Genomic DNA, 72,089 nt, shown 5'->3' on the forward strand with positions numbered 1-72,089 from the left:
TGTGGTTAATTCTGAGTTTTTACTTCTCCTCAGCCAGCAGCTGGCACAATTTCAAACAACAGAAATATACAACTCTCATATAAAAAATATAAGATTGACCATGATAATCAGCACATTGCAAATACAGTTAGTTAGAGAAAGAGAAGTTCAGTACTTGGATCAAAGAGCGAGCAATATCCTGACATGGCAAATGTGCCTGTTAGGACAGCTGCTGCACCTGACAGCCTCTCTTGCCAGCTAGTGTCTGCCTCTTGTCCTCTACAACCCATGAGCCCGATCCTTCTTGTGGCCCTTGATACTGTGATTTGTGCCTGTTGAGAGGGGGCCAGGCCATCTGCAGCAGTTCTGCAGGCTACATTTTCAGAAGTGCTCAGCCCTCACAATGGAGTCCTGATTTTCTGGAGAGGCTGGCACCTATTCAGCCATCTTACTGCAGTGTACCAAATTTTCAAAAGTGCTTGGCCATAAGCAGTTCCTGTTGACGTTAAGCGTGCCTGTGTGTTTATCCACAGCTGCTGCCTCTTTTGCAGGTCTTTTAAGCATCTCCTTTCCCAGTGCCTGTGTCAGCACAATGACCTATCACATTGTCAGGGTCATCTTTAGGATGTGAGGTCACACGATAGGGGAGCAATCACAGTCCTTGCCAGCTGGTGGGGACTAGACAGCCTTGCTGGGGTTCTGCTAGCAAATGTGGCACGGACCCAGCTGTAGAGCAGTCTCACAAGCTCTCTCACAGCAACCTGTCTTTGGGGGTGGAAGGTCTCAGGACTCTCCTCTCAGTGCTCTAAAATGAATGAGACAGATCTCAGGGGGGGGGGGGGGGGGGGGATGTTGAGGGGTGGGGAGCAATGCAAGGTTGAATTCCTGTGCGTGAGTCACAGGCTCAGCATTTCAGAGTGTACATGCAGGTCTGTAAACAGAGACAAGAGCAGTTAAACACTGACTGCCTCTACCCAGTTGCACCTTTGCTCATTATGGAAAGAGTTGGTGACATTTTGAAAATGGGTGCTAACCTTAAGAAGAGGTTCACAATAAATTTCCCACATTTATCCCCTCTTTGGAATGCTCCATGCAGATTTTCCTCAGGCTTGTACCATGGACATAGCACACAGGGCTCTCCCTAGATTTCTGCACATTGCTCAGACAAAGCCAGCTCAGCTTCTCCAGAAATGAATCTGGGTGGACACTGTATGTGCAGATATAGAACAAAATATTCTTGTTCTGTAAACATTTTCCCTGTATTTGTTAGGAGTGAGATTGCCACCTACCTGACTAGAAGCAGAAGGAAATAAGGCTACATTCCCTACTCCTCATAGGTAGAATGGGCGTTTTTCTTACAAATGTACCTCATAATCTTCATAACAATGAACGTCATTCCCTTCCAACTGCAATTAGCATTGCTTTGATACTGCAGGTATAAAGGTGACTTGCTTTCATGCCTTTTCAAAATGCACTGTAGCTTGGAAAATGCCAGTCTAACTCATAAGCAACAGAGAGAAAGCATAGGTTCACTCTGAAAAGTGGACTAAGAAGGGGTGGATAGGCAGAAACGTCTACTGTAATATGCTACTACTATAACTGAGCCAGGTTTGGAGGACAACAAAGTCTGCTGAGGGGCAGAAGCACTAAACTACAGGTCATAAACAACAACAGATCACTGGGTCATCTGAAAAAATCTAAAACAATTTTGTCTTCTAAAAAGCCATTTACTTGCCTTCATTTTTGCATTTTCAAAGATTATCCTTTTATACAGTGAGTAAAAGAGGCCTTTTAAAAGTGATTAATCTGACTGTCATTTTTAAGTTTCACAACATCCCATGCTGTTATGACAAACAGTGCACAGTTCAAAAGAAAGGAATGTTTCTATCAAAGTATTCCACACACAAAGAGTACAGAGCCCAGCATGGCCCAAACTACAGCAAATTTTTTTTTTAAGTTTTTCAACCTGAGAAGCATTCAGGTTTATCAAGCTGTGATCCAAATCTTTTCTATGCATACAGTGTCCTGCTGTCTGTCTTGATTCTTTACTAAGCACATCACATAGCAACACAGAAGTACTGGTTTTTTAAGGGCTCCCCATTCAGCACCATCAAAAATATGGCTTCAGAAATGCATTTACTTGTAGCATGCATTTGCTGATGATTGCTCAAATGGGCAACCACTAAATGGTGCAGACTGAAAAGCAATTATAGAGGATGGTCTTTTCAGGATGGACTGCTTGAAAATAGTCATCAGTTTGAAGGGAACTTTGATGGGTAGGTATCTTTCAGTGTGGATTATAAAGGATAGCAAGCGGGAGCCTGAGAAACAGACAGAGGCTGTTCATGCAAGGAAATGCTGGGGGAGGTTATGCTCTGTCCAGTGACCATGCAGGTCCCTGAGTTTGTCCTGTTGAAATCAGCTCTAAAAATTCAATTTATTTCAATGAGAACAGAATGTAGTTATGTCATGTAAAGCCTTAAAGATTGAAAACTATTCCTTGATTTTGTGGTTAAGCTCATTTTCAGACCACATGAATTGTAGATCAAATGCTAGAACTTCACACTCAGCTCTGGCACCACATTACCTGTCTGACAACATGCTCACCTACATTTATGGCTTGAGAAAAAGGAAGCAATGGTCACCTTTACTTATTAGCAACAAAACATGCAGATGCGCTTCCTTGAAATATCTCCATTCTTTTTCTCACCACATCACTCACTGTCCATATGTGGAGTTCTGAAGATTTACCCAAAACCTACTGAAATCAATGCAAACCTGCAGGTTCATAAACCTGTAAAGGAACCACTTCCCCTCTCCTTGCCAAACTTACGTGAGCTCACTAGAAAATTGCTCAGATGATTACTGTTTACAGGATCTGGGGCATTGTTGTTACTAATGGTCCCTGGCATGGTATTTCTGCGGTGCAAACAAAGGGTGCTGATGGCCAGTTGTTTGGGTTGACAGAGCAGGTTTACTTAACTTGTGAACTTATGCAGACATTCAAATACATTCATTACATGACTCAGTACACACTCCTGACTGCCTCTGGTTAGATAACAATCATTAACTATATTATATGAAGAACCCAGGAAAATAAGATGCTCTGTCAATCATTACTATTTTCATCACAACCTTTGCCCACTTTTACTAATCTGACTAGTGTCTTCTGCAGTAATCTTGTGGCCATCACGAAGCTTTTACTATAATAACGTGTCAATTCTATTTCATCTGAGGGCCTATTTCTACACTGGCTAGCAGCAATTTAGAAGAAAAATTTAGCCACAGCACTAACAGAGGTGTCAAATGAAGAGAATTAGTCCTATATTTTTAACTTTTCAATTACTGTGTCTTTTCTCTTCAGCATTAAAAAGAGCAAAAGGAGTAAAAAAGTTTTGCAAATGCTTTAGAGAAATGCTATAGAGAAAGAGGACTTAAAGACAATGAGTTTAGTTATATTTTATGGAAACATAAACCACCAATATTTTGCCTCTTTTCATACCCAGTTCCACAAAAACAGAAACAGGAAATGAAGTTATGGATTTCAAGAGAGAAAGTAGGAAATGGACTCAAACTGCAGATAGTTTCTTCCCTGCTTAATACTTCCTCACTTCCCCCCTCCCAACCAACCATGGTTCTTACACTGAAAATCATTCCAACAAAGGTCAAGGAGATCACAGACTACTGTACTATTACTTACACAAAGGAGGAAATGTTCATTGCTTTGCTAACATGCTGTTTCCAGAAATACAGGTTCCATTTCTACAACAGCATTAAAGCAACAATTAACAGAATTGTTTTCTTATTGTCCTGATGTTCAGGTACAAAGTGGTTTAAGTAGCAAATAAACGATTTCTTTTAAAGAAAGCTGCATTGATTCATGTGACAGACCGGTACCCTGCCAGCATCTCATTCCAGACCTGCAGCAATAGTGCACTACTAGAAAGTGTTTCAGAAGTTTTTAGAGGTGTTTTAGAGTCACGAGAAATCTAATTGTAGAAAAATAATCCCTCACCTGTGGTTTTAAAAAACAATGACATTTCAGACAAAATGAGCAAACATAAGGCTGACTTATGACTTCTAGGAACTTATCCAACCTGGGGAAAATAGGTGAGCTTAGGGGACCTTAGGATACAAGGATGTGCTAAAGAGGTGCACAAGATGGTCTGAAATTTTACATTACTGGAGACCAGAAGAGGCTACGTGCTCTTGCTACATGCTACATGCAAAGCCATATAATGATTATCAGCTAGAAACTCATCCCCACATCGGCCTACAAATGTTTGTAGTTGCCCTTCTCTGGTTTCAATGTACCCTCTATTATTTCCAGTACAGGGATCAAAATTAAATTTATCCCTATACCAGCAGAAGAAAGGATGTTCTGGGGTTTTTTTAACATGTAGTGAAGCCTTGGAAAGGAAGGCTGGATATTCAGCATACTGGAAGCAATCCAGAAGCAGGACGTCTCCTGCGGCTAATGCAATTATTCCATTTTGGTTGGCTGTAGGAGCAGAAGGTATCATCTGGCTGTAGGAGCAGAAGGTTACGATTCTAAGTCTGTAGAGCATTGTGTACCTCGGAGTCTGATTTTGTTAGTAAGTGAATTTGTATATGAGAAGCTAGAGAAGAGGGATAGTCCTGACACTGATGGATCTGCAAGCAAGGCAAGGGCTGGGAGTTCAAATACACAGACTTAGGCTCTGACAGAGAGAACAGCTGCATGAAGATATACCTCTGCATTTCTGCAGAGCAGCTTGCTGAACCAAGGCTGTGAGGTAGTTTATTTCATGGATTATACATGTATTTAATTAAAATTCTAGATAAATATTTGCAGCAATAAGTTTTTGAAGTACTGTAAAGTTACACTGTATTAAACATTTATTGCAATCATATGAAATATTCCTTAGGTTAAATATTTACTGTTATTTTCAAGATATTGGTATTGAGCTTATGACAAACATGGCACAAATGCAAAGCTATCTTTCTCAGAGCAATATACTTCTTTGAGTTGCTTTTAGACTTATTTCCTGATGGATATTTGCCATTAATGCACTATGACTTTTTCCTTTATGAAAAAAGGCTCTAGCCCAAGCTAAGAGAAAGTTGTAATTTAAAAGATAGTTTCCACTGTGCTCAGCATTCTCACAATAATAATAGTTTGTCCTTTTTCTTACTGCAGCTACTGTATTAAATATTTATATTGATGTTTATTTTGTAAACAAAGAAACCAAATTAGGCTAACACACGAAGCCTATGATGTGTTTTAATATCTGCATTTGTTTCATGTTGTGGCCTTTTATGCAATTGATTCAAAGGAACGTGTTAATAAATAACATTTTAAAAATTACACCAAATATTTTTGTTTGTTCACTGGAGGAGATCAATTTTTTTAAATAAAAATTTTGTGTGAGAATTTCTTCCTGATCAATAGTTGAACAGTCCAACCAACTTGAACGTGCTATTTGCAGGACAACTGCTCACTTTTATTTAGTGCATTATATTTCCCATGCTATCCTGGGACTTCTAGAAAGTTTGTTTCCTATATAACACTTCTGCTGCTCAAGACTGCACAAAATAGTGTGTTTTGGGTGGGAAGCACCTAGGCTGTAGGCTCGAGGTAGGATGTTAAGGAAAGGTATTCACCTGTCCAGACCTTCTAACCCTGGGATTTGTACATACCTGTTTCTTTGGCATCTTTTGCACAGTGGGCTTTCACCTGTATAAGGGTGACTGCTCTGCATCTCTTTGGCATCAGTGCTAACACAGTCATCACTTCACAACGCCTTATAAAATGTCTGGCCTGTCTTACTCCATACTTCAAACCAAGACCACTTCAAAGGTGTCTTGCTGCCAGTTGTCTCAGTCAACCCTTTAGTGCAGACTGAAAGGCTGGATTTTTTTTTTTATCAGGGGAATCTGTCACTAAAAAGGCAAAGGAAATAAAAAAATCAACCAAAGAAAGCAATAAGGACAAACTGAGGAACTGAAGCATTTATTATTCTTTAGATAAGGTCAGTTAAGAATATCAATGCGCCGTTATCAGAGAAAAGGTGCTTGCGTTTTCCTGTCTAGTTAAAGCTGTCAGTGGTCATGACATAATGCACATTCCTCAAGCTCAGTTATCAACACAACTCAGATAGACTTGTATATTTTTATGTTCCTGCTTTAGCCTGATAGTGGTCTTTGCTGTACATTCTTTAGATTTTACACACATCTATTGGAAGTGTCAAACATTAGTTTGGTGTTCTTAGATCTGTTTTCCTTCTCTTTTCAATCTTATGCTAACTGAAGTATTGAAGCAACTGTGGTTACATATTGCTCCAAAGTTGGCTTGAAAGAGGAATGTTAAACTTTAAAGCTGTATCAAACTTAGGATTAACTCACTCCAGAATTAGCGTAGTCTATTTTTCAAGGCCTAAGATAAAGACAGTCCTTGTATATGTTGACCTGTATACCTACAAAACTATTACAGAAGTGCTTTCAAAAACAAGTGCAACTTTTTTTTTTTTTTAATTCAGTGAGCAATAAGAGATCTGAAATGTATCTTTTAGGGATTTTAGTGTAATGGTTGCCTGAAAATCCTCCGCAACTCATCTACAGAAATAGTCTTAAAGTTCTTATGTGCCTATTGGTACAAAATTGGAGTAATTGAAAGGAGAATTTCTATGAATGTTTTAGACCTAGAATGACTTCAAGTCACCTGAAAAAAATTTGCATTACTTTTGATGCCATATATGCACATTCAACTACTTGTGTGGTTTCTAATGAAGTCATAATTAATTATCTCCACTTGTAAAGTATTGTTTGAATTCCCCAAGCACTTGTTGATGTCAGTTAGTTTGTCTTGCTCAGCGTTCTCTTTGATATCATTTTGTTGACTTCCACTGAACTAAATGAAGGCCCTACTAATATCATCATAGAATGGTTTGGGCCGGAAGGGACCTTAAAGCTCATCTAGTTCCAACCCCCCTGCTGCGGGCAGGGACACCCTCCACTAGACCAGGTTGCCCAAAGCCTCATGTAGAAGTCAAACATGAGGGCTTCATGCACCATCCAGTGAGAAAGCACCATAATCTTCCAAAATAAGATTAAGAATAATGGATTGTGTTTTACAGTGCTTTGTGTGCTTCTGATCCCAGCTAATCACTGGGAAAATCCAAAGTTCTACAAAGTCCAGTGGGTCCCTTAGTTCTGCTCCTGTAGGGTTTTGGGATAAGGAAAAGTAACACCCCCAAAAAAAAATCTTTGGGGTGAGAGAAAAACCCCACAGGGCATTCCTGGAGGACTTCCTGGAAGTTGAGGGATGCAGATGCCAAAAAGAAAGAGCAGTATAAAGGTGCAGACCTGGAGGTGACAGTTCAGGAGGCATTTCATAGAAATCAAATGCCCTCCCTCCTTCCAAAGATCAGTGCCATTCAACTGCAGCAGCTAGGGGATTGCACTAAGTTGTACTGGGGTAAGTCGTACTACAGCCACTGACTGCACCCAAACTAAAAATCTGTGTTTATACTAGTAAACATAAAAGCGATAAGAAGCAAGCTCAAGCAGTGGATCACTCACTGGTCAGCCCTATTACTAGCATGCTCTCTGATGCAGCTTTGTCCTCTGCCGCACAAAAGCCTTTGTGCTGATGCTGAGCTATAGCTCAGTGCTGGGACTGCTCCCGACAGGTCACATGGCCTAAACCACCCAGTGCAGCCACTTTCCCCTGCGAGGCTGCTGGAGGCTGTGCTAGCAGGCCTGGCACCAGCACCCACAGGCACTCTTACGGTACCCCACGCTGATGTGCCCTTAAATGGGCTGTGGCACAGAGCTCACATAGTTTCAGACAATCTGTACTAAAAACCCAAACATAGTAAATAATAATCAACGCTTTGGAATAAAGCTGCATCATAAGGTTTTTCCTCAGCTAAATCAAACCTACAGAAAGATAAGTATACAAAATCACAGGCATTGTTTAGGTAAGGTACAGCACATCAGCAAGCTGCTGATTTTTTGTTTGTACAATGCTTTACAGACCAGGCTAAAATGAGAATCATTCATTTCCACTGATGATCAAACAAGACTTTTTTTCTTAAGTGGGCTGCTGCCTTTTTGGCAAGCTTCAATGGTTAGGCATTCAAAAAGAGCCATTGCTCCTGAAGCAGAGCCATATTTTATTATGGAAAAAAAAATATGCTTTATTAGTGCTTGAATGCACCTCTCAGATTTCAATAATATAATTTGGTTCAAAAAGGTATGCTTTCTGGTCCCATAGGCTTCATTTACTGAGAAGTGGAAGAAGCATTATGAGCAGGTTTATCACATTGAATTATTTAGTGAGTCTCAAGGTCTGATCAGGAAAAAAGTGCTGCTGAAGATAAACCAATATGAACTGGGCTATAAAGAAGAAGTTCAAGATACTCCAGGAACACCAGAAAAAATTATGAGCTTAGGCTTGGAACTGGTCCCTGACCTCCGATCAAGTACTTCTGGAGGGTAATTCCTTATTATTTTGAAGTTTCCAAACAACAGCCTCCCTGACTAACCTTGTATGTTACAAGCAGTACCAGTAATTTTAGTCACTCTTTGCTCTCACCACGTTCACATGAAACAAAATAACCCAAGACCTCTGTAAGTTTACCAAACATAAACACTTCACTATATATGGTGCACGAATCTTAAAGTACTTCATGGTATAAACTGAAATATTAATCAATCTGTGATCCCAGTCTTTGTGTATGAATTCCACTGACTGACAGGTTTAGGTTTTGGGTTTTTAGTATTTTGTTATCCATGTAAAACCACCAAGTTCCCACATGCCCTCATTATCTGCCTATTGGAAAAAAACTATCTATTACTAAACTATAGATTCCATACTATATATTTCCATCAAAATATAATTCAAGAGCTAAAGAATATGCAATGTGTTGGTGACATTCCTACCATGCAGAGCATATACTTCAGATCTTTGCCAGTCCCAGGGATATACGCTCAGCCTACCAGCTAAGCAATGCGCATAGCAGGAGTCTGGATATATTTTATACCTCTGACACAAACCTGAGAAAGCAGTCAAGACACTCATGTACTGGTAACTGACTTCATTTGGAGTGACGGTATCCTGGCGGACTCGGGCCTTAAAAAATAAAGGCAAGCACCAAACATCAAGCTAACTCATCTATCTGACAAGTCTAAATCCTAACACATTTGACCACGAAAGTTTGAAGCTGCGGCTTTATACCCAGCAAATATTTAGCTCTAAACTTTTATTTTTTCTCTTCCTTTGATGCTCAAAAGGGTATATAGACACTTTGCTATTTCTGCTTTCTGGGATGCATTGGCACAATTATTCATTAAGATCACTTACGAATCTTTTACTGGTTAGGCCTTGGACAAGGATCTTATTACTCTGTAGAGCTGAAAAGAGGAAAAACAGCCCCACTTCAGGCATCCCATTAGCTAGATGTAGGAAATAAAGCAGCAGGGGCCAGATAAAATGGAAAGTGTCTTCAAACTGATTCTTGAAATATATTTAAAGATAAAATGGGTCAGACTTGGTCCTACTCTATTCAGAACATACCAGTGAGGAATGGGATGGCAGTATTTATGCAGATAAGTATTTTTTGTGTATATTTGTTGCAAATTTTACATGATTAATTCTCCTTCTGGCTCATTCTACAGTGACATGCAGAAGGAAAAGTCAACTACAGTGATAAATTGCATAAGGTACAATGAAGAGTATTCACTACAAAAATGCAAGTAGAGAAACCACCATGTCCCAAACACTTTTATAACTAAGCCTCAAGGAAATAGCTATTACTGAACAATGTTGTTATTCAACATCAAACTCAGCATCAGAAACACTGGCAGTCAGGCAGTTCCAGCAGTGCTGACGTGCTCATAAAGTATGCTTACCTTTGGCTAGGTCATGGCCCCAAAATAACATCACTGGCACTCACAGGTAAACTCATGACTGTTTAGGTAAAAGATAGTGCTGAATCTACTATATCACAATTGTTAACACTAGTCACTTTCGGTACTGAAAGTTCAACTTGCCTATTAACAGAGCTAACAGGCAGAGTACTGCACTGGATCCACTTACTGCTTTCTAGCAGGTCCCAAGTAAGTAGAAGATACTCCTACTGTCTTTCTCCAGACCTTGGTCACAAATCCTGTCTCTTCCCCATAAAAGCACAGGGCAATACTATCCTGCTAGGTAGCTTTGACTGATTCTAACGGTATTGTAAGACTAGCTTTTGTTCGTCCATTCTAGATAACACATGCTACTTGCGTTCTTAAAAATGGCTGTGGTATGAAAAACACATTCAGGTGAAACACAGCAAACAGTGACATTATATTACTTTGAGGAAGTGATTACTTAATCCTTAACTATCTAATCTGACACATTTTATTCATTCTAGACTCTGCTTTTCCGAAAATGACAGATGTAGCCTTTTCCCCAAAACCAGCTATTGGTTTTTCAAGAGCCATAAAAATTAACCTTGCACAAGTCAGTTTAGAACTGAGATATCAGTACTAGTGTGAAAACAATGGTGCTCCTTTTCTGAAAACAAGTAGAATTATGCATATTGTAGAAGGTTTAGTAATCTAAGAGAGCTCATTAATGCAGTAAATTAATGTAGTTGAGTCATCCTGGTATTTCCCTGTGAAGTCCTTGATCTGATAGTGATGTGATACCAAGAACTGCTGTGATTTTTCAGGTCAGAGTGCCAAAGCTGACTAAGAAAGGTGATAATGCTGTCTACAGTCTATCCAAAAGCTGACTAGAGGACACCCTCTCAAAATAGTCAAGAGGAAACCAACTGTTAGCAACACTTGCAAGTTTTTTTTCTTAACTGAATAATGTCTAAAAGAAATATGTCAGATGCATAAAAATAAAATCAGAAACCAAAAATAAAACTGAAGAGCAGGATGAAGAGTTCCCTACAACTTTCCGTCAAGCTGCTTTACTCTGCTTATCCTGGAGTTCTCATTCAATGGTTCTGTGACTTGAAATATGACACTTTTCAGAACACTGACTTAAAATAATAATTGCAATTAAAATATGCTCTCCTGGTAAAATGAGATTTCTTGTGTTTTGCATCCATCATGTCCTAAAATAACCAGTAAACCAAAAAGAACCTTCTCTGCACTCTCTACCCCCAAAATGGTCTTTTTTGTTTGCACAGCTCAAAAGAGATAACTGAGCACTTGACTGAGCATTTAATATGAGGAAAGTTTTTAAAGTTTTCTGTTGCAGAGAAGGGATTGCTCAGAAAGCTCAATCATTGTAAAGATGCATAACTACATGAATTACTTGCCAGCAATAAGAAAGGGAGAAATGTTGGGTGAAATTGAACGAGATAGAGCAATGGAGGGAAAAAGGAAAGTGCTGGAAGATAAATGAGTGCTAAAAAGGTCTACTTGCTGCACATAGGACTGCAGAGCCAATACTAGCAATAATGGCAGTAGTGTACTGAAATCATGTGTGTGCAGAAGTGCAGAAGACAGACTGCACTGTGCCTGTCCACAGGAGCCCAGGCTTAGGCAGAACTATCAACCTCGATTCAAAACTTTTAAACATTCAAACCAAAGAGAAATTACCATCTTGGACACATAAAAGAAACAGAACTTCATTCTCAGCTGAATTTAGGGAGCTCTGAAGAGAAGCTATGGGTAGAGAAGCCAGAGGATTTTCTTGCTGGCATGGCCTGAGATTTCAGGGCTACTCCAGATGCTACCTGAGCTGTTGCTTTATGTGTAGAGCACCCATTATTACTCCTCCATATGGCCCTTGGTGCTGGCCCAGGAGCACTGTGAGTACCTCAGTCCTTGGGTTTCCTGTACAGGCAGAAAGCACGCCAAGGCAGGTGCTGGGAGATCAGTTGATGCTCCATATCTCAGAGCTGTTAAGAGCAGACAAGGGGGTGAGAGGAGTCCGTGAAGGGAAAAATCACAGAGCTGAGGAAAAGATTTCCTTTAAATGAACCTTGAAGAAACATGATGCCAGTGGAATAACTGATGCTAACACTAAATGCTGGTTAAGGGGAGGGAAAATAGTTGTAAATACAAAGTGAGAGCAATAAAGTTCAGGGCAACTTGGATAGATTAGGAACACACACTTTTAAATGACTGTAGTTCCAAGATGAAAGAGGCAATGTTATAAGGCAATGAGAAAAGAAATCCACATTGTCCTCTGTTATGAAACACTAAGCATGAAAAGGGCTTTTCATGAATAAAAGTCTTCTTCATGTCTTCCACATGCTGCTTGGTGACAGAAAAACGTCGTATAGCATAAACTGAACAAAATGCATAAACTAACTCGGGGGGGGAGGGTAAGTCCAAGCTATAAAAAAGAGGGAAGGTTCATTTGAAGTATAGTAAGAAATATCAGAGAAGATGTCCTATCTCATATTATGAAAGGTAGAAATAGCAAGGCTTTTAAGGGGTAAGGTATGTATTTGGGAGAAGTAAATAACAGACTACGTAAATGATAATGCATAAGGGAGGTGGAAAAAGCTACGTTTCCTAACTCGTTTAAACGTTTCTGTATAAGCACAAACCAGACCTTCAGATCTCAAGCAATATTCTTGTTAATATCCAGACTACAGAAAACATGTAGAATTTGATGGATAAAACTGAAATATAAGAATATATATAGAAGATCTTGTCCAGTTCTCTGAAATTTATCAGTGTATATATTGAAATACTGTGTCTGACATAAGTTAATTTGGCACTAAAATATTACACAGGTTAACATTTTGCTATGATGGGTAAGCAAATCTACAGTTTCACTGCAATGGATTGTTTTCCATTAGCTTTACTTTTTCTTAGCTAATGAATAAAGGCAGGAAAAAACTGCAAGCTCAGACACTTAAAGAATATACTAACCACGCAATTACTTATGGTGTTTGTGAAGAAACAAGAACAGACATATATAGAAAATGCCGAATAATCTTAAATTATTCCAACACTTACCCATATAGTCCATTTCTCTTCAACACCACATTTAGTTAGATTTATACCTGCAGTACAGTAATACCAAAAGCTTTTAATTTCATTATGTTGCATAAAATTAGTTACAGTGCTTTTCATCATCTCATGTTATAAATGATGGAAGGGGACACACAGAGTATTTAAAATGCTGACTGAATAAACTCCATGAGTTATAAAAGCCAAGTATTACAAAAGGAAAAGAAAAGTAGGACTAAGGTTGAGAGACCCTGACCTTACTCAGACTTCATTCTGGAGAATGTAATGCAACATATTTTATTTGCAGCTGTACAAAAAGGCATGGTATATGTAGTAAAAAATTAGAAGCTCTAATTCCAAACTGGGCATTTGACATATTGGTCAAATCCTTACAGATGAACAAAGGGATTTTTTGGAATGAGATTATCGATATATTTAATGTCCTGAATCTGTACACACCGTAAGAATAAACTTTAGAATTTAAAGGATTATTTGAAACATCTGGTCTTTCCTTTGGTTTGCCTTCCAGTTGTTGACCGCAAACACCTGAAACAGACATGGGAGCTTAAAACCCCAGTGCCCAGGGTAGTACAGCCTAACCTGGGCTGGCTGGGCAGTTGTAGCTGAGGCCACAGAGGAAGAGAATCTTTTCTAAGCAAGCATTGGTAGCCCCATGAGAGGCAGTAGGGGCTGAGGTAGAGGAGGAAAGTGCTCCAAAATTGCAATTTCAGTAAAATAGATAAAGTTCCCACAGATTCAGAAGTAACACATTTAACTTCCTTTTTCATATGGAATTTTAATTATTATACTTTTACAGGCTCTTGTGACTCATAAGTAGCACTACTACATATAGACTATATCATACTACTGAAATCAAGTTGTTAGGATGTTCCATGTTAAATCTTTTATGAATTATTAAAAAAATAAAATAAAATAAAGGCAGCTGTTGCTCCCTGCTGCTTGACACAACTCGTCTTTTCAAGTGTCCTCTATGTGTGTGGGAATAAACCATTATCAGATCTCACAACTACACAATAAGAAATTTCCAAGCCCCAGACTACAGAATATATATGTATGTAGGTGACAGATATGTATATTCATATTCTCATCCTAAGTGAGGCAAAAAAAAACCAAAACCAGTTTTTGAATCAGAAACTTTTAGTTTTACCCTTAGTACTGATGTAGTTCCCAGGATGTCATAGATTCTGTTCATTAGACACTGGGAAAGGGCTGGTGAATCCACAGACAAGCATCATCAGACTTAGAAATAAGATCCTATATCTTCAAAAATTAATGTAATAATAAAACCAGAATTAAAACCAGCAAGCCTGCTTGCTTCCTCCTAATCTCCCAGAAAAGCCACCATTCTGCATATTGAGAATGTAAATATAGAATCTATTTGTCATGATACAAAAGATCATGTCCAAATTACTGTTTTTGATGAATTTCCTTCTGCAGCAAGAAACCGACAGCTTGTATACATTGACCAAGTCCCACAGGTCATTCAGAATTACAATTCTTTTTTCTTAAGTAATGCCTCACATACCATCATGCACAAGTGATAAACGGCGGTTGTCAAACACCCAATTGACAATTCAGTTTCTGACTTTAAGGGTCAGACTGCAAGCACCTGGAGTAAAATTCTTCAGAAAAACTCCACCAGCCCACTATTCCATTTTCAGTTACATTGATGTAATTCAGGAGAGGAGAAATCCAAATCCATCCTGAGCAGTATGAAAATGATACTACTGTGTAACATACAACTATACCAGGTTCTATTTTAAAATTGGTATGCTATTTCAGGGATTCATGGTGGGAAGGAAAGTGATGGGGAAGGCGTCATCAGTTCTGAAGGTAATTTGAAAGTTATATTTATACATGCCATAGACAAAGACTTGGCAACAGTATAATACATATATCCATGTTGAAACTTTGAAAAAAGAAAATGCCAGCTCTATCATAAGTTACATGTTGTTGGAAGCTTGTAACCTCATTATAAAGGCTGATACCTGCAAAACTTGAACTTTCCTTTGTAAAGTCAACTATGAGGCTTAAATTGTGACCTTTTTTGGCATCCTTCTTGAAAAGGTCACCATTTTGTGACAACACTGCAAATTCAATTGGTTCATCCCTGACATCTGGTCCCACATAATACATTACAACTGATGCCACATGGAGCAAGACAAAAACAGTGACAGAATATCTTTGTCAGAGATCATTAAGTCCCACTGTTTTATAGAGAACGACAATGGAGGAAGTGTGAAAGAACCAGTTCCCTCAAATCTGCCTGATTTCTTGTTAACTTATTTCTTTGGCTGATTGCCAACTGCCCAGTACAGCAAAGACTGTGTTATCTTGCAAAGTCGAAACCCAAGGGCTGAGCTCCAGCCTAGTCTGCCAAGAAAGCCATGAATGAGGAGGTGGGAGAAGGGGCAGAAAGAGCCTTTGTTCCACACCAAACCGCAATTAAACTAAAACATTAGTATCCTCTGAAAGTTAGAATAAGTTTTCTCTTCATGCCTGTCTCAATGAAACCTTCGATATTTGCAAAACACAACTTTGAACATAGGCCTTACATGAGACAATCAGTTTTCCAAATTGAAAAATATTTTTTGTCTTTGTTTCTTCATTTTCTAATATTATTTCTATCAGTAGTTCAACATGACAGCTTGAATATGTTACCTGAAAGGGAATTACAGAGATTCTCACTCCTGAAAAGATATAAAACAAGGATTTCATGTGAAGAGTAACACTCAGGGGAGCATAAATAACAGTTCTGTGAAGATGCACAGACAATATATTCAGAGAACTAGCTGTGCTACTAAGAAATCTCTTCATTAAAGGATTCATTTGTTTGGATTAGACTCTGCCAGTTGAACACAAAGTTTTCTTCCTGAGAGATCCCCTTCATTCACTGACATTTGTGAAGTGCTATAAAATGCTAATTGGTATCATCAGCAAATGATTAGCATTCTGTTTAGTCTTATTCTCAAAGCAAAAATTATAATAGGAAATAAAATGTCATACAGCGAAGAGATAGCTGAAGACTTTAACAAGAGGCAATCGTATTTTCCTTTAGATGTTAACTTTACCTGTGTATGACTGGTTGTCCTTATGCCCTTCCAGATATCCATAGCCTTAGCAGTCAGAAACAACAAATATTTTTGCTTGTGACAAGTTGCCTCTGGTCAAGGAAGTTTGCTGTTAAAGAAAAATTAATATTCTAATAAAAATTGCCTTTAATTAGTTTTCTTTAACCTGTATCCCTACCATTTTTTGCTAACCCACAGATAGGCCTCAGCTGACCACCAGTTTGCTTCTTTGCCCCAAACTCTGGCTTGTTTCCTCTTGTATTAATAAATCAGGTATATGTTTTCCTCTCCCCGCAACCAGACCTTGGAAAGCGAAGTCGGTCTGCTCTACTGTGCTATAGTACAAGATGCTTTTCATAGCTCTGCTAGGCTAAACACTGCACAGTTCAAGCACAACATGGTATTTGAATTACAGTAACATGTAAAAACATTTCTGGATAAAAAATACTTTATTGCCACCAATTTAAAACCATAAACATGCTTTGAATCCAATTGAATATATTCCTTATTTGTTCCTGATTCTCTCCCGTTATTATTATTAGAAAGCATAAATTTCCAGCAAGGCTTGTGCTTGACAAGACTCCATTATTTGCACACGACAAGGTTTATCAAAAACAGTTGGATTTTTATGAGGAGTCTTTTATGTTTCCCCCATAAAATATAAATAAATGAAAAGGATTAGATGGAGGAAGCAGAATATAATTCATCACCAATGTGAAGCAGAAGGAGCAGACTGCAGATGGATGAACTGAAGAACATGGTGACTCGTCTAGAGGAGAAAATTACACTCTCTCTCAAATATTGGGGAGCAAAGAGCATAATACGGGAGCATTGACTTTTCTTGCCATTTTTAGGTCTCCCTAAACAGACACATGCAAATTCACCCTAAGATGCAAAACCACATACAAAATAGTAATGCAGCTGTCTAGTTTTATTTGTCGGATATGCGTTTCTTTTGTGGTTACAGAAAACATTGAAAGACCAGAAACTTAAAATTAATTCAGCTCCTTGTAAATAGTTAGAGAACAATTAGGAGGAAAAAACTTTTAAGGTGGCAGTGTCTCACTCTGTTCTCCATTACCCTCATGTCAGTCTGATAAAAATCCATTAAATTGCCTTGTATTCCGGTAAAAGTAAGTGGCAGAGAAAATGGCCCACATTTTTTTGCCCAACTAAAGCTGAAAAGTCATCCTGCAGTCCTAAGGCAAATCCATGGGATTATTTCTGCCCATCATATATGCCACACAAAGAAACTCCTGGAATGCGGTTGTTTTCTTACACAAGTTAGGCACCTTCCATGTCTCAGTCTGTGGTAGTGGCATATACAAATTGGGCACATGGTACTTGTGAATATTTGGATAGAATTTACAAAGTAAGCCTAAAGACTAAAGTCTGATGATTTCATAAGCAAAATGGTCACAAGCTTCAAGTACTGAATTGATTCGAATCTATCCAAGATGAATCTCTAATTTCCAGAAGAACTGAACTTCCATGTCTCTGGGAATTCTAAAATTCGGGCATCCACTTTTGGTGCAATTCAGAATGAAAATAGTTTTGCAGACAGTAAAAACTCTTAAGTTTAGTTTCAGTAAGGTACATACGAAAGCCAACATGCACAAACAAAATGTTTTAATATAGCAGAAAGTCAAAATACCTTATTATCTTATCAAAACAAAGTAAAAAAAATATTTATAACCATTTATTTAGGCACTTTTTCCTGCCAAATTTCATCAGTCAATATGTTCCCATAGAACATTTCTCTTTTGATGAAACTGCAGTGAAAAACTTCTCAAAATGTTACAGTTTGAAGTGCACATTTCCAAAGAATCTCCTGAAATGAAAGCTGATGGTCATCATAGATATTTGGAGTGGAAGGCCTGCAGCTCTTAGATGCAAGTGCTGTGTAAATACTTAGGCAGATGAATTCTGAAAATATTATCTTACCTTAAACCATTGCAGGATTCTCCATATTTTTTTCAAAACAAGTAGATACGCTGATCTCTTTCTACCTCATAACCTCACCTATAAAAACTTCTGGTTTTTATCTATATGAGGTGTGTCTTTCTTCCCACACCTACACAGGACTCTGCCTGTCAGTAGTAAATCTGTTTCCAGCAACAAAGGAGTCGGGGGAGAATATCCTTCAAGACCAAGTGAATTATCCAGAGTAAGTACAAAAGCTTAAGTTAAAATAATGGCTTACAGAATGATGGGTACAAGATGGAGAGGGACTGTCTCAAGGAGATAAATTTTGCTAACAGTTTCCACAGTGAAAATGCATACATTATATTTAACCAACCCTCTGATCCAAGTGTGTGAGCCGCAGCAGAAATCCAATAAAGTAACATTTTCTGGCACTTTTACATCACCTCCTCAAAGCATGAGTTAAATCACAAGTGTTAATGTGCAAGGTAAATAAAAAATTATTTTATTGCTATATTTCAGACTTAGTTAAAAAAAAAAACTTCATGTTTCATTCTTTCCTTCATTTTAATATTGGCATTTTTGATCTTGATCCCACAAACTTTTACACATGTGATTTCCCATACAAGCAAAACTGAATGCTTGCATTATGATTTGCAGGATCTGCATCTTACATTGCAAGTTCTTCGTGCAGTATTCTAGCAGTGCTAGATAAACAGAGAAATAATTAATGGGCAACAGAAGAGATTCAGGTGCTACTTAAGGTAAACTCATTCCCAGGAATTTCTTTTGATGTAGGCTATGTAGTGTTGGATTGACTAGCTAAATCTCTGCATTAATGAAGTCTATCTTTTATTCATGGGTCTAAATCTGAATGTTTTCTTTTGTTGGACATGAATTGTGACCTCCTGGTACTTCTCCCTCTGCCAGGCTACGTGATATTTAAATGTGTTGTATATGCCCTGATTTAATCAGGTTGTACAAATCTGACTCAACTGATGATAGAATCTGACCAGATAGTCTTATTATTTGTTTTGGACTGTTGACTAAATCTTTGGCACATCCTGTACTGGATTACATCATGAATCAAAACAGGGAAGAAGAAAGGAGCCATGAAATGATATTTCAATATAGGGGAGAACACTTAAATCTGATCTGTAGACATGCTAGTGATAAACACAAGGCAAAATCCAACTCCAGGCAGTTGGGAAAGTTTCTTTATGTACCATACACAACGGCATCAGTGTTACATTTGCTTTTGCTTCTCCTTCTGATCATTCAAAAAACCACACAGCTGCTACAGTTAAGCCCCTCTTACTTGTTTCTGGATGTAGAGCAGTTATTTTCCTAAAATCAAAATTAATGAACTCAAGGGGAAGTACTGATATTTAAAGCCACACACAACAAATACATCTGGGAGGTGTTAACTGCTACAACCTGGGCTTCATTCTTCCAAGGCCCATTCAAAAGAAGCAACTGATTTATTGAGAGAAGTCAGCACACAGAGTCCAGCAAACAATAATTATTATTCTACAGGTCACCAGAGCTGTCCTTGCAAGTCTTTGATAAAAGAGGGAGCTCAGTGATCAACCAGCCACCATCTCTAGTTTTAGTCCCTACTGACCTTCTGTATGTCAACAAAGTGCCAGATGTGATGCCTCTGGGACACGTGGGATCCCTGGGGCAGGGCACGAAATACAGAAGTGACAGGGGAAAGCTGATTTATGCAGCCTTACTCTCTGCCCCACATTAGACATCAACAGACTGTGCCCACTCCTCACCTTGTACCAGAGACAAATATCAACCTGAGTCACCAAAACAGTGAACGAACAGAGAAGTAAAAGTAAACTCGAGCAAGCTCAAGGCTCCTCCATGCTGTGCACTGAGCTTTGCCATACCAAGAAGGTATTAGGTAGAAATATGGGTTTATAGCATGGGCGGAGCACATTTGAAAAACAGTGGAACAGAGAAAAGAGTCTAGCAGAATTAAGTGGACATAAAAGGAGCACAAAGAGGCAAGTGGGACATCTCTGTCACAGAGAAGGGCTACAAGGGGTAAGTTCTGAGTAGCTGCAGTTAAAAAAATTGGATTATTTTTCTATTCGGACTCAGTTTAAAAGGTTTTCCAGACCCGCTCAGTACATTGTACAATTAAGCAGCATATATTGCAACCCAAGGACACAGAGGACAGGCAGGGACTGACTCAGTATGTGCAAGTTCTCCTTAGACATATGGATTCACTGCTCAACAGGACCAACCAGATACAGAGGAAGCAGGTTGCAGGTGCTACGCACACGCCTTCATCTCCTATTACAGTAGACATCTGGCATCTCTGAATACCGCAATTCATGTGCAACTGCTGGGCCATGTCCCCCTCCTATAGCCATCTTGCCACACTGGTGCCATAAAGGTGAGAAGATCACCTAACAACTAGCCAGACTTTGAGTAGGAAATCCCAAAGCATTGTAAAAATGACTGTCCTGTGAGGTGAGTGCCTTATGCCTCAGTCTGCTGCAAGAGCACATGAAGTAGCTGGAACAATGTTGTGCACTGCTGCTGAATCCTCATAACATCAATGGCCTTATTACACACCAGGATGAGCTGCCTCTGAGATTGTCTCTCCATTTGTGGCTGTGATTTGTCACTGCTTTCATTCTCAGTAATAGGTTCATATAATGAATCAGGGAATACAGAAAAATATCTCAGACCATCTGTTTAGGTGTATTTCACACCCTAGGGCTGATTCAAGAACTACTAAAAAGGTGACAATTTCAGTCTAGCTCTTAAGATCTTCTCGTATTGCTTTAATGATAACAAAAAGCAGCCTTTGGCTCCAAAATTTTGCCACATTCTAAAACACAGACTAAAATAATCGTAAGCAGGTGATAGTCATATTTTACAGGTCAAATTCTCCCCTACTATCACACCAGACAGCCAAATAGCAGATAGCAGTTCTGCCCTTACGTTGTCTGTCATTTCCAGGGGATTCCTTCAAATGCTGCACTGTCATGGGCAAGATAGGAATCCCGTACACTCCAAATCCAATTCAGAAGTATGGACCAGACAGGAAATACATCATATTATTATTATTATGTTCCTGCTCACTGAGAAATAGAAGTGATGACATTATATTCCATTAGTTAGAAATACCTTGCTAAGTTAATTGAGCAGAACATCACTATTTCCTGTCAAAAATATTTGCTTTTCATCTCAAAGGATTCATAAACATTTTGCAAATTCTGTATGTACAGAGCTGTATCTGATCTGTGGACCTATTTCCACAACTTGCAATTAAGTTTTTAAATAAACGAACTGTGGTTATTTTCATTAGTGGTCTGGCAAATTGGAATCATTTGCCAAAATAAGAAGAAAATATTTCATTCAGGCCAGTGATTGTTCGCCTTCGAAACATGATTGTGCACTAAAGACATCCAGTTATGGCAAAGTCACCTGTCCCACCAAGATAGTTTGCTTCACACATCTCTACTTTAAATCTGCTGAAAGCCAGTTCCGAACAAGTCAACCGATGTCTAAGAAGCTATACTCTATTGAGAACTATAGTAATGCTCACAGTTTCAAATTAGGATAGATTTAATTTACTTATGCTTGGCCTGCCAGACAGAAGTTGTACAAAAAAGATCACTAACATACAAAGATTTGTAGAAGGTTTACATCTTTCTTAAAAACAAGGTCCCAGGGGAAAAAAAAAAAAACCAAAACCAAAACAAAATAAAAAACCAACCAACAAAACCTAACCTACAATAAGAATAGTTGTTAAATTACAAAATTTGTTCAGATAACACTTTGCAAACTACTCAATAGCTGTTTCACAGTGACTCAGAAGGCTGCTGGCAGCCTGCATTGCAATTTGCCCACCCCTAGAAACCCTCTTCTACATAGGCAGACTTAAAGGAAAGCGAAATTGGTTCTGAGTATGTTACAGTTTGTCTTGGAGTTTGACAATTAGAGATCATTACTTTAAGTTTGGTGAACAGACTGCTGCTTTCATTACCTCATAATTTTCTGAAACCCTGATCAGAACAACCCCAAAATAAAGTAACCCAAATTTAACCACAACAGTATCGGTCTGCTGTACATTTATATAAGTTTGTATAGGTTTAACTGGAAGTGTATGTTCATATATCAAGCTTGGAGACTTGGCTTAAGAAGACAGATAAATAAATGGTATGTGGCCCCCCAGACTTTTGGCTGGAGGGAAACCAAGGAGTGCTTTGAAGTTTCTTATAAAATGTAGACAGCAGTACCTGACTCAAAGTGGGAATATGCAGATTAGAATTCCTCAGCTATTAAGCTCTTCTGGCTCACAAATTGTTTGTGTTTGAATGCAGTCTAAAGGGGAGGAAAATAAAAAGAGCTATACCATAAGACTTTTTTATGACACAATTGTGGAAACCATTCCAAATTCCTGCTTTTTTCCCCTAACAAGGAGTCCTTTTGGCATATGTTGGAAGCTGTTAGATATTGGTAGATTCTATGCTAATTCTCTGCAGAGAACAAACTATATAGTCATGATTTTTACAAGAATTTTAATTACCTGTCAAATTATTTTGTGTTTCACCTAGGGGAGGTGCAAGGGTATTTCTTTATCTTACTTTTGGTACTGTTCTCAAATTCCAGTTGCCATCATTTAAGAAATGTTAATGATGCTAGTGAATACTAAAGGTCAGACACTTAGCTTGTATAAATTAGCACAGCTCAGTTGATTTCTGCAGCTCTACTGATTTACAGTTACTGAGGACCTTAAGATCCTGGCATTGCAATTTATTAGTCTTGCCTATAGATTTTGTTCCATATATTCAGCTGTTTAGAAGTATTTGCAGGGTCAAGTGAAAATGCAGGTTAATGCAGCAAATATCAATCAATGTGAAAAAAAACAACTTTACATGTTCATTTCCACTTGCATTCATGGATACATAGTTTTGACCTTTTTTTTCTTCCTTTTTTTTTTTTTTTTTAATATGAATACACACAAAAAACGTGAAGCTCCGTTTAAACCCTGCAAGTTTGTAACCAAAGCATGTACAGGGCATTACACATGCTTTCAACTAGCAAGCTCCAACCCCACCATTTTTGATTCGCACTTTGAATCCCAGCCCAATCTGTAATTTTAGTTTAAAAACATAATACAGCAATCCTGGACTCACAACTGATGCAATGTATTCAAAAAACAGAGTAGATGCCAACCACCAGAAATTCTTTGGAAGAATCTAAATGCCATTGTATGTTAGCAAAACTCCTAAACAGTTAATTTTAGCATGTTTCACAGTTTCTTCCTGTGCGATTTATCTAAAGATGTGGGTTTACCTTCACGCAGTATGTCTTAGCATGCATCATATTTTGTGTCATAATTCAAATCCCCAGGTCAAAGTCTACTGTACTGAGCAGTGTGACCACTGCATTTGCTCTCTATCTGTATTTACTTATTTCATAGGAAACGAGAGCTCTTCAGGGCAGGCCCTCAAGCATTTCTAAAGGAGCCTGAGTTTTAATGGCAGGTCCCAGCCATAACCATGACACAATTACCTATGAGAAAATTCCTCTTTATTTGCTCTTGGGCAGGAAGTACAGAAGTAACACGGAACTCTGCTAAGCAAAATAGTGACTCATCTGAAAAAACAAGTGGACATCTAAAGACTGTTGGCTAATAATGCTGCATGAGATCCAGCCTTTCTTAAAATGGTCAGCTAAAAGTGTCATAAGGTAAATGAGTATAGCCTAAACAAGACTAGCTGTTCTGAAGACTGAAAAAAATACCAGAGAGATTACCCTCAGGGGAAAAAAACCTGAAAAAAATTCCACTGAAATATTTGTAAGAATGGGACAAAATATTCAATGGCCATGACAACTTCCCATTTACATCAGGATAAACTGAAAATGATACTAAGTTTTCTCCCTTACTCTCATCAAATAATGAGATATTTAAATCAGAAAAGAAAATAAGCCATTCGGCCAAGAGGTACTGTAAAGACACTGATTTGACTCTGGCAGAAGAAGGATTTGAATATAAATACCTGAAAACTAAGACAAGTGTTTTACTCTAGGGGTTAAGAAGAAACAGTGACTGAGTGCATGAGCACACTCAGGAATTTCATTCTGGAGAAGGGAAAGAAGAGTTGTGAAGAAAACATTTGAACAATAGTTTTTGTCAAGAAATATGCATTCTCTAATCAAAAAAAGACACCCATCCAAGCCCTAAATCCCATATTGTTTTGCTGTTTTCATTGTTCTTGAGAATTGTTCAACTACCTCTAGTTTTTAAACACCAGAGCCCACGAGTGCACCTCTATAGCATTTTCCAGTGAATGACTTTCTAGCACCTTGAAAGTTCAGGTGTCAATTTTTCTGAGTGAAGACACCTATTGCTGAAGGTTTGAGGCTCAGAGAAAGAAATCAGGTCTTTGAGTCTGCTATTTTGAAGCTTTATTCTTGTGTGTCTTTCACAAGATCTTTCCTACCATAAAAAAAGTGGAGGAGATCATCAGAGACTAGGAAGGAACCGATTGCTCAGCTGCTCCACTTGGATATGCACAATGAGGCTGTAAGACTTCTGCCATCCTCGTTGACTGTGGCAACACTTGATGGGGCTGGAAGACTTGATATGAAATTATTGCCTTAGCCTTAGTAAAATGTCATTGCATTATTGGTTTGAGTCAGAAAAAGCGATTAAAGTAGAATTTACTTTTATCACCACAATTGGCTTTTCTACAGAATACTTAAAGTTATATTTAATGTTTTAAGTCCCCAAACAAAAAGCTGGAAGAATCGGTGATTTGTCTTGCCCTTTTTGTTGCTTTGATTTTCAAGCCTTTAGCCTTCATTTATGAATAGTACACTGCAGCAGGCTGTAGGAATATAAAGTATATTGGTTCCCTCAGTGCTAGGATACTCCAGAAAAAAAATATAAGAACCCCGAGAAGAATGTGCTTAGCAAAAAAACAATGACTCTGGGTGAATCTGCTTATGTTTTTAAGTAGGGCCTAGCATAACCTGGTGCTAAAGATACATGCTGTATGTTGCAAGTGGGATTTCACAGAACAACTTCAGCAAAATCCCAAAGATTTCTGGCAAGATGAATGAAAGCAAGGGAAATGTAACTACTCCTTTTTCTGAAGGCATCAGAAATCCTGGAGAAGAAAACATTTTTAATAGAAGTAAATGGGACATCTAGAGGAACAGATAAAGCTCAGATGAACTCCTAAAACACTTTTGGGGTTTTTTGCAGAGAATTACCAGTATTAGTTCACAACTATTTTGAAATTGGATGAAAGTTGCATAGTAATAAAAGAAGACTTTTTGGAGCTTAGGTAATTTGCAAAAGGACCTTGGTTGGATAAGAGTAAAGGGCTTGAAAAACTTCTTTCACCACTTTAAGAATTTGAGAACATAACTCAGAAATTTTGTGACAGATGCTCCAAAATTCCCTCTGAGACAGGCCCTCACCTACCTACTGACCGTTTTTTCTGGCATAGATTCTTGTTTCTTCCAAACAAACTTGTACCTAACAAGTATTTGGACTTTTACTCCTATTGCTAACCAGGACATATATGAAATTGGAATTTGTATTTTAAACCAGCCACATAGCTTCCTTTTACATTAAACAGTTTTTTCTCAGTTCATACCTACCTGAAGCACAGTAGCCTCATCAATCTGGGATCTACAGCCTCTATGGTATTATTCTTTCTCCCCACCCACAGAGCAGGCACAAAGCTGCATTTTGCAGTCTCTACTCAGGGAAGCTGCCAGAATCCTTGAGCTCTCTGCAATTTGACTGCTATATACATAGCTGGTGTCAGATCCATGAGCAATTTTTGACTCTTCTGTCCAGTTTTCTCACCATAAGCAGACCTCATTTTCCTGTCTCTTGCAAAGTCATGCAAAACAAGAATTGCGACAGCAGTTTATTTTACCTTGCTATCTTCAGTCCTTAATATGCATAAGTACTACTGAATAATGGAAATTCATATTGTCCTTTGGAACCCATGACAGTCCATGGGAGCTCTTCTTCCATTTCTAGCAGTTTTAGATAAATAGCATAAGTTAGTCAGCCTTCCGTGTCTCCCACCATCATTCACACCTTGCTTTCCCAGAGCTCCTGCTGTGAGGTAACATGACACAAGAAATTTAGGCATATTCACATATCATGTTGCCACAGTACAAGAGTCCAAAATTAAAGTAAAACCCGGTCATTTCAAACAAACTTAATTTAAAGAAAAAGAGCTGGCAGCATGATGTATAGATAGCAACAGACAAGTACAGGAAAGATTGAGCTGTCAGACTGCGTCAGTAGTGGATGCTCAAAAAAGGTAACAAGGAGAGAGCAGGTGCCAATCAATCCTTCCCCGATACAGCACCAACATATTGCAGATGTTGAATACACTCCACCAGTAGTAATCCCTTTACATACAGTGCTGTTCTATGCTGAGAAAGGCACTGCACCAGGCAAATATAGCGATAGCAGTTTAACCATAATTATTTCAAGAAAAACCCAAGACTAGACCTTTGCCACAACACACAATGTAAAATATGCACAGGAGCAAACCAGAGAAGAAAGATGAGGAGAGTATTATTCACTTGGGCACAGCTAACACAACTAGGTAACTTTTGGACCACTCCCATCTGCGAGCTCAGAACAGGGGCACAGTGAAGATACATGTGTCTACCCCCAGCATTTTACATCTATCTTAAAAATTGCACTCAATCCTTCCATTTCCTTGGCAAACAAACTACTCCATTTTCTCTCACTGAGGAAGAAATATTCATTGCGCAGCCAGTCTGTGTATTTCTCCCCCTCTTCCCATCCATGCTTAGAGCAGGGAGGAGTCCCAGCTAACCCTGCAACGTGATCATGCATGAAGCAACCTCTTCTCAAAGGTGGGATACTAGGATGGCAGTAACAGGATGTTTTACTCTTCCTTCTTATTAGGACAACGTAGCCATAATTATTATACATTACCCTTTCCAATACAAATCATTATTTACCCATATTGCCTGGGGGGGGAGTTTTGGATAGAGAATCTCCAACATATCTGCCTGCACTTATTGCCATTACAAGGTTCACAGTGTGAGGAGGAGGCTGGAGGACCTCTGAGGGTTCTGAGGGATAGTTGCACAATTGCTAATGAAATCCCATTAATCACAGCCCTAGCCATCACAGACTTGTCAGCACAGGAGGTTGCAGACTACCCACAGCAGGTAGAGAGGTTAGAAAAACATGTCACAAGAAGGTATGTGTATGACCTTTCCTGAGTCTGCAGTGTTGGTCAAAACATTTTCGTGCTGTGGCTAAACCGGAGATGGGAGAAAAATGCCATAGGGAGAACATCTGCAAAACTTAAAATGACACAGTTCAGGGAATTTCCACAGTTCCACACTCCACCTATCAGAGACTGGAATGGGAAGTATTTCTCCACGCACTTTGCCAGGCAGGTAATTATTTGTACTCCTCAGTACCCATATTAACTGCACCTGCAAAGGAGTGTTGTTTTCTAAGTATTTTGCATGCAAAACATGGCTGAAGAGAAGACAGAAATATTTCTTACACCAGCATTAAAGCCCAGGAGAAAGCCTTATAAGCAGGAACTACAATACTGTGAAGAGAAATAGCTTTACTTGTCATACAGTCTTCTCTCACTCTGCCTGTCACAGCTGTGCTAGACATACAGTAATCCTATACCTCTCATGTATAGCCCAGGAGATCTGGCACCAGATAAGGTTTCACTGTTCACTCTGGGCCAAGTTCTCTCAGGTACACGAGTGCGAATTTGCACTTGCCCACAGTCAGCAGATATTCCAGCACAGTTTAAACAAAAAGTACACTTTTGGCCTCTTGTTACTATTCTGGACACCTCATTATCATGGAGGAATTTAGTATATCTGGAGCAGATCTGGTACAAGAAGGGAAGCCTTTACTGTTCTCCTGTGCCAGATAAAGTGTCTTGGAACATGCTCACAGATGCAGACTCAATCAGATAGAAGCTGCACACTCGTCCCAGGTTTTCCCTGACAAACACAAGCAGATGTAGACGATTGATTGAAAGTATCATTTAATATGAGGTCTCCTTCCTAGTGTTCCCAGAACATTATTTGAGGGCCAATTTAGAAGCTGTGGAGCATACAGTTGGGAAGTCACACAAAGGCTTTTTTGGGAGCCTGAAAGAGGCTTGACTGGTCTGTATCACAAGTCAAAAGTAGCCTTTTTGTAACAAATATGTGAATGAGTTGCTGGGTTTGTATCTCAATATTTGACAAGCTAGGCTTCTTTTCTTTTTCTGTCAGAATGGCCTGTACTTTTCTGCTGTCCCTGAACAGCCATATTCTGAAAACCTATAGAAAGAGCTATGCACATTTCCTCCTGTGTATATTTACAAGGCAAAATTTGTATAATGAAATGTACAATAGTAAGGATAATACATAAGTTTCTGTAAACCATGTTTCTAAGTCATTTGGGGGACTTTGCTGACAAGAGGCAGTGTTCAGTAATATCTTTCATTTGCTTCAAGTTATTGCTACAACTTCTTTTGGTTAAAAGGGCCGAATTCAAAGATTTTTTGTATATTCTTTCATGTGATCATCCAAAGACATTTTTTAAAAAGAAATAGATTGTATTCAAAGAACATGCACAAATTAATTCAGTATTTCATATGGGATACAAAGAGAAATGCAGTAATTTTTAAACCATGAGATAAAAAAAAGAAATCAAGAGGGATTGCTTTATATAACTAGCTTTGATTGTAAATAAAATGTCTGAGCAGGATGTTTAACTGTAATAAATTGACTGTTTGGGTCTTTGCTGACATATCTTTTTAGCTTTGTTGACATTAGCTATATATGTATGGAACTTTATTGTATGGGAAAGAGTTTCTTGTTCAGGATTTGACAAAATGGCTTACAGTACCAGCATCTTGAAAGCACAAAAGATGCTGATGAACAGAGACTGAGAAGGTAAGAAGGACTGAATTTCTTGCATAGAAGCTAAAAAGGTATGTCAGGCAAGATAGGAGATGGAATGTGGATATAATTAATTGCTCTTTAAGCAGGATCAGCATTTGTTACATTTCTTTTACTAGCCATTTGTAATGCAGTAAGAAAATGGGGGGGAGATAGGGGCAGGGGGGCGAAGGCTCTCCGTATTGCATTATTGTAACCTGAGTCACCAGTGAAACCAAACGATTAGACTTCAACTTTAGTTAGGGATGACATTCCTTCCATCTAGTCCTAGCACTTACTGCTAAATGAACAACAGCTCTGCCCTCAAATTCCAAGACTATGGAAGCAGTTCATCAGCCAGACTCTGGAATGAGGCTAAATGTTACATAAAAGGATCAAATACCTTTCCCAGTCTGTGTCATTCAGTTCTTCAAACAAATTTAGTATTTTCATACTCTTTTTCTTCTTGGCCACCCCTAGTTGAGATTTTCTTCCCCCATGTTGAATTTTTTTACGTTCGCCCAGCAAGGTTCAAGAACCTAACCCAACTCCCTGAGACCTCTGGTTGCTGTGGTCCTTCCAGTGCTTCAGTGGACCTCACCAAGATCCTGCAGAGTGTGTCTGCCCAGAGGTGAGGGCAGGGGGAAGCTGGGAGGCTGCACAGCATTGCCCTTTCCTCCCCAATTCAACAGAGAGGGCTCGCTGCACTGGGCAAGGGACTTCTCCCATTGCATGCCTACTCTCCTCTGGTTGATCCATGCTTTTACACAGCATGTGTAGTAGTAAAACAAGCCCTTTTCACCCAGAATTATACCACAGGACCTTTGCCTTAAAATGTGTCATTTGAGAATGGGAGGATCTGTCCATTTAGGGAAGCGGCTTATGTTTGGAATATGGCTGAAGATGCCTTTCTCCAAGCAGGCTGATGCAAGGTAATCGCAAATCCCCACCCCCCAGGAGGTGTGTTCTCACTCAGACAATGGCAGAACTCCTCCCTGCCCAAGATTTAAGGTATTCTCTCAATTCAGACATGCTAATTTTCATGGCAAGACTAAGGAAAGAAAAGGAGAAATCTCTATTACACCACACAAGGCACAAAAGAAAATACCCATCAAACACACACATGGAAAGAGATTAGCACTACCCTCAGTGGGTCCTGTGTCTCAGTAGCTTGGGCTTCTAAAATCAAATACTAGGGGTCTGAACAGATCAGAAGAGACTTATGGGTGGAAGGAAGGGCAGATGACTAGAATTTCTACCTATTTTTTTTTTTTCCTTTCATAAGCCACACTTTTTCCTTTCCAACAGGATGGCTGGAAATTCATCCCTGAATGTAGTAAGCACATGAAATGCATATGCCTTTAATGTGCAAATTCTATACTGCACAAGGGAATAACTAATGAGCCACTATTTTAATGAATCAAGTTAAAATGGCAAGGTGACATACCTCATTTAAGGGAATGAATTCTTAATGTCATTGTAAAATGAGCCCCTCCTTCCCCTGGGAAGGGAAGACAATATTGGTTTGGGTTGAAGTCCTACATTTTTTGTGTCAGTTACAGATTTTCCACAGTCCTCAGGAGGGCCTTGTGGATCATACTCTTCCAAAAAACAATGGCAATTTTTGATCAGGAAAGTTAATGAATACGAAGAAAACAAACCTAAGCAGTACTCGACAAAGAAGTAAGGTGACTTAATTTCCAAGAGCCCATTCAAAGCCCACAGAGTAAGGCCCCCATGGGCACCCACCACCCTGAGGGAGAGACCGCATGGCCACATGTGGCCTGACTGGTGCAGCCCAGGCAGAGCTCTGCAGTTGGCAAAGAGGAACCAACAGGGCTGCAGCCCTTCAGGGAACAAACCTCCACACATGGTCTCTCTTCACCTCCCCTCTCCTTTCACTCTTCCTACTACCAAACATCTTCACCCTTCCCTCCTGCCCTGACCTGTTCCTCACATGATTGTTTCTAAACCACAAGTGTTCCTACAAGCAGCGCCTCGTTCCTCAGAATGGTACTTTATGCTAGATCTTGCTAGTGGTTTGAAAAAAAAAAATCTTTAAATCTGTGGTAAAAACCAATCATCACCCTAATACGCACCCTTGTTTTCCACATTGTGAAGTTGCATTGGATGTAGGTGGCAAGAAGCTGACAGGGGGGCTGCAGGAGCAGCCGCTGTGAGGAGAGGCCATGGCTGGCCCAGCCAGACACAGCCGGTTCCTCAGCCCCACCTCAGGGCACAGCTGAGCCAATCAGAGAAGCCGCTGGTGCTGCTGGGAAAATGTACTTAAGAAAGGGCCAAATGCTGCAGCTGAGGCAAGAAGTGTGAGGAGCAGCCCTGGTGCTACAGGTGAGAGCAGGAGGGGAGGAGGTGCTCCAGCACCTGGGCAGAGATTCCCCAGCAGCCCATGCAGGAGCAGGTTTACCCTGAAGGACTGCAGCCCATGGGCAGGCCCCACACTGGAGCAGGGGAAAGATGTGAGGAGGAAGGAGCAGCAGAGGAGCTGCTATGGACTGACCACAGCCGCCATTCCACACCTGCCTGCACTGCTCAGGGCAGCGTGCTAGAGGAGTCAGGAATGGAGGAGTGAAGTTTCTCCACCTGTGAAATGGAGATGCACCTTGCAGGACCATGTCCAAAAGGGATCTATAAGAACTATGTAATACTTCCGTTTTGTTACTGATGTGTTTTATATGTGAGATCAGTTCGCATGGGTGGTTTGGATAATGCACAGATAATATTCTTCCTTTTTAAAATTTATAGAAACTTATTTCTATCCTGCTCTGCAGCATTATTCAATACAATGTTCTGCCCAGTTAATTAACTTAGAAATCTGAAGAAGATCTGCACTAAATTCATGCATACTGCTGCTTAGGCTCCCATAAATTCTTGATTCACATTGACAAGCCTGATCCAAATCCCAGTAAAGTCAGTAAGTCAATAGGAATCTTTCCATCAACTTCCATGTACCTTCCGAGTCATTTCAAAACTCCACGGACTATATAACTTTTCTCAAAGCAGTATTTAAAAAAAAAAAAAAAAAGGTGCATTTGTAACATGCTTTCAATCTTCCACCCCTAATAACAACATAAGATGACCAAAAAACCCCTATATCATTCAGTTTACTGCACTGATATTAGATATTCATTTGTTTGCAGACAATATTGCAAGAAACAAGAACTGATTCAGTAAAGTCTAATATTTCTCTTAAAGTCCTGGCTCATTAGTGAGATTCTATGAGCAGCCAATTAATGGACAAGATACCCAGTTCTCAGCAGGCACATCTAACCATCACTGAGCAAAGAAGAGTGATCCTTCAGAATTATGTAAACAGTTCTCATAAACGTTGCAAGGTGCTACAGACAAGTATTTAACTAACCTCTCCTGCTGGGGAGTGAAGGAGGCTTGAATCATCTGTCTGTGGAAATGGACCAGTGAAGAGCAAGACTCTGATGTACTGAGCGGGAAGGACTCTGCAGCAAATTGCTGATAACCTCTTTATGTAAAGCCTACTAGTTACAAAAGATGGAACGTGACTGCAGGAGGGATGAACAGCCATCCTGGAAACAGGCAAATAATTTATTCAGAACCAATTGTCCATTACTGTTCTCAAAGAAATTGTTAGAGTATAAAACATATTCATTATTTCAAATTGTTCCATTTATTTCTTCAGCAAATAAGATATGTGTTCTGAAGATATTCAAGTTGTGAAATGTACAATTGACTGTTCCATTCACAATCTGCATTGTCTTGGATAGCTGAATTATTTGCATAATTTAATTACATAACACAGGGCAGGAAAATTGAGCCTTTAATCACCATGAGTAATGTTTGCTCAAGGAAGAAATACTATTGAAGTCCAAAGACTAAAGACTTTTCAACATTAGAAAATGAGTAAGAATCTGGCCTTATTCATAGTTTGTGCTCTGAGGTAGTTTTACTCCTTGCTTTTCAAATATATACCTATCCCACACAGTATCGTCAGGGAGCAGCAATAAATACCTTTTGATTTGCTTAGACAGCATAGCACCAATTCAAAACTGAAATGCTATGAAGAAGGATCTGAAGTTCAGCAACTCAGGTAGAGCAAAGAGAGATGGGAAATACTGTTTCTCCAGAGTCACCGTGTTCATGAAGTACAATTGTTCACATTTATTAACAACAACAAAAAAAAAAAAGCCCAACAAAAAAACCACAATGTTCAAGCCGGTTTCCAAATTTAGATAAATGTTAGTAGGATAAAAGAAAGTCTAAAACATCATACAGCAAATAAAAAATAAGACAGAACTGCACCCAATTAGCTTTAAGCACCACAAAATATGAGCTGTTCTGTCATCATTTCTGGACATCTTTAGGAGGGATCTAAATTGCTATTGTGGGAAGAGCCCTAATAGAAAAAATTACAAACATATGCTAACTTGTGGTGTTTCGTATGCCAACTGACAACACACCAACACCCCCCCAACAAATTAGACAAACTCAGCAAGCAATATTCTTTATTAAGACAAGTCTTGTAAAAGAAAGGGCAGCACAATGAGTTGACAAAAGCCCCTCCGTACCCTAGCAAAACTGAGGGCATGAATGTGAAGTGAAACTGTAGCTGCAAATAGGGACCAGCAGAGTCGTCACACAGTGCACTACCCAGTTCCAGAGCAGCAGTACCAGAATTGGTGGCAATGGGTGTCTAGCCTATAAAGGAGAGGGTATGGGAGGACTGAAAGAGAAGGAATATCCAAAAGGAAGTTTTCCTATAAGTGAATAACACTTTGTGGGTTTTTTTCTTTTTACTTAAAAGGCCAGATTTTCCCAAAAATATGGTTACAGCAACAAGGAATTTGAACTAAATTAGCATTAGTTTTATTAGCCATTTCAGTTAGGTATCTCCAACTTTCCATAAGAAAAGGTGAAGAAAAGGTTCAAACCTACTTTGCTCTATTTAGAGATTGAGCCAAAGCAGCACTAAAAGCAGGTCTAGCCAGTAATTTGAATGTCAAGCTATTCACCTCCCATCATTATTATTTCAGTTTGTACCTGCTTGAGTAGAGTTTTGCCCACATCTGTTATGCTTGGTTCATTGCAAGAGCTTGCTAATAAATAAACTGTTTTAATAATAGAGTTTTGGGTCTTGCATTACAACAAAGTTATCATCTATATCTTAGGCCTTTTATCCTCCTTTTATGTGGAGGATGGAAGTTCCTTTTGTGGAGGATTTCACAATTTCATTTTGCTTTCCTTGGGAAAAAAAACCCTCTGGATTTGCAAACTTTTCCAGATATTGAAAGTATTGCTCTGGATCAAAACATTTCAGCGTTGGTGGACTTGGTGGGGGATGTTATGCAATAGGCCACAATAGGGCAGAAGAGGCAAAAACATTGTCAACTGTTTATATCCAGACACACTACTCACTCCAAAGCATTGAGGGGATGTGGGTTTTCTGGTGGTGGCGGTGGTTTGGGTCTTGTTTTTACATATACCATCTCTTAGATTAAGCATTCAGACTTCAGGTCTTTGAATCCATCAATTAGGCTTGTACAAATGTACCCACTCTTTTTATGCTTTTCTCCTTCCCCTTTCATTCTCTCTTCCGACTTCCCCATCCTCGCAATGAGGCTGCTCAGACTTGGCAAGAGCTGCTGGGCTCCAGCCAGTTGCTACTTCAGTCCCAGGTCGTGCTTTCAAGGCATAGTCCTATAGCAAGGTGGGGTTGAATTGCAAAGTGCAAACCTGAGCCAAAGTGCACAAGGCCCTGGGAGAGCACACCACACAGGTGCTGCTTGGTGCATGTGGAGAGCCTCTCCATATTCACCACCCATACAGGCTAGTGGAGACAGGAGCTACCTCAGACCAAAAGCCAGATCAGATACCAGCACGACCGTGTTAACACTGTGCCCTGCCAAAGTTAACACATCCCATTTTTCTAAAACACACTGGAACAGGCAACGGCTTTTCCACTGAAACTGAGCTAGTGCTACTTTTGCTTTATTTATGAATCTCAGCCAACTGTTGTTTAGTTTAGTTCCTCAGTACTCTACCCCATTTAACACGTTAACTTTGCACTGAGGTCTAAGGGAATAAACCCAGCAACAGGGAACAGAGGAGGCCATTCAGTCTCCCTGGGTCTTCAGCTGGCAGTGTTAATCCTCAAGGCTCCAGAGTCACAAGTCCTCTGCTCTCACAGGGATATTGCTTGTATGAAAAAAAGAAATGTTCAGATTTGATGGGGACAAATAGCAGATCTGCATTAAGTTCAGTAAAGCAAAACAGATCCATTTTTCAGTTGTTCAATTACCCTTTTCTTTAAGACAATCAGAATTAGCCACAGCAGAAAGACTGGTGCAGGGACCTGTCCCCACAGAAATGGTAACACCTAAGCCTGATGGAAATCTGTGCGAACAACTGTTGGTTTCTGCCACACCTCCTGCCAGTCGACTTGCTAAAGAATCAGCCAACTTTCTAAGACTTCAGCAATGCAAACAGAGCAGTGGATGCACAATGGAATACATGAGGTAAATTTCACCCTTGCAATGGTGCAAAATGAAAGAGTTAAAAGAAGTTCCCTTGCACACATTCTACACAAACTTACATGCCCAGAGGCTCTGCACTTGGCTTCCTGTACCTTATGTTTTTCTTTTTTACTTACCCCTAGTGGTTCATTATTGGAGGCCTTTTGACTTGTGAGAACAAGACTCACCATTCCCTCTGGGAGTTTCGCCGCTGCCCTCTTGCTCCCTGTTACTCCCTTTTCTGTTTATCGTCTTCCAAATACCTCTCTCATTCAGGTTGGGAAAGGAGGTAAAAGGTAAAATTTCTATCATGATTTCTCCCTCCTCCACAATCTCTTTTCAAAATCATTTTGCTCTTAACAAGAGAAACACCACCGTAAGATGAAGATACCCTGGTGTCTCGAGCCAGGCAGGTTCATTTAGAAAGCACAGAGAAAGAAACCCACAGGCCAACCTAACAGCACAGAGATATGCACACCACCTTCAGACTCTGAAATGCTGGCTGTAACCTGCCTGAATCTCTCCCTCCCTTTGCCTGCAGTTTAAGCAAAGCAGGCTCCAGATACTCCATATCTGCAAGTCTCCTACACTTGTTTGCAGGACTCAAACCCTTAAAAGAGGCAGAGGCTGCTTTTGCAGAGTAACGGTCATCTCAGTCACAAACATGTTGTTGCACTAAAAAGAAATCAGTCAGATATTAAATGTACTCACAGTAAACTTGAATGTATTTGCTGAGTCAATTATTTTGCATAGCTTTTCACTCTGCCAATCATTTTGTCTACCTTAATGGTTGAAGGACCCAATTTATGAATACAGTAATCCACTCAATATCAGTCTGAAAAATATTTTAATATTTCAGACCTTATTTCTCCCTCTTTCGGGTACCAGGTAGCTTCATCCCCTTTTAATGTGAAACTGTGACACAAGGTTTGAAGTAGCAATTGCATCCTTCTCCCTTTTGTCCAGATGCCTTTAACTTCCACAAGGCAGCACAGAACAGCTGACTGAAAGAGAACGGGAAGCTGAGCTCAAGAGAGATGAAAGTGGTTGGAGGAGAAAGGTAAAAAATATAAAAATAAAAATAATTTACTGCAGGATTTTTCTAAACATATCCATTTTCCTGGTGGATGCAATAGTGTGTGCTGCACATGTTTTGTTTTCTTTTTTAAGAATAAATAATTTGCAGGTGTGTGAAGTTCAACTACAACAAATCTTTCAAACTGAAGCTACATTTTCTTCGTATGATTAATAGGTTACATTACAGCTTGCTTATAAATTAAAAGAACAGAATATGATGTACTGCAAAGGAGTTGTATATTTTCCCTGCTAAGCTACAGTGCCCGTAAATCATTTCCATCACACTTCATTTTTAATTTGAATTCATAAAAGGTTGTACATTTCTTTGTGGTTTTAAATAAAAAAAAGATTAAAGGCTGTAAACTTAAATGTTTATTAAAGGAAAAAATATGCTGATCTGAAACTTCAGGAATTAAAATATATGTAAAATATAAGAAAGGAGAACAAATAAGATTTCTAGTTAAGCTCCGGGAATTTAAAGTGAAATTTGAGACCTTCCACTATAGATGCATCTGCGTTTGGCCAGGGGAGGGTGGGATGGGAAGGGAAGGGGTCAGGAAATGGAAGGGTGGAACAAGAGCAGCCCCCCAACCCAGATCAGGAATTTTGTGAAGTCCTTTTAGCCAATTGGTAGCTAATCGTTGAAAGAAGTGGAACCTTTGGAATTAAAAACAAAGTAAAATTAAGAACAACTTCCCACAAGATGCCAAACCTCATTCCTGCCCATCTGTAAATATAGGCCACCAGAATGTCTAACCAAATTGGACTTTCAGACATTATCATAACCTCATGAGGCCAAATCCCAAGTGAAGACTCAGATCTTCCTTTTGGTAGCCTCAAGGTTATGCCTACAGAGTAAAAGCTCTGAGGTAAGCTTTAGTAATGATCTTTAGGTGAAGCGTTAGTGTTAATGTACAGGTCATGCTTCCATTGAATGGGGACTCTATATTCACGTTCTGTTTATTATACCTCTCATCTAATTTAAGGAGAGATCACTATCACTAATACGATGACCAGCATGGGAAAGTAATTTTAATCACATTAGCAAGAAAGTCATTAACATGGTATCAGACTGAAAATTTGCAAAATGCTTTCTATTACACATATGGTAAGTTAGATTACAACTGCTTCTAAGGCCTCCTTCTACAAGGTATTTTGCCTCTTAGTAGCAATCTCGCAGAAGTCTGCTATTAATGAAAACAATGGCCCTGATTCTACACATACGAATTCATAATTCCATAAAAATTTATAGCAGCACCCCACCTCACCTCCTCATTGATTGATTTCAGTGGGAATGTGTGTTTGAAAGAAAGCATATAAAAAATTTCAATGCATCAGAATGCAAGCGAATAGTTCAAAATCCTTTTTGTCTCCCACATAGAACTGCTTTAGTGTTAAGAATAGTAGATCAGACTTTTCAGAACAAACGGGAAGGCTACATTCAAAACTGCACATCACATTTTTTCAACAGCTCCCAGTTCACATTCTAGCTGCTGGGTGTTCCCATTTCCAAAACTTAAAAAAGTTTCACCACAGAATGGTGTGGTACTGGAAATCTACACTCTGCTTAAAGTATTTTAACTTGTACCTCCTTCCATTTCATAGAGAAAGGTGAGTTACAAAAACCCTGAGCTCTCTACCTGACAATGCTGACATTTTCTTAGAGAGTATTGCATAGAGATCCCAGGTTTATCTTTCAGAAAACGCTCCTGCGGTGTATGTGTGCAGTATGACTATATAAAATCAGAAATTTAAAATTGGGGAAAAAAAAAAAAGAAAAAAGAAAACGAAAGCCCCCACCATCATGCTTTTGTCTATTTTGTTTAAGCAGAACAAAGCAGAAAAACAAGAAACTGGCAAATAATTTAAGTTTTAAAAGATGATCAGCTTTACATTATGATCCGTTTTTCTTGGGCTGATTTGGTGACCAGGGACAATTCCCTCTAAATGCCATAACTGATCATGGGTCAAGTTGATGAAGAAACCCCTGTGCCCCTAGCACACAGTTCCACATAAAGTGGTGGTCAGGTCACGTAGGGTGCTGTCAGGTAAGCAGACTCCAGGCCATGCCACCACTACAAACTTCCAGCAACACAGGTCCAGACCAGCTTTAGAGACCCCAAGTGTAGCGGGGAAGCCTCGGGACTGTCTTGCTCTTTAGAACATGCTAAAGGTGGTATCTGTGTAAAATATGCATAAAGTTTGAGATTTATATTCTATACTGGATGAGAATTTCTGCATCTCGGCCAGGATCATGAACCCTGCACTTCTTTGTGTCTGCAGTGAGTGCAGGGAAGCCCCAGCCAGCAGGACCCAACAGGCTGCTTGGAGAATCATATTTATATCAGGCACCCAAAGAATGTTGTTTTGCTTGGCATTTCCTGCCTGACTGGTTCTCTTCCTAACAACCAAACTTTGTTTGGCTTAATTTAAGATGTTTGCTTTTGCTGTGATTGCAGTAAAAGCCCCTGTCCTCATAAGAAGCAATTTGCAGAAAACAATGCAGGGCAGGAAATCAACTCATAACAATGTCCAACAAACTGAGCCTGTAACATTTCTACTGGGGACAGTGGCAAAGTAAGGAGCAATCTCTTAATTACACAGAAGGTATTTAAGTAAGCACAATAGCCTAGATGATGCTAAATTGACACCTCTTGCAGACAAACTGCTTAGTCACAATTTAGCACAAGCAGCAGCTGCAAAGATCTATAGACTGTTCAGCCAATAAGCCTTTGTCAGTGATGCAACATAAAAGCAAACATTTTCTTTTTTTTACAGATGAAGTTTGTTTTGTTTCACTTACAGATCCACCCTCCTGTATAGTCATATTTATTTCAGTCTACATTCCTAGCAAATTAAAGCCTTCCTTTGAAATCAGCGTGTACTGCAAGAACAAAATCATTTCCTAAACTGAGGTCCAGACTCGGAGGAAGTCTCACAATAGACCTCAATTGCTGCAGTGTTTATGCATTTATTTACGAAGACCAGCTCTTCTGTATTGAAATCTTCTGCCACAGTTCAGGATTGTTTAAGTATTACAAGGAGTACAAAATGGGAATAGCTGCCAGTGAGGAGAAATTATCCATAATATTCAGGCTTCTTATGACAGATTATACACATCAGAAAAAAAATTAATTCCTCTCTGAAAGACACATGTCTTGGACATAGTAGTGCATTTTCTTTGTTCGCTATGGTACGCATTCTAAAGCTAACTGGGTAAAGATCTGCCACTCATCTGCAAATTTGCAGAGGCTGCACTCTGTCCCACCATGCAGGTAACTTATGAAGATGTTAAACAGTGTAGGCCCCAGCACTGACCCCAGCAGTGGCATACATCACTAGTGACTGGCCTCCAGCTGGACTATGCGCCACTGATCTCAACTCTGAGCCAGGCAGTGCAGCTCATTTTCAGTCCATCTCACTGTCCATTTATCTGGCCCATATTTCATTGGTTGCCTGTAAGGATATTATGGGAGACAGCGTCAAAAGCTTTGCACAAGTCAAGATAAACAATATGCTCTGTTCTCCACAGCAAAGCCTGCTAGCTTTCTGCACAGCTTCCAGCTAGTGTAGGGTTTTTCTTATCCCTTCTTCTTTCCTTAAGTTCAACCTAAAACAGCTTTATCTGCCTACCATAAAAAAAAAATTAATGTGTTTAAAGTGAGTTTGAATTATTTAAGGAAGATGCATAACTGAGCACGTACACTTTTAATACTAACTGCAAAATCAAATAATACAGTTGAGTAAATACCAGTTATAGTTTGGACATTAAATTGAAAATTAGGCATGAAATGAATATACCAACTTTCTCTATGTTCTAAACTTACAATATCTGCTCTCTCACAGCCCTGTAGAAGATCCAGTGCAGCTAATTCAAGCTTTACATTTATTTCAAAGACCTCAAGACCAAATCCCTAGGTTTCATTATCAAGCAGCTATCAGAAAACACTGAGTTCTTTACACACCAGCTTCTAATACAGCTGGGAGACACAATCTGACCAGGAAGCCCAGGCTTTAAAAGCACAAGGCAATAGAATGATGCCTCCCATGAGACCATACATCAGTTCAGGGGGATACAGTTCAACCACAAAACAATCCAAAACAGGACTTTTTAATCTTATTCAACAAACCAAAACATTCAAACATTTCTCATAAGTGCCATGTCCAAATTCTCTGTTCACAGACAGCATCCTGGGAGCAAGATGCTTTTTCCACTTAAGGCTGTTGTAAACACCTCAGTGATCAGGAGGTCTCTACAAACATTTGCTCTTGATCAAAAAATTACATTCTGACATTAGTTTGTAAATATCCCAAAAGCCACCAAGTCATTTCCATCTGTAGGGATTTGGTGATACAAATGCAACAACATACACAAACTCAAAACCAGACCTTCAAGATAGCTCTGTTTTTCGCAATGATCAGAAGGATTTTACCTCAGTTTCCCTCCCAGTTTCCATTCCCACACTTACCTTTAGGAACTGATCCAGGAGCAGGCAGGCTGTTCCCTCTTCTGCCACTGCCAGGTCCTTTGTGGGACTGCAGGGTACAGCAGCCTCCTCTGATGGGGAAGCACCTTGTGGCTCTGTCACTGCTGCTTAGAACGATCAATGGTAGTTTTAGAGCATTTTCACGCTTTCTGCAATAGCTTTTGCAGCAGTCTGCTGGAAGCCTAAAGTTCAGAGTCACGTCCACCATTTCAGTGCAGTTAGCAGCTCTTATGAGAGGGAAACTACATCAAAACAAGCCTCTTCCTGTATGTCTCTGGTAGTAAACCAAGAATGAGCAGTCCAAGTGCATCCTCATACCTTTTGGGGAGGTGTGGAGGGGGGGAACTGATACATATTAGCTCATTTTCAGAAGTTGTACAGACTTCTAGAAGACATATTAAATTCCCACAGATCTTAAAGCAACTTGAAGTGTACTATACTAGCAAAAATACATGCAGAAACATAGGTATTATGAGTTTCAGTAATGTCAGGGAATTGCAAGAGCAGGGCTGCTCCAGGAGGAGCCAAGGGCTGAGGAAGGCTTTGGCAGCAGCAGGACACAGTCCCACCATGCCCAAGCTGGGCAAGCAGAGCAGGGTGGTGACAGCAACGGGTCTCATCAACAGTCCAACAATCACCAGGGAAAGGCAAGGTAACAAGTCACATCTGAGGTCAAACAAGGAAATCCAAACAACAATTCAGGAACAGCAAGGAAGCAGACTGAACTCCGGAGCTTCAATGGGGCTCCTGGAGCAATGGGCCTCTGTGGGTGTGGGTGGAGGTCCCATGTGAGGCTGGTCATGGCAATCAAGGACTATTGGTGTGCTTGGGGCCCTGACAAGTATTGATTTAATATTAAAGAAACATCAAGGAAAACAGGAGGGGGGTTCCTAATAAAGCATATTTGTCCTTCTTCTCAAATCTGGGGCCTTGCCACCTCTTCTCCTCTATCTTTTTCATACTCTAAAAAAGGAAAACAGATCCACGAGTGATGACTGTCCTTCATAGAAACTGTGAATTTCCAGCTGAATTGTATTCAGATATAGCCTGCTTGACAGGGCTACAGTAGCTAAGGAGCAAGGCAGGACATTGCCCACGGATGAAAATAATTTTGGAGTTTATGCCACGTACTCCATAACCTGAAAGTATCTCTCCCTCTTCCAAAGTCCAGCCAGAGTGCAACATAAGACTATCTGAATCTGCTCACACAGGCAGGACCATAATAATGAAAGCTGATAGATCCATTGTTAATTTCATATTTGCTTCCTTTGCTTTGCAATTAAACATTATTTATTAATAATTCTATACCATATTCTCTAGCCCCTAAACGTGGATTAAAGTACCTTTAATTGCATACTGTCCTTGATAGTTCTTTTTACTACTATCCTAACAGGCAATGCTCAAAAGAAATCATCTTGCTGAGATAGAGTGACTCACAGTATGACTCACATAGTGTTTTCTTTCATAAAAGGACTGCATTCCACTTGTTCCCTGCTTTAAGTTTTATAATAGGTCATGTTTCAACCATGATAGAGCTAAGGTATGCACATTGTATAGTCACCACTTTGCAAGTTGATTTACTACCACACAAACCATTTAGAGTTCTCCAAAGAACCTTTGAAGGCTTTAATATTAGAATCTTTCTCCAAGGCCTGCTTTGGTACCAATATTTGATTAAATTAAAACCTAATTAAAGTCTAAAATGAATGATGTGCATTTTCTCTACATTAGACAGACCTATTTGCATTCCATGAAAGATCATTGACATGGCAGCATGCCATTCGATTCAGTTTAATTCAAAGATGTCCCAATGAAATTTGTCTTTCTACCTACCAGTTCTCTGCCCCACATAGGCTATATGTGTCCTTTCTGTCAGGTGCCCAGGGCCTAAAGGTTTAGACAGATTTCGTTACCTGAGGTAGAGAATGCATAAAAACATTTAATTGGTCGTAACCAGTCCACTGAACCATTCCTTTTCTTTGCTTTGTCCCCACCTTCACTGATGCTGATTACAGGACATTTTGCTCAGGTTTTGTTCCTGAGTGCAAGAGGCATTCTTCAGTACCCGAAACCCATCATTAACGATCTTTCCCGTCAGGTGTTCTCTACTTGTTCCCAGGTATTTTGTTCAGTAGAAACTCACTAAAGCATAGCAGCCTTCATAACAATCAATGAATTTTAATTAGCTTCATCCAAGGAAAGCTCTCTTAAAGTTGCAACCAGAACAATTACGGCATTTTAGCTGAAAACGATGAGATGGTACTTTGCTGTTGGAGGTACATTTCAAGGGGGTTGCTTGTTTTAAGGCACAGATCCCTATTGAGTCTGTATTCATACAGAAAAGAAAGCCCTTCTGTGGCATAAAAAGTAGCATTGCTGTCTGCTACAAACATTTGGCAGAAATAATTTTAATTTAGAAGAGAATGGAAGTGAGTTGGTCATTTATAATCAAGAGAGAGCAGGTAAACAAGGACAGAAAAGCAAAACCTTGATTATAAACCTCCCTTACTCAGTCTTTGAAAGGAATTTGTGAAGAAAATGTGAATGCAATGATCATGAATGAATACGAGGTTTAAAAGCCCACAAAAATTGATATAAAGAACTTTTATCAAAACTGCTTCCTGACAGATCAGTTTTGCAACTGCTTGCTTAGAGTGCTGGCTGGTATTCTTTGCGTGGTTTTTTTGTCATGCAAAACGAGGCACAGGAATGCAAGGTGGGTCTTTTTAAGTCAGTGGCAAATCCACTCATGCCACAAATATAGTCTTCTGATTTTGGGCAACCAAAACCTGTCCTTTATGAAGTCTTCCAAGTGGCAGTCCTGGTCATTTGCCTTCAGGCCCTTCCTTCTTCCCTCTTTGCTTCTGCAGCAGAACAGTCTGCCTCTTCTATGTTTTAGGCTTCTGCTTACCACTGCATGAGACACAACCCAGTCTCACTCTTCTCCAGCCTTGGATTCAAAAACCCTACACCCAGAGACAGTTCTTGAGATGTTCCCAGCACTAGCTTGCTTCAGGCTATCCAAGATCCTTCTCTGTTACTGCCTTCCTTGCTTCTACAGGTTTTTACCATTCCGTAGAAGCCACACAGTAGACCTTTCTAAACCACTTTTTCCTTCTTTTTTTCCCAGTGTATCTTCACAAAGTGCAAATAGGGCTCTCTTCCGGGTCTCATTATAAGGGGCCATGTCAAAATGTAAGTTGGGACTGAGCACCATGTTTTCCCTATAAGTCACACAATGAATATCTAAGAACATTTTCTTCCTATTTGTCCCTGTAGACTACATCTCCTACAGAGCTTAATCAAAAAGGCCTTTGAAAATGCTAGTGAACCACTTACTACAACATCACATTTAACCATAGTGATTTGTTGCTGCATTTTGGTAATAAGTATTTGGGATAGGAATATTCTTCATTGCCGCTCTGAATTACTGTGATAAACTTTATACCAACTTAAATATTTCAAAATTAGTATAATATATAACTGATAGATATTGATGTATCTATTTGTCAGGCGTCCTCCATGTAGGCCACATAAGCCATATAAAATCTATACTGAAAGACCAATCAGATTCTCAGTTAACATATTTTTTTCTTCATACAAGTCACTGGAATTTTTCTGAATTGTACCTGCTTGAGCCTGTAATGGAAAACAGCCAGTGGTGGATTTGCTGTGGGTAAGGTAGGAAAGAGAGAATTAAGTATTCTTCTGTTAGCCCCTATCTGTTAAATCTCAATTTGTTCTGCTGCTTTTCCAAAATGAAACCTGCTGGTGAGTCTTCTGTGATTACTTCTTACGTTAGGTAAATCTGCTTACTGCCTATTGCAATTCTACTTATTGCAATACTGAAGCACTACACACTCTTTCCTTACAACACTTCACTGATACAGGAAAGAGCTACTGTCCCAGTTTTAGGTATGGAAAACCAAGGCATAGAGAGGTCGGGTTAGATATCAGTTAGATATCAACTCAAGGTCATACATTAGCCATTGGGCATCACTTCGTTCGGGAACCAACAGAGTGTGAATTCCCTCACAGCACTGCCCATTGCTTAATTGCTGATTTCCATTAACAGCATTATGCCAATCATCTAATCAGCCATCAAGGCTTCCTTTGCCATTTTCTCATGTAGAGGAACAAGATTATTTGAAGGTTTCCAAGTTATTTTTGGTTTTTCTATAAATCTAAATTATGACTGAGTAGTGGCATCCCAAGTCTTAGCTGGGATAGGGTGCGGAGCAGGGCTAAGCACTTTGAGGTGTCAGAAAGATTCAGAAACTGAGTGAAAAGCAAGACATAAATGGCCACTGGCAGCAGAAAGCAGGAAAGAGCACTGCTATTTGTGGGGGGAAAAGTTCATTTGGCAGGGGAGAATATTTAGAGGTTTCTGAGGGATGAGCTGTTGAGAGTTGAACGGGAAGCGAGAAAGACAGACGTAAGCCCCTAACTTTGCGCTGCCACTTTGACTGCCATTGTCACGGCAGACAGTTTTCTCTGGCCTTGATCCATCAGACGAAGCAGCATGAGAATGTGCTTCCCAGGCACTGCTGAGACATCTAATGATGTCTGCAGCATAACCGTAACTCAGCTGAATGTGTGACACCTCAGCAGAGAGGCAGGGATGCATGACTACTATGTGAGATACATGACATGCTCTCCATAATGTCCCCTTCTTTTATTTCCTCTGCAATGGTTGACCTGTTTGGAGTTAAAGAGCCCTATTTCCATGGTTCACCTCCCCTCCTGTCCTTTTTCCAAGGTTATCTGCAGAGAACATTCTCTCTTCTTGCTGGCACAACATTTGCCATAGTGACCAGTCTTTCCTGAGCAACATGCCATGTCCAGACCCAGCTTACACGGATGAGTGGTCCTAACCATATGAAGGACACTTTGAGCCTGCTATGTCAGTCAGACTCTTTGGCTGGCTGGTATTATGATTAATACAAATATGTCCTTGAGAAGCTAGAAAATAACTGTGCCTGATACTATTCAAAGAATACATAATTTTCTCATATCCACTGGCCAGGATTATGAACAAGTGGCTGTATGTAGAGAAGGAATTATATTAAGTTGATTAAAAATAATTTGACAGGAAACAGAGGATTCACTTTCACAAAACTGGGCTATGAGTCAAATAATAAAACATACTGTCGTCTTTAGCAATTCAATGTAATTTCTGTTCTATTGCTGGGACATTTACAATACAGCGCATGTATCTTGATAAAAACTGCTATCTTACAAACATGCTCAGCATTTTCTCATGGCAGAAGAAGTAAAGGCAACATTTTTCTTCTGTCTACACTTGGGCATGTCCCCCTACAGGAGTAACCAAATATGGTTCTTTAGTTATTTTAAAGTGATATAAAAAAATCGTGGATTAGTATTTAGCCTAATTCTACAGATAGCGTTTATTTAAACATTATCTGCCCAGGATGACCAGTTAGTACTTACTTTAAAACTTTCATATTAAGGCTAAAGAATTATATATTTAACTGTATATCTGATCCATTAGTCTCTCTTCCACAGTTTGGTAGCTGATTTGATATTCAGTGTATCACAGATAACTGTCTTGTTATAGCTAAATGAAATGTGCATTTGGAAATGTTCATTAATACCATTATCATTAATTGATTCTTACCTGAATCTCACTGCTGCAGGAACTCTTCAGATTAAATGACAGATTGCATTTTTTTTAAAGTAGAATTTTAACAGCCTCCACACATTACAAATGAAGTCTAATGGGCCAAATCCTGTTCTCCTACTGATTTAAAAACAAAGTGATAGTGTTTAGGCTATTCTAACTTTACACCAAGATATCAGGGCTCAGAATCTATCCCAGTTTGCTTTTTTTGTATTTAGTACAAAATTATATCTAGGCATCTTAATCTTTGGAGGGAAGAACACACATTGAAATTAATTTCATTTTGCCTTTTACTGAACACAGTTGCTGAGGTACATATAGAAATGTTCAGGAAAGGCCTGACTTCAGTTGTTCAGCAGCGATCACATACATGAAGTCTTTCTCTTGCTAAGCCTCTCTTACTTAGAACCTCACTTAGACACTCTGATGTCCTTATAACTCCTCTGAGTTTAGCTGTCATTCACCAGTGTAGTCCTGGCACTGCATGGCAACTGAGACACCAGTTGCAACTAAGGATCTGGCCTTGGGAATACACAGGCACAGGTGTGTCTGGAATGGTCACGCATCAGATACTGCCTGTTCAATGGCCTTTACACCTTAAGTTGCACCTGCAGTGTACTGCTAAGCTGTCAGTCTGTAACATAAAACAACCCAGTGACTGGAATAGCAGCTGGCTTGTGACCCATTAAGACTCTCCCTCACATAGCTCGCCCTCCCCAGATTGTTTCTGAGCGACTAAGTGAAACACTTTCTAAAAGGACAGGCAAAGGAAACCACAGGAGTCATGCTAAAACCCTGGAATACAGAATTTATTCACTTCTACCAATACTGAATGAGCCCTCAAATCACAATGGCTATTGGACTTCCAGCCTCCCGATCAAAATGCAAAAAGATTAAGCAGTATTTTCTCATACACAAAGCTATATCCTATCTGATTAAATGCAAATGAGATTCTTGATCCAACTTGTAGGATTAAGTATGTCCTAGAGAGATGACATGAGTCCCACAGCATACTTAATAATTTACTCATAAGAGAGTCCACACTGGGATTGACTATAGGTGTAAAGAACTATTTTGTCTTGGTCAGCATATTAATTGACTTCTTGACTTCTTTCATGCAATGTAAAACAGATTGTCTGCTGCAGCAAAGGAAGTGCATTTAACCATCCAGCTGGTGAAGTCCTACATGGCAGACACTTGTATTTGGAACAGCCATTTCAAAGAATGCAGCAGCCATTTGCAAAACTTCAGCAAAGGACATTTGTTGAAACACTGATAAGTGCTGGCAGAGAGAAATGTGTGCGGCCATACACATGAATGCAAAAGAAGGAAGATGACTCTTCTAACTCTCTTTTAATCCTGCAGGAATTCTCCACAGGATTTCAGCATAGAAAATATTTTTTTCTTATCTTGGCAGCTTCTAGTTTGCCAAAATGACACCTGAAGCAGCATTTGAATAAAAAAAACCCAAACACCAAAACCAACAAATAAACAAAAAAAACCCCCCACACAACGCTCTTTCCCTTCCAAAACCCAGCCCTGGATCTGTAAAAGTAAAAGAATTTACCGTGTAGGTAAATGACACAGGTTAGTCAGTTTTTCCAAATGAGAAACACTTTACTGAGACGGCAGCAAAATGCAACTTAAAGCCTGGAACACGTTAGGTGGTGCACAATATGCTCTTTTAGACTCTGTGAGCAAATCTAGTCCTAGGGTACGATATATAAGTGTGCCTCACACACAAGCACTATTCTTTCTAATGAAAAAAACAATAACAAAACCTTTCCTCTAATAAAATTACTAGTAAAAATTATCATTAATGGCAAGCTTTATAACAAATTCTGTTGCCCTCCTGCTGTCCTCTGCACCTGCTGACTGTCTGGCATAGCCTGCCTCCTGCCTTGTCCAGCTGTTTTAAACGATACTTCACTCAGCAGTGCTTTTTAATGACAAGTGTTCTGGGAGGCTGATTCTCCACGAAGCATGCTCAGTGTGAAACTGCCCCTTTGTCCTTATGACACATAAAGGAAGCCTGACTCACCTGTTGTCCTCTTGTTGGCCCAAACTTCTAGCTTATTGGTAGCTCTTTGCAGCACCACAACATCCCAAATTGGTAGTAAACACAGTGGAGTCCATCAGAGAAGAATCCTGCCAAAACAGCTTTGGATCAAATTATTCTAGTGATTCCCACCTCGTCCTCACTACCACAATGAGTGTAATTGAAGAAAGAAAAACATAACTTAGTTTCTCAGGCTTTGTTGCTCCCCAGGTACCACAAAAATTAATTGGCCAGGCAGTGTTCACAGCCCAAGTTTTACCAAGTGAACAGGAAACCTCCTCACAGTGGATTTAACACAGAGCATGTACTAACAAAGAGGGTGAAGGGAATAGTGAGATGCACCTTGCTGAACACAGCGAGTCTATTTAAAAGTAGCACAAGGGCAGACTCAGAACTCGGCAGCTGAGTCAGAAAAATGGTTCCCATAAATGTTGAACTTACCCATCAAATGCAGTCACTGGAGGTTTGTGCCATTTCCATGCTGACTGTAGACAGGAGATAGCATGCCCTCAATTCAACAGGGAGGCGATCTGCCTTCTGTACAGCACTGCTTTTATTTGAGCCAAAGCCAGTGAGCCACTGGGCTCCCTGCCACCTAACAATGAGAAACACAAATTACAGCAGCAAATGGTCTTTTTAGCATAAACAATGTTTCCAACCTTCTCTGATTCTGCTCTTCCCTAACCCATATTTACCGGTTTTGGGGACTAATTCCTCCCGTTTTCCTGTCACTATTTGCATGATTGCAGCTGCTTTTACTGATGCCCAATGAATTACATGAAAATAAAGATTGAGTGTATGAAAAGTATATGAAAACTACCACTGAACGAGACCCATATTACAGGGGTGTCTCCCCCATTCCTGAGTACCAGACACACGCTGCCTTTGTTTCCCACACTGAGCTGATATGGCACAATCCCAAACTCATTTTAGGCAACAGGAATCCTTCTATTAGCTTGAACACATTTCAAAGCAGAGGTAAGGAAGGAAAAGCCATCGCAATTACAAAACAACATTTTTACTATTCAACAAGGAATCACTCAAAAACCAGTTTTAGCCAACTTTTAGCAGAACTCTTCAGGAAGAACAAGCTGTGCTGTACAGCCCAGTCCTCCTGAGGCCAATTCTTTATTTTCTAAGCTCCTAATCTTCATTATCTTTGTTGCTGACCACTTGAGAAAAGAATCATTTGATCTTAGAAGTTGTTTAGCCTAGGACGAGGTAGGAAATATAACGGAGAGCATATTCTTATATTAAAATGTTAGTTTGGCCTCCTTGGTCCACTGCTTCAAAGCTTTCCTCCTAAAGTTTCTACTAAATTTTCCTCTTGAAAAGACTGCTGCTGACAATCAAGGGAAACAAGCAATTACGCATTCTTGTAATACTTGAAATATGTTAAGCTAATCAAACATCTTCATAGTAGTTTCATGAAAAGCCATCTAACTTTATGTATGCATATGCAGGTTCTGCAATCTGAGTGTGCTAGGAAGTTCTATCATACTACTTAGGGCTTCAGTAAAGACTCAGTTGCAGAACAGCTTGAATTTCTCTGTGTTACAATACAGCTATCAGATATTGTTTTGGAAGCTGACGCTTTTTTTTAATCAGATGTCAGCCAATGTTATGGCAATGGCCAGCTAATATCAAAGATGCTGATTTACGACCCATGGACCAGAAGTCACCTGGAAGTCCATTTCCCAAGACATCATTAGGACATCCTTTTCCTGAGTCACCACACCCACATACCAATAAGGAATTTTCATGCTACAGTGACCAAAGCCTCTTCCCTTTTGCATTCTTTACCAACAGTCCAAACACGTTTCTCCTTCACGTGGCAAAATATGCATGCACTAGGTGACTTCAAGACAAAGATGTAAGCCCAGTTAAGTGACATCACTGCATTCACCTTAGGCATCTGTCAGTTGTACACCCATGCACATGACATGTATATTAGATCACAAGGTAAGCACACTAACATATAAATGACCTATCTAGTAATATGGTAGAGGAATATCACAACAAACAGCTCTTGAAGGCTTCTGCCTTTTTTCCCCAGTGATTTTTGGTGTGGGGAAAGGGGATTCTCCTTTATTTGAAACACAGAACCAAGCCACAGATTCATAGCCAGATTCCTATTTTAAAAATTCCAGTGCTCAGGAATGTTTGGATTTGGGGTTTTGGTTTGACTTGTCAAAGCCAGAGTTAGTTGGCCATGGCTTACTGAATCTCAGGGTTTTTTTTTTTTTTTACAGTCCCCCAACTTTCAGAACTTTAGGATACCTGGGTTTCATTTGGCTCTGATTTTGAAGAGGTATCACTGACATGACATCACACAATCCTGCTCTATATTATTTCTCTTAAAAGTTGGGAATTTATTTAATCACAAACAATTAATAATAAAAAAAAAACATGACAAATTATACATTGATGATGTTGCCTTTCCCCACACTACATCAGTGCTTAAATGTAGTGTTTTCTTTTTGTGAAACTAATGTGTATCTGTTACTTCTAGCAGTTAGTAAGTGTAATTTCAACATAATTTAAACACACATATTAAAATATTACTTGTGAGAAGAATGATCCGTTTGTTTATAGGGTTGTATTCTTCCCACAAATGTCGCTATAAAAAATTAACAGTTTTGAATGCATCCCTTTTATAAACACAACAGGATTGGAAAGCATTCCAGGACATATATCTGTCACTGTAGCTGGTATCACCCTATAACTCCGCTTAGCTAAAATCACTCTCTAATCAGAAAAGGTAATGGATTTGTTCTGATGGCACTGCAAGGTGATCGTGCAAGTGACAAATGTCAAAAACATCATTCTTACTGATTCTGTCTTCACAGCTGAGATTAAATAGAATAGCCTAATTGCACCTTGTGCTCATTTAGGGTCTTTGGAAGTAAGAAGAATCTGTTCTACGTTTTTGTAGTCTTAAGTTTGAGCTTTGGTAGCCAGATAGAGATGAAATGCAGCTTCATTTTCTATCTTCTAGGGAGATTAAAAACCCCATTAATTTAACTAGCAGACTCTGTACACAGGGTGGGGGGGGTGGGGGGGGAAAGATGGCTTGAATAAAGATCAGGCAGAAACAGAACCAAACATTAAGGCCCTCCCCTCTGTCCTGGTTTTGGCTGAGATAGAGTTAATTTTCTTTCTAGTAGCTAGTATAGTACTGTGTTTTAGACTTAGTATGAGAATAATGTTGATAAAACACTGATGTTTTTAGTTGTCTCTGGGTAGTTGTAGTGTCTATATTAATTCAAGGACTTTTCAGCTTCTCACACCCTGCCAGGGGCACAAGAAGCTGGGAGAGCATCACCAGGACAGCTGGCCCAGACTGGCCAAAGGGATATTCCATACTATAGAACATCACGCTCCATATATAACTGGGGAGGCGAGCCAGGAGGTGGGATCGCTGCTTGGAAACAGACTGGGCACTGGGTTGTTTTTTCTTCCGCGCGTGGTAAGCAATTGTATTTGTGCATCACTTGTTTTACATTACTATTATTATCATTATTCTCTTCCTTTGTTATCCTATTAAACTGTCTTTATCTCAACCTACAAGGTTTTTTTTCCATTCTCCTCCCCATCCCCTTGGTGGGGGGGAAGAGATGAGCAAGCAGCTGTGTGGTGCTCAGTTAATGGCTGGAGTTAAACCAACCACAACACCCTCCAAGCTCAGAAGCTGCCTGAAGCATGCACTCTAAGGCTGTATATGAGGGCTCAGACTGAATGAAGGCAAAACCAAGTTTGGCTCTGCCCACCACCCTGCATCAGGGAGAGGAGTCCAGGCAGCTGCCTTTCTCCTGTTTGTGTGCAGCAGGCTAAGGGCTGCGAGGGAAAGAAAATAAAGGTCTATAAAGTTAGCTTCAAGGCAGTCACAGCAGACAAAAGATCAGTTTAGTGCCTTTGTTCTTAGCTGCTGTTCTGTGTGGTGTCTGGGAAATTCCTATTGACATCCCAGTCACACAGAAAGGCACTTCAGGTACATATGGCACAAGTGCAATGTTCCCTTTTTATGGGCTACATTTACCTGCAGGGTTTGGCTATCCTATAAAGTGGCATTTAAGAATATTCTCAAGGGCTCTCTCATCAGCAAAGAGAAAAAATTTACTTGTAGCTTGCTTGGCTTCTACATTCTGTATTAAAGAAAACAACCTGCTCCAATCACACAAAAGTTAAACAGACATTTCACCATCATCTCACTGTTAGCTAGCACTGAGTTTTAAAATTCAACAGCATGACCATACTGAAAGGAAACAAAAGAAAAGACAAGAAGAACCCATGTTCTCTGAACCAACAAGTCTTGAATTGCTGCAGAAGAATGGGAGAAAAGGATTTGAATTAAATCTTTCAACCTGAATCTATAATATTCAGGCTTTGAGATAACAAGAGAAAAAACATTTCTGCAGATGGGTTGGGGTAAGGGGAGGAGAAAATGTGAGAAGTCTGCACAAGAAAACAAATACCCTGTACTCGCTCATCAAACTTGTATTAGGTTTGTAGCCAGATAGCTTTATTTTATTTTTCAATTACCAGACAAGCTCATTTATGGAATAGCATGAGCCTTGCTTTCCTACAGCTTTTAGCATAATAGAAAACTAACTAGAAAAAACTGGCAGATGCAGTTTTTATCAATAAAGCTCTGCTTAGAGGAGTTGAAAATCTTTTCCTTTCATGCTTTCAAGTTCTCATTGTATACAATTGTTTTCCTCGGGGGATTATACCTGATCCCATGAAGCTTTCCCTGCCAAGACAGTCCAGCCTCATTGTGGAATAAGAGCAGACATTGATAGGCAGGGACCACAAGGGAGACTGTGGCGGCTCTGGGCCCCTCTCTCCCAGCAGGGTTTTGCTGCTCAGCCTGTAAGGGTCACCTGAGCATGGCTTAAAGGATCTGGAAAGGAGAGGATATCTGAAGGCCAAATATTTTAAAAATGCAAGCCCTTTGCCATTTCTTTATGAACCTCTCCCATCAAATAAAATAGATTCAACATTGTTTGTTTCCAAATGTGCTGGAAATGAAAATAACTGCAGTTATTGAAGCTGTGGGAGGTACAATGGATATTTCAGCTGCAACGGAATGAGAATGCCCATTCAAAGGTTCCCTTCAAGCTCTTTACAGCAGACAAATCCTCAAAAGAAAACATACTTTGTTAACTTTCATTTGAATACATCCTGCTCCAGCCAGACAGCCCACTTAAAATGACACAGAGGTAGTAAATTGTTCTACTGATTGGTTAGCTGGAGTTTAACAGCTTGAGCTTATCAGGAAAGCGATAGGAACAAAAGTGTCGGGCATATCATCGTTCAGACAAGACTTTCTTCCACTCTCCCTGAACCTCTGAGGTGAAGGCCTTTAATTCCTTTTTGCGGTAAAAGATGTGTCATGAAAACACTGGGAGATGGACAAAGGCCACCCAGAAGGGATCTTATTCAACAAGTCTTGCATACAGCATCCTACAAGAAACCTTCTTAATGCAAAGTATTTCAATAGCTGCATTTGTGTATGGGTCCGTGTTTTTCCAAGAAAGTGTTTGCCTCAAAAAGTCCCTTATGAGGTAGAAGCAACAGGAGATCTTGTCCTCAAGATACTTCCAATATCTAGCAACTGAAAGATGATGAGAAGCACAGACTTCCTGTTGTTTTGTTCTGAGAAATCGCACCCCAAGGCATTAAAATGCCCATGAAAATATGTAGGGCCAGATTTTCAGAGGCACTCGCAGCACACACTGTTGAATGGATAGTCAAAATGCTCAGTTCCTGTTTTCTGGCCAATTCATTTAGGCTGCCGACTTCTGGCTCTGAATCCCCTCCAGAGCTTAATGGCTTGTGCCCAATAATATGCACATGCCACTAAGCCCAGCATTGTCAGACAGCTACAAGCTGATCAGAAGCATTTGTAGGTTTGGTTATTTCTGTTTGATGTTACAGTCAACCTTTGAATAATCGTCTCTGAAGAAAAAGGAGTAAATAACACACATTCAGTCTGGCCAAAAACATTTGATCAATGCCAAAATCTCCACAATGTACAAGACTGTACAACCGACAAGGACAACCCCTCGAAGGCAACTATGATTGTTGCATGAAAGAGTAACAAAGCTCAATTAACCAATTAAATTGTCTGCCAAGAGACTAAGGAATTCACTGTTCAAACATACACAAAATTAAGCTAAATAGAAAGTGTAGAGGTCTAGTAAGATAGAATGGCCTCACAAGAAAACAAACACCACAGGTATCAGTTGGTAAGGCAGCCCCGAAACCCAAGGGGCAAAGGAGAGCATCGGTCATGAAAGGGCTAGAGAGACAGACGTTTAGTACATCTCAGTGGTGGTGTTCATTTAACGTCCTGAAATAAAACACAATACAGAAATCCACCAGTCAGGTATGAGCTCTCATTTGTATTGGGTATGAAGTCAAAGATACACATATCTTGGATCCTCTTAGGATGTTGTCATAGGAGGTTCTATGTGTGACACCACTAATTTGAGCTTCAAGTAGAGAATCCATATGCCAGAATTTAAAATTAAATGTAAGCTTTCCGATTTACCCCATCTGCTATGTTTCTCTGGTTTGTTTTGTAACAATATTAAAAATGTAACTGTAGCCCCTAGTGAAATCAGATGGATTTAGGGAAGAGAAATCATGCCTGACCAACCTGACAGCATTCTATGATGACATGACTAGCTCAGAGGATGAAGGGAAGGCAGTGGATGGTTATCTTGACTTCTGCAAAGCTTTTGACGCTGTCTCCCATAATATCCTTACAGGCAATCAATGAAATATGGGCTAGATAAATGGACAGTGAGATGGACTGAAAATGAGCTGCACTGCCTGGCTCAGAGTTGAGATCAGTGGCACGTAGTCCAGCTGGCGGCCAGTCACTAGTGATGTATGCCACTGCTGGGGTCAGTGCTGGGGCCTACACTGTTTAACATCTTCATAAGTTACCTGCATGGTGGGACAGAGCGCAGCCTCCACAATTTTGCAGATGATACACAACTAGAAAGAGTGGCTGATACACCTGCTGGTTGTGCTGCCATAGAGAGGCACTGGGACAGGCTGAAGAAATGGAATCCAACAGGAATCTCATGAAGTTCAACAAAGGGAAGTGTGAAGTCCTGCCCCCGGAGAGCAATAACCTCCCGTGCCACAGCAGGCTGAGGACTGACTGGCTGGAAAGCAGGTTTTCAGAAGAAGACCTGGGGCTCCTAGTGGACACCACACTGACCACAAGCCAGCAGCGCATCTTTATGGCAAAGGCAGAAACAGCCTCCTATGCTGCATAAGCATAAGCAGCTGCCAGCACAAAGCTGGATTGCTGTGCCCAGTGCGGAGCTTCTCAGGACAGGAGAAGGTCCAGCAAAGGGCCACAAAGATAATTCCAAGGGCTTGCAGCATATGAGAGATGAGGAGAGGCTGAGAGGGTTGGAGTTGTTCAGTCTGGAGGAGACAAGGCTTGGGGGCAATCTTCTCAATGTGCATAAATACCTGATGGCAGGGATTAAGAAGATGAAGCCAGGCTCTTCTCAGTACTATCCAGTGACAGGACAGTAGGCAATGGGCACAAATTAAAACACAGGAAATTCCATTCAAACATAAGAGAACACTTTTTCTGTGGGGGTGGCCAAACAGTGGAACAGGCTGCCCAGAGAGGTTGTGGAGCCTCAATCCTTGGAGATAATCAAAACCCTGACTGGATATGAGCAAACTACTGCAGCTGACCCTGCTTTGAGCAGGGGAGTTGGACTAGACAATCTCTGGATATCCCTTCCAACGTCAACTGTCCTGTGGAAACATGCCAATCACAGTTAGGATCTATGAAAAATAAAAGCATCTGTAAAGTGTCAAGTTTCTGTGTATATTTACTACGAATGTATTTACTACAGGTTTCACAAAAAAAGGAAGCCTACAGAGGGTGGAAGCAAGGGCAGGTAGCCTGGGAAGAATACAGAGAAACTGTCCGAGCAGCCAGGGAGCAGGTTAGGAAAGCCAAAGCCCCGATAGAAATTAGTCTGCCCAGGGAGGTCAAGGACAACAAGAAAAGCTTCTATATGTATGTTAGTGATAAGAGGAGGATGAGGGAAAATGTGGGTCCCCTCTGGAATGAAACGGGTGACCTGGTTACCCAGGATATGGAGAAGGCTGAGGTACTCAATGACTTCTTTGCCTCAGTCTTCACTGGCAAATGCTTGAGCCACACTGCCCAGGTCACAGAAGGCAGGGACTGGGAGAATGCAGAACCGCCCACTGTAGGAGAATATCAGGTTCGAGAACATCTAAGGAACCTGAAGGTGCACAAGTCCATGGGACCTGACGAGTTGCATCCGCGGGTCTTGAGGGAACTGGCGGATGAAGTGGCCAGGCCACTCGCCATCATATTTGAGAAGTCCTGGCAGTCTGGCAAAGTTCCCACCAACTGGAAGAGGGAGAACATAACCCCCATTTTTAAGAAGGGTAAAAAGGAAGACCCAGGGAACTACAGGCCGGTCAGACTCACCTCCGTGCCTGGCAAGATTATGGAGCAAACCCTCCTGGAGACTATGCACAGGCACATGGAAGATAAGGAGGTGATTGGTGACAGCCAACACGGCTTCACTAGGGGCAAAATTGTGCCTGACAAACTTGGTGGCCTTCTATGATGGGGTTACAGCGTCGGTGGATAAGGGAAGGGCAGCTGACGTCATCTACCTGGACTTGTGCAAGGCATTTGACACTGTCCCGCATGACATCCTTGTCTCTAAATTGGAGAGACAGGGATTCGATGGATGGACCACTCGGTGGATAAGGAATTGGCTGGATGGTCGCACTCAAAGAGTTGTGGTCAACGGCTCAATGTCCAAGTGGAGAACGGTGACGAGTGGTGTTCCTCAAGGGTCGGTACTGGGACCAGCACTGTTCAGCATCTTTGTCGGCGACATGGACAGTGGGATTGAGCGCACCCTCAGCAAGTTTGCCAACAACACCAAGCTGTGCGGTGTGGTCGACACGCTGGAGGGAAGGGATGCCATCCAGAGGGACCTCAACAAGCTGGAGAGGCGGGCCCGTGCGAACCGCATGAAGTTCAACAAGGCCAAGTGCAAGGTCCTGCACGTGGGTCGGCGCAATCCCAAGCGTGGCTATAGGCTGGGCGAGGAATGGATTGAAAGCAGCCCTGAGGAGAAGGACTTGGGGGTATTGATTGATGAGAAGCTCAACATGAGCCGCCAGTGTGTGCTTGCAGCCCAGAAAGCCAACTGTGTCCTGGGCTGCATCAAAAGAGGCACGACCAGCAGGTCGAGGGAGGGGATCCTGCCCCTCTACTCGGCTCTCATGAGACCCCACCTGGAGTACTGCATCCAGCTCTGGGGACCCCCGTACAGGAGAGACATGGAGCTGTTGGAGCAAGTCCAGAGGAGGCCACAAAGCTGATCGGAGGGATGGAACACCTCTCCTATGAGGACAGGCTGAGAGAGTTGGGATTGTTCAGCCTGGAGAAAAGGCGGCTCCGGGGAGATCTAATTGTGGCCTTCTGGTACCTGAAGAGGCCTACAGGAAAGCTGGTGAGGGACTGTTTATCAGGGAGTGTAGTGACAGGACAAGGGGTAATGGGTTTAAGCTGAAGGAGGGTGGATTTAGATTAGATGTTAGAAAGAAATTCTTTACTGATAGGGTGGTGAGGCACTGGAACAGGTTGCCCACAGAGGTTGTGGATACCCCATCCCTGGAAGTGTTCAAGACCAGGTTGGATGAGGCTTTGGGCAATGTGGTCTAGTGGAGGGTGTCCCTGCCCGCAGCAGGGGGTTGGAACTAGATGATCTTTAAGGTCCCTTCCAACCCAAACCATTCTATGATTCTATGATTTACCTTGAGACTCTCTGTAACTTCTGAAAGTAAATTAACTTGCATATGTCAAAACAGAAGCAAATCTCATGAGCGATAACTGTAGCGTTGAACTAACTTTAATGTCTGTGATGCAGGAGGTGGTGGTGTTAAGCAGAGAAGTTTCAATCAGCTTTTCACTCCAAATGCACTTCCACTGTCTCGAGCCTCACCAAAGGTATGAAATGTATGTTTGTATACATACAGATCATTCCGTACTTTAAAGAGACTATCCATCATCTGTGTTTTAGATCATTTAGTTGCTATTTTTGACAAAATTTAGGAGGTACTTGATACTTTTATTCATTTTACCAATATTCTCCCCAGCTCACCCCTCCTTGTATAATACCTTGTCTTTGTTTCTGATTTTTCTCTTGCACCTTTTACTCTTCCCAGCATGTGATCCCCAGTCAGGTGACATCTCATGATAGCCATAACACATCTGAAAACAATCCAAAAGTCACAGGCCTATCAATTCAGTGCCAAAGACAGCCACTCTGTGTCAATTTGGCAGAGGCTAATCTAACTCTTTCCATCTGTTTTCCTCTTTTTTTTTTTTTTTTTTTTGAGGGAAGGGCAAGTGGGATAGGGGATTTGAAATGGGTAAGGATTAATCAAAACTTTGGAAAAAAGAAGCCAGAACCTCTTAAACTTATTTACCGAGGTCCGGAAATGCAGAATCGCCAGTTGCTGCTGTTCTATTTCCAGACTTAGTCAACAGTGCTATAAATCAAGCCATAGTACCTCAAGCACACAAAGAGATACAGATAGACTCCAAAGAGTCATTAAACCCTCAAAACCAGCTGCAGGTCTGTAAACACTGCTCCTTTTAGAGAAGGGAAACTCATCCCTAATCTCCAAAGTATCCTTTAGGATTAAATTGATAGGAAGAATATGAGTTTAAAGTAAAATCTATTGGAGTCTGACCATTCTAGTACATGCGATGTTTGTAATAAATCCTCCAGTAGTTTGTACTCTCCATTGCAGATGTCCATAAGCTATTTGCTTATTTTCCCAAGCTATTCAAGACATTTAAACATTTATTTATTTTTTTTTCCCCTTCCGGAAATGCTGATATGAATCATATGGACAAAGTAAACAGAGTACACTGTTAGAGTTTCCCTTTTTACAAATGAGCCATAAAATTGTCCATTAATCAGCCTTGCTTCCCCAAGGGCCGGGTTGCATTGTTGAGGTTTCCTTTTCCATTTCTGATCCCTGATTTGTTGAGGAGATTACCAAAAAAAAAAAAAAAAATCACAATGCAGTAAACTGAAAAGAATAGGCTTTTGAAAACTGCTGTCGTCTCCACAGCCCATGGGCAGAGCTGGAGTTTTGATCAGTGGTAGAGAATTCTAAATTTAAACACTCCCTATTTTTCATCCTTTACCTTCTAGTAAAATAATAACCTTATCACGGCTCCTTCACCTCCCATCCAGAGGACATGGTGTTCCTATCTATTTAAATTACTCCAACAAGATCCTTAGAACAATAAAAAGGCTCTTTAAGGTCTCCTGAGGTAAGTACCTACAACCAGAGAAATAATGAAAAGCTGAAAGAATTTACTGGGAGTCTAGTATTTCAGGGCTTTGCCTCCTGTTAATTCCTGAGAAACGTGTCTGTTCTGACAGTGCTTGAATTTATCTGGAGGGCATATCCTTTTAAAACAGGGCAGGAAGAAATGTACATCTATTGTACTTGTCACTCCACAATGTGTGCTGTCTGTGGGCACAGGGATGGCCAGCAACTCGCCTGCACATCAGATCTTTGAAGATCCAACTCTTTACCCAGGACAGCTAAGTCTGCACCTGGTTTTGAAAGTGCACAGTGGGAGTGGGGTGAAGGAATCAACCACAGTTGCAGTAGGTTTTCTAGCTGACTTCGCTGTGTTTTTTAGAATAAGTAGAAAGGTCATGAGGCTTACACAGGAACACTGGAAGCTGGTGCAAAATAGCACAGAATGAACAAAGTCCACCAACCTGTGCATGATTATGCTACCTGTATATCTGGCCTCAAGCTGTCATGGAATTGCTAACTATCATCTAAAAGCTAATGCCTTCTTTGTCTTCTTGTTGTTAGATAATTTAATACAAACTTTGCAATTCATCCTGTCCCTAATTAAAACTTGGGTTCTTATATTGCCTCTTCTGCCTTCCCTGTCTTTCACTATCTGTCACACGTTTGGGGGGAGATGACATAAGCTCCTTGCAGGGGTGTATTTTTAGCAGAGCAGCTTATTTAACATGCAAACCAAATACATAATCAAAGTGGTTTTTTTAAAGGGAAAGTCATCTCAAGGTTGACTTAAAAGCCAAACAGCTTTATCTCACCAAAGTCTCAGTTAAGTGTGGCAGTGTGAAGCCCTATGCGTAAGACAAGACTGCTCTTTCCAGTGAGGCTCTGTTGATCTATGATCTAATCTAGACTTTTTAAATAAGCTTTTAAGTGTGTAACTAAGAACCCCTTTATCTGTTATTAATGTCTTGTTCTGTTATCACTGCAAGCAATTTAAATATACTAGTCATATTTGATTAATTCCTCTGCAGATTTCCTTCTTTCCCAAAAATATGTGAAGCCTGGTAAGGAATTTCTTTTTTTCCTCTGTATTCCTTATGAGCTCAGTGGCACTCTAACAACATTAGCCTCATGCACATAAAACACTGAAATGTCTGGACATGCATGCAATGTGACTCACTCACACCTAGTGAACAAGTTCTCTCATTCAAAGACTACAGAAGTGTGAGTTTCTTGAATCACTGATTTTATTAGTACAAACATGCTGAACTTTACTAACATACCTTTTGACTTTATTGGCGTACCTTATTTTATATGGCTTAAAGATCTTGGCAGTTTTTCCACAGTTAATTTAATCACGATAGCATTCAGGGGAGAAGAAAGAATACCTAACTAAATCAAAAAAGGAATTTCTCCTAATCTCTCTCATGTTAGTGGTGGCTGACCTAAGAAGGTACCTGCCACATAACCTGGCTTTTTCTCATGGGGGTTCATTTGTTCTTATCTAAAGCCAAACCGTAGCACAGCTCTGGTTCCAGTTCAGTCTGTGCTGTGGGAAATGTCTTGTGTTTTCACATACTGTTAGGGAAGCCCTGTGTCCTGCATGAAACCTAAAGCAACACTCATTATGCATATTTGCATTGGCTTCTCTATCACCCAGGAAAACTGTTCTTAAAAAAGAGCAAATAAAAGAAAAGCTGCTTAGAAACAATTAGCTGCCTTGGGAACAGTACCTGCCAAGTCAGCTCTTAACTCGTGCATCCAGTTGCCACAGAATTTGATCAGCTCTGTAGCACATTGCATCTGACTTATCCTGTTGCATCCCAGAACTGCTGAGCCTTTTCCTGTGGACAAAAAGAAAGATATTGTAAAGGTCACATCTACCCTTTCTGAATCTTCCAGACCTAGGAAAGAAATGTGTTCCTTTTCTTACTGCTGCAATGACAGATATTTAGCTTGGCAGTGAGATAAATGAATGAACATGCAAATATTAAAATCAGGATCACAGTTTTGTTCTTGCTTAAATAAAAATAGCTGATGAAGTATTTTATTCTCACCTTCAGCTGTCTTATCCACAATTGACTTAGACTTACAATCCTTCAGCAGGCATTACGTTGATGAGAATTTTCTGTGCTAGCTAGGAAAGCAAGTTTTGACTTCTCTGTGAACAAGGAAGCGCCTCTAGACAATTTCAGTCCAAGCCCCCATTCCTCCCTCCAGAAAACTATTGCAAAACTGGCTGAGTAGTATGATCCTGGTGCCTTATGCCAAGTCAGTAACCAAAAGCAGCTCTAAAGCCAGTTAAATGAAAAGAGCAGGTGTAGAGCATGCAGAATGAACCAGAGAATCTCATCCTACTATGTTTTTATATGGAGATATAATTCCAGTAACAAATTGTCTAAATGCTGTAGTTCAGCCATGTCTGGTTTTCCATTATTTACAGATTCAAGAAGAGAATTGTCACCAACTTTCATCTTGTTCACACTGATGTACATATGTATACACACATACTTATATGTGCATGCACACATGCACACACACACACACCAGAAAACAAGAAAACATGGATTCAGAAAGAACCTAAGTATCATCAACAAAGCAGAATGCGCAGAGCTGCTTTGAAATGTTAAACCCACACTAATGTATGAATACAGATCCATGAATAGCGTACAATGTTTTTAAGACACATTCTTGGCTCTTACTTCATAACTCTGAGTGTTAAAATTGTAGCATAAAGGTTCCTATCACAATTTAATGTACCATCAAATTGTGATATGTCAAAATCCAGACAAGAAACCACCGAAACCATAAATTCCTTCAATGCACGTTACTAAGTCTGACGTCTCAGAAAGATAGTTCAGCTAATTCCATCCTAATACATAAACTCTAACTAGTAGAGAATATAGTCTGGATTACAGCATTACTCCTGAAGGAAGCCTTAGTGAAAGACCCAAGGATATAGCTAATTTCTTATGACAGTCATCAGGAAAGAGTGAATTGGGTACCAACAAGTCTTCTCTCCTATTTCTAAATCCATTTTATAACTATAAGAGGTCTCCTTCATTGTCCTCTTGCTTCCAATAATGACTTTATTTTTTAATTATTATTTTTTTTTATTATTCCTTACTCTGTTAACAACCTTTGCAATGCAGAGGGTCTTGCTGGAAAAAATATGCCTGGAGCCTTCATATCATTTGCATATCATTTTAAATACATTTACACGGCATTTTAATCAAGGAAAATGCAAACGCACAGTTATAACTTTTTATTTATAGAGTTCTTATAAGGCACTGAGCAAAATATACAGACAAAATATGACCTCAGGGCTGAAGAGGAAAAAGTATCAGTGAGAAGACGGTTAGCATGTCTTGAAAATCCATCTAATTAATGTATTGCTTTATATATAGCTATTATTGTTTGAGGCTATTTAGGAACTTGTAATGTTTTGATTCAATCAGTTTTATGATAGAAAAAGTCTGTCTACATGTACCCACAAAGTGGCTCACACACAGAGCACACATGACTCTCTTAACTCTGTTCTGGATGTTATCTGGCAGGTATCGGCTGGGATGGAGATGCTCTAACCTATGGGTGCTTGCAATGGACAGATTCTTGACAGATCTCACATGATCCTCACCCTCAAATTTCAAAGTTCTGCTGAAAATAACATTGAAGATAACCTGACATCTATTGCATCTCCTCAAATTGCCATGATCTGGTCAGTCTAGCTACATCTCACATTTCCTTGAAATACGCTGCTAGTAACAGAGAAGGGTCACAATAATGACGTTGGCCAGAAAAAAGGCATTCTGCTTGCCTCATGCTGGCTAGCTTGTCACCCACAAGTCTTCCCACCCAACCTTCACAACAGCAGCACCAGAGAGAAGCTCCATTCCCCGCACCAAAAATACAATTATGCCAGTGGCTGACTCACCTTTGCCTCCCAACTTGAGGAGTGATGCAATCTGCTGAGAGGGAAGTTATATGGGAGCTCTGCAGGCAACAGTTTGCTCTGGAGAGGTGGAAGTGGAGTATGAATTCCAGAAACGAAGGAGTTCTTCAAACATAATCAACCTCTCTCTATAATTACAGATAAAGTAGCAATAATGGGGAATTTTGTAAGGTCATGCTTTAAAATTTCAAGCAATACCAGAATTAAGGCTATCAGAAAAATTTTAACCCCTTGAGACACATACACTCTTATGATTCTCACAATCATACCGAAAGCCTCCTGAGAACCTGGGACAGAAATAAGACCTGACTAGACACTAGATTTTAAGTCCATAAAAACTGTTCATATGCCTCATCCAAAAAGTTAAAGTTGAAAATTTCTGCACAATTAAAATCCTGAGACAACTTTCTCCCAGGTATTTTCAAAAATGTGACATTCCTCAAATGAAATACCTTAATCTGATTTCCTCCTGGGCCTCTGGAAGCCAGAGAAGCAGCTGACTGAAAATGAGAAGATTCTTCTCAGCTTAAAAATTAGTCACAAATAAAACTGAAGAAAGTCTCGTCTTCAATCGTTTTGCCCATTTTGAACAATGAATGGTCTTCCCTGCTTGGAAGGAAAGAAACAAGTATAAAATAATGTAATTATTGATAGCATACTAGGTACAAAGATGATGCTTTTAATATACAAGCTCCATAAATATCTTCCTGAATCTGACAAGCAATGCTATGAGATTTAACAGGTATTTATAAAATGTTTAGCAATTCCTAGGTGAAAAGTCGTTTTGAACTATTATTATTATTGTTGTTGTAGAAAATAGGAAGGGCTACAGTCTCACTAAAGGAATATAAACTACAGGAAATATGTAAGAAAAAGAACAAAAACCCTTGTGAAACTTCAAAAAGCAGTGCTTCTAAAGCCATCACTTACTGTTCCAGAAATGTTCTACGTTTTTTTTTCCAATCTTCACAAAACATCAGCATTTCAGACTTAGGTCTTATTCACGTGGCAGAGATATTGTATAAACTAAATCTCTTTCGGGGCAAAGTAAACAAAACTGCTAGTGTCCTATATAAATTTTGCTTAAGCGCTTTAAGAACAGCAATGACATAGGGTGAAAACGTGTTCAGGCCTACACTGGCGTGCCAAGAAGGGAATCAAGACCTTCCTCCTTTCTTCTAGGAAATATAGGGCTTCTCAGGTGAACTAAAGCAGCCCTGGTGTCACCGAGGCACATGATATCAACAGAGGGACTGACTTTTTGTCTGCCCACCCTTCAGACCCCATTAGTGTAGGGGAACAGAACTTGTGAGAGAGGCAGATGCAAGGTAGAGCCAGAGCAGAGTTCTTCGGTAATAGTGAAAGTTAAAACTGGCTCCTCTGTGGGTTTTGAGGTTTTGTTTTGTTGTTGTTTTGGTTTATAGTTAGGAATTTGGGGTTGTTGGGGGTTTTTTAAGTATAAAAAAAAAAAAAACCCAAACAAAATAATGCTTGCCACAACTGGAAAAGTAAAGCTCTTAGAAATAAATGTTATGAACGATAGCTCATATCTCATCCCATGTCAGTACCACATTATCCACCTTTTCTGCTTTTTTACCCCCCTGAAGGACCAATTCAGCAATAAATATGTTCAAAGTTCAGCTATACTTGATGATCACTGGAATGTCACTGTGCTCAAACATCTTATCTGCAGCTATTAGGATGTTATTCTTTTCACAGCTGCATTGTTCATTCCCAGGAAAGCTATGTGAGTGACCTCCACACAGATATGTGGCTAGTTCTGTCTGCTGTGGGGAAGCCTTCATCCAGGTATCATATGACAGCAACTGATGGTAGGGATGATGAAGAGGCCTACAAAGAGGAAAATAAATAAATATTTTCTTGAATTACCCCCTACTTTCTACAAGTTATAAACCACTTCTAGGTTATAAAAACCCAGAAGATGCCAAGTACTTAATTTAAAAAAAAAAACCAAAAAAAAACAAAACAAAAACAAACATGTCATTATCTGGGAATTTTTGCATAAAATCATACCACTGACTCAGTGAAATACTTTGCAAAAAAAGGACATATCTGACATTCCACATCTTTTTTGAGTGGAATAAAGATTCATATGAGATGTGATTCAGTTCATCCCCAAGTCAGTGTTTCAAATCCATTAAGGCCCATAATTATAACTGAGCTTTATAATCTCATATGAAACAACTAGATAGGCTCCGTCCCTTTCAAAATGGCTATTCATACCAAGCATCTAAGCACTACTGCCACACAAGACTTCCATATTATTAACTGGTAGTGTATCAAAAAAAAAAAAGAGTGTGAACTGGTCAGACAGTATAACATTGTCAGCACCCACAATTTTATTGAAATATTCACTGTATTGGGTGTTTTTCTTCAAAATCGCAGCTGCAAGGGTCATATGACTGTATCTGAAGGTCGGATTTCAAAATAATTTCTTACCTCTGCTTTTAAGTGAAGCTTGATAGAATAAGGCAGCTGAACCATATCAAAAGTACAGAAACCACCAAATAAGATGCTATAAAAACATACTGTTTTAAAACCTCTCTTGAAGGCAAAGACAATCTCATGATTATTATTAACAACACTACATCAGTGTAGATCAAACTTAAGGACAAAACTGCATTTTAAGCTGTGAAAGGGTCACACTGGTCTTGGTACCTGTACTTGCCAGGTTTGTTTATATTTACTGCCAGCCTGACTGTTACTTATAAAGAGCATCTATATTTTTTCCAAATAAAAATGTGAATGTAATTGTAAGATTCATATAGAACAGGGGAAAAAATAGAAAGAATGTGTAAATCTTTGTGATTTATAAGAATAGGTTTATATTTTAAAATTGTTTCCATAAGATGTATCAAAAAAAAAGCATTGAAATCCAGAATAAAACTAACTGCGTATCAATTTTTTTCTGTGATTAGTCAAAAAATGAGAAATAACAGAGCTTACTATAGTATTACTGTTTAATAAACAATGTATGATATGGGGTTTGTTATGAAAGGCCAGTGTCTCAGCAAAAAGGTTGGCTTCTTAAGGCTTATAATACAAATGTGAAATATCATTAACTGGACAGGGGAAGGATTTGCAACATCAACAGGTTAAGCTTCATTCTGTAAAAGTAGAAGTAAGCAAATAAAAGAAACATGTCTGTTATCAGTAGCACTGTGATGACATGAGGAAGGTCACATCTGCCAGAATTTTTATTTCTTCCCCTAGGAAACATGAAACATGTCGAGTACATGTCCATGTATCTGGAGGAGCAGTAATACTACTAGTGATCAATCATCCTTTCTACCTCTTGAGTGGAAAGCTAAACTTTCAGGAATCAACAAAATAAAAAATTAATGCAGGTACTGTTCAAGAGCTAGGACCATGATCACTATAAGTGAAATGTGAGGAAACATTCAAAAGTCATAGAACAGTCACCTGTCCCAAAACACGGCAATAATTCTGAATGTCTCAAAATTTTCAATAACAACCAAGCAGAAGACAAACACTAGATCTTTTTCTTGTCTTTCACCGATTCAGTTGTGAAGTTACAATTTGTGAAGTGATGTTTCTGAACAAATAGTGCTTTTATTCTGCATTTTCTCTGCATTTCTGAAATTAATCATTTGGAGATTTTTCCTGAAATTTCCCTTGTTTCAAGGGCTGCTTTTTTTTTGACAAGTATTCTGATATAGATGTGCAATACTTGTCCTTTAAGGTTGCTTTGATTTAAGAATTACTCCAGAGAAATATTAAAAAAAATTTTTTTTTTTTGTTTCTGTAACATAGTCCAGTTCTTTTCAAGATCTCCAGACCTCAATGATGGGCTATGTCAGTTTTGACTACAGCTCAAGTCAAGCATTGTGAAGTAGGAAGAACAAAAAGTGAAATATGTCAACTAAAGAGCCTAAAATACTTTCATCTATCTTGCTCTCTATATTTGGGTGAAGTATGCAATTTTTTTAATATTTCAGTGTGATCATATTGGCATGTTTTCCTTCACTTGCTTAAAGAATAGCATTAGACTATTCACAATACAGAATGTTAAACTCAAGAAGTTTATGCTGTCAAATATCATGAAAAATAGATATACAAACATATATATAAAGCTCCTATTTCAATTCAACTTTAAGAAAAAGCCAAGCACACCTAAAGCCCATTTTAATTATTTTTGGCCTTCATATTTTCTTCCTGAGTTATGTTGAGAAAGAGAAAACGTATCACCAATAATATTTTAAAGCCATCACTTAATGTTCTATCATACATCACCACACATTTCAGTTTCCAGACCTTTCAGCAGTTATACAGCTGTTATTTATGGCACTAGCTACTAGTTTTATAGGCTGATTATCAGAAAGGGAATAGCAGTTCGGCTTTTTTTCTGGCTTCTGTCTCTTCAAAAATGAAAGCAGAACAAAACCAGCACAAATAAGAAAGTGTTTCCCCGCCTTCGCTTAGTTTGGGTTGTTTTCCTTTCAGGTTGTCTTCTATGGACTCCCACTGAAAACATGTCTCTAAGAAGCATTTGTTAATGCTAAACTGACAGGTTATTGGTGGCCTTTGTCTTCCTGCTTTTAACTATTTTAATTCTTCCATTATGTCAACCACCAAAATATTCTTTCCATATTTTTATACTGGTGTCAGGTCTCATAAAGCTACACAACACCGAAGTAGTATTCAATTGTCTCTTGCTTAACAGCTCTCCAGTATCAAACACCTAAGTACAGCTCCAAAGACACCACAGTACAACATTAAGTGAATTTTAATAGTAAATAAAACATGGCAAGCCCTCTCCCTGTCTGCATGTCAAAAAAATGTTGTATCTATTACATAAAACACCAAAAGAAAAGTATAATTATTCCAATTTAACAAAACATGAACAGTGACACTACATTTCAACATCAGCAGACAATCACTAGCATGTAGGCCAAGTTATCATAGGAGAAAGGAAAACAGCCAAATTGTTTAAAAGAAATGGTCTGTTACTAGAAACACAAGCTCATCTGTGCCAACAAATTGTATCACAAGAAAGATCAAATTGCCATGCTCACAAGCGTAGGTTATAGAAGCAAAATGGAAAAGATATGCTTTTAGTGATAATTAAGAACTGAAACAATCATATTGTAAATATTCATTATAGAAAGATAGCTTCACTCTTTCGAACACATTTGCAACCTGGAAATGTTTAATTGACTTTTTTTTCTTCCTTGTTATGAAGGATGAAAGACCACAGCATCTGTTGTACTACACAATTGGCCTGTTCATAACACTGAAAAGTTGGGCACTTAAACGTGAAAATATGCAAGAGGCTTTTCTCTCATTACTTATTTCTGCAGGTCTGTAAAACTGAAAGGATTAAAACTTTAGATCCATTGACTACAAGCCTAGGGAAAAGACTGGAATGGTGCAGTTAATACCCAGCTTCTTTTTATAAAGAAAGTCACAATGACTTATTCTGCCTACAGAAATAAGAAATAAGAGGATCTGGCTGGAAGATGATCTCCAAAACATGGAGGGCAAATCTTAACACAATCAACTTTTTGGAGGATTTCTATTCCCATGGTGAGAAAACAGCAGAGGTGTTAATTGTGAGCTACAGTTCAATATAAAAGCCCCACAGAGAACTCGGTACTCAGTTTTTTGTTTCTCATGAATGGACTTTTTTTTTTTCAGCTAAAAATTCAATCTCCAACCCCTCTGTTCCACTCAGAATTCATAGTTATGCCTAATCTGCTGCTTTTCTGGCTCACTTACAGGCCCTGTTGGCAGGTAGTGAATGCAAAATCATTTTAATGGGGGAACCCCTGGGAACGGGAGCAAAAGTTTTGAGCATTTACAATTTTACAATGACGTACAGCCAGCTGTTAGAGGAAACAGGCCTCCATCACTGGATCTTACTGGAATGAGACCATTTGCATGGATATTTTCAACTCAACAGTCTGCTAGAGAAGGAAACTAGATCATCCAAACAATGTAAGAACAGGATTGGTCTGGACAGGGAAACATCATGAGGACATATGGCACTTATTAAACCCATTGCACAATGAGAACTCCATCCCCAAATTGAGGGCCACAAACTGTTGAGGCCACAAGCAAAGTGAGGGCCAATAGAGCTTGAAGGCCCAGATGGGAAGGTAAAGCAAATAAAATGGTTCAGAGTGGTAGCAAGCAAAGAGAAGAAATTGCAGGACAAGGACAATTGGATACGTTGGAGTTTATACAAACATTAGTTTAATTTGGATCTAGCCCAGAGCACATTTTGGGCAACATTATCAGACACTAATTCCCATCTTTTCTATTAGTCACTATCTCCTGAACAATAGCTCTAACTGATGACAACTCGTGCCAAGTTTAAAGAAAATGGACTTAATTCATTTCCCACTGAAATCAATAGAAATCTCTCATTGTCTTCAGAGGAAGCTAGATTAAGCCATTTATCAGCAAGAGTATCTGCTCATAACAATCCTATTATAGAACAATTAGAAAAATTACAAGAAACTGGAGGAAAAAATTAAGAATAAGCACTGTGGTTAAGAAATAATACCAAAACTATTTTAAATATGCATCATTCTCCCTTTGATACAAAAGTCAGCCATGATGTCCTATTTCACATTCATTTCTTCCCACTCATTCAACTGATCAATGGTTCCCAAAGTACTTGTTTATCTTGTTTTCCTCTACTTCGGTCTTCTCCATGGAATTGCTCTCTCAACTGTTTCATGTAACACAAGCATTATTTTCAATCCAGTGCCTCCTAAAACATCCACAAGAGAGATTAAAAGCAAAACATCTGTCTTAAAAATCTTGTATTCATTTGGGTGTGGGGTTTTCTAAAGGAGGGCAGTGATTTATAGAGCTGAACTCTCCTGAATTCCTTTGAAAAAAATCTCACTTCTAAGTCAAGGATGGTGTCTCTGTGGGGACACTAGCTAGGACTCAGTGAATTCACAGTCAGAAGGTCTCTGCTGAGTTTTGTGGTACAAGGTGCTTATATGGCTATTCTGAGCAAGGACTGAAGCCTCTTTCACACTCAGGAATCAGAAAGGGAGACAGAGAGCTTGATTACACTGGGCCAGGGAAGAGGAGGAACATTCAACCAGGTGGACATTAGCTGGGAGAGGGAGGCACTAGCAGGTCAGCTGTAAAAGCAGCTACTTGTGTGTCTTTATCCATGGAGGTTTTTAAGATCAAAATAGATGAAGCCCTGAGTAACCACATCTGATCTCATAGCTGACCCTGCCTTGAATAAGGTTGGTGAAGAGACCCCCTGAGGTCCCTTCCCACCTGAACTATCTTGTGATCATATGCTTCTTACTGTCTTCTCCCAGCTGAGAGGAGGAAAAAGAAAAAACAGAAACAAAAACCAACAACAACAAAATCAGTCAAACACAGTTACTTAGGTAAAAAAAAAATAAATCTGTCTCTAGTGGACTTGAGAAATCCTTGAGTCCATACCCTTTCCACAAGGGAGAACCATGATATCTGTACCATTCACGACAGTTCTATAGTTTACATTCCTTAGATTTCCTCTGCAGAGAATGGAGACTCAACAGCCTCTGCTAGTAATTTTTCCTGGTATGCCACTATCCTTCTCAGGAAGGTTTATCCTAACTCAGCATCTAAATCTGTTTTGCTGCAGTGCAGTTCCATAATTTCATGTCTCAGCTGTTAGACACAGAGGGCAGATTATTGTCTCACACTTTGCAGCATTTTGTTCTGCATTTTTAAATGAAATTCAATCTTTTATCTAGACTGAACAAGCCCAGTTTATTCAAACTTTCTCTGTGTTTCAACTCACTGACCATTCTCCTTGCCCTCTGCTGCGCTCAATTGGCTAATATCCTTCACAACATGCAGTGCCCAGAACTGGACACTACTCCAGCTGAGACTGCTTCAGGGAACATAATAGAAAGTTGACTCCACGTATCTTGCAGTCTATGCTCCACAGCTTATTCACAGCACCATAAGGCCTTTGGCTTGAACCCAACTCATAATCAGCTAGAATTCTAAGCGAGGTGTTTTCCTTCAGAACTGGTATTAGTCCATATTCCTACACCCAATACTGAAGCAGTTGGTTAGTTCTGCCTAAA

Source organism: Grus americana, chromosome 9 (assembly GCF_028858705.1).
Source record: "Grus americana isolate bGruAme1 chromosome 9, bGruAme1.mat, whole genome shotgun sequence".
NCBI lineage: Eukaryota > Metazoa > Chordata > Aves > Gruiformes > Gruidae > Grus > Grus americana.